General features: G+C 38.1%; 3 protein-coding genes across 7 annotated transcripts; 2 read left to right on the forward strand and 1 right to left on the reverse strand.

Moving 5' to 3' along the window:
• The first annotated feature begins 3,057 nt into the window (after positions 1 to 3,057).
• LOC142167066 (uncharacterized) lies at positions 3,058 to 3,852 on the forward strand. Its single transcript, XM_075227218.1, has 2 exons — positions 3,058 to 3,399; positions 3,502 to 3,852. Exons 1-2 carry the CDS (start codon positions 3,058 to 3,060, stop codon positions 3,850 to 3,852), a joined length of 693 nt encoding a protein of 230 aa, XP_075083319.1.
• Positions 3,853 to 9,432: 5,580 nt separating this feature from the next.
• On the forward strand, positions 9,433 to 15,463 carry LOC107787593 (putative beta-1,4-xylosyltransferase IRX9H). 2 transcript variants are annotated; one of them, XM_016609185.2, is made up of 4 exons: positions 9,433 to 10,719; positions 14,055 to 14,304; positions 14,414 to 14,631; positions 15,029 to 15,463. In XM_016609185.2, the coding sequence occupies exons 1-3, from the start codon at positions 9,977 to 9,979 to the stop codon at positions 14,582 to 14,584; spliced, it is 1,164 nt and encodes a 387-aa protein (XP_016464671.1). In that variant the 5' UTR covers positions 9,433 to 9,976; the 3' UTR covers positions 14,585 to 14,631; positions 15,029 to 15,463. The 2 variants fall into 2 exon arrangements, with proteins under 2 accessions (XP_016464671.1, XP_016464672.1); XM_016609186.2 differs by having other exon boundaries at positions 9,434 to 10,719; positions 15,077 to 15,463.
• A 473-nt stretch (positions 15,464 to 15,936) lies between these two features.
• Positions 15,937 to 46,027, reverse strand: LOC107782573 (uncharacterized). 4 transcript variants are annotated; one of them, XM_016603466.2, is made up of 27 exons: positions 45,559 to 46,027; positions 44,612 to 44,771; positions 43,328 to 43,420; positions 41,628 to 41,730; positions 41,266 to 41,431; positions 32,769 to 32,943; positions 30,974 to 31,102; positions 30,290 to 30,853; positions 29,552 to 30,193; positions 26,727 to 26,801; positions 25,887 to 26,000; positions 25,579 to 25,815; positions 24,049 to 24,096; positions 23,778 to 23,921; positions 22,382 to 22,546; positions 22,239 to 22,301; positions 21,825 to 21,935; positions 21,654 to 21,737; positions 21,507 to 21,554; positions 20,929 to 21,003; positions 20,451 to 20,546; positions 20,108 to 20,188; positions 19,951 to 20,022; positions 18,474 to 18,518; positions 18,293 to 18,376; positions 17,793 to 17,896; positions 15,937 to 16,881 (listed from the first exon to the last, which is right to left on the reverse strand). In XM_016603466.2, the coding sequence occupies exons 1-27, from the start codon at positions 45,762 to 45,764 to the stop codon at positions 16,764 to 16,766; spliced, it is 4,002 nt and encodes a 1,333-aa protein (XP_016458952.1). In that variant the 5' UTR covers positions 45,765 to 46,027; the 3' UTR covers positions 15,937 to 16,763. The 4 variants fall into 4 exon arrangements, with proteins under 4 accessions (XP_016458952.1, XP_016458944.1, XP_075082359.1 ...); XM_016603458.2 differs by having other exon boundaries at positions 43,307 to 43,420; positions 45,559 to 46,024; XM_075226258.1 differs by lacking the exon at positions 17,793 to 17,896.
• Between the last annotated feature and the right edge of the window lie 26,062 nt (positions 46,028 to 72,089).

Genomic DNA, 72,089 nt, shown 5'->3' on the forward strand with positions numbered 1-72,089 from the left:
CGTGTATTCCTGCGCTTTCGCGAAGAATGCTTGCAACATCAGAACTAGCAGAGAATCAGCTATGCCAAACATGAGAAAAAGGGTCTGAAACCAATCCGAAACTCACCTGAGCCCCTCGGGACCCCGTCTGAACATACCAATTTGTCCCAAAATATAACACTGACCTAATCGAGACCTCAAATCATGCATAACAATATCAAAACCATGAATCACACCTCGAATCGAACTTAATAAACTTTTAAACTTTCAATTTCCAAATCTTGTGTCGAACCATATCAAATCAACTCGGAATAATCTCAAATTTTGCACACAAGTTCAAAATGACATAACGAACCTACTCCAACTACTGGAATCAAAATCCGAATCCGATATAATCAAAGTCAACTTCCAGACATATTTATGAATATTCCAAAACTCCAAATTGCCAACTTTCGCCAGTTAACGCCAAAACCTTCAAGAAACATCCAATTGTAGATCTAGGTATACCCCCAAGACCAAAATCGCCATCCGGACCTAACGGGACCATCAAATCTCCGATCCAAAGTCAAATACATAGAAAGTCAAACTTAGTCATCTCTTCCAACTTAGAGCTTCCCGGTTAGGAATCATTCTTCCAAATCAACTCTGGATCACCTGAAAAATCAAAATCGACGATTCACACAAATTAAAATAAATCACATGAAGCTACTCAAGACTTCAAACAGCTGAACGGAGTGCCAATGCTGAAAACAACCGGTCAAGTCGTTGCAAAAACGACCCACCAACTTATCCATGATCCTTTCAACATGTTTTTCTCGCATCATCCTCTTATATACCATTGTCAACACCTCTCCATTCAATAAATAGCCAAGAAATGTCAAGAGAAACAACTCTGACATTTGATTAAGTAACAGCGAAATATAGAGATCTGACTAAAGGATAACTTAAAAAAATTCAAAAAATGGAAAATTATCATAAAATTCATATCTGACCAGCATTTGCATTTCAAGTAAGAACAACATTTAGGAAGACTGTGTATCACACATCAGAACCCATCCAAAGAAAATTAGTAAAAACAACCATGAAAAAAATATTTTGTAAGCTCTGGATCGACAAATTGACAGAGAAAGAAAAATAGAATGCAAAATCAACCAAATTTAGCTATTGTATGCAACATTGATAACAACAGTAATACATAAAAACCAACTCACAGCTCCCAAAGGTAATTAGATGCATCATGGTTTCCTCCAATGAATATAGTTGGAAAGGGTGCAACCTCCTCTTCAGAATAATACTTCCAGAAAGATTTCATGCTCCAGTAGGTGGCACATTTACACTTTCCAGATCCCTCTCAGTCCTATTAGTCTAATTAGACAAGAAAAATGCCTCAGTCGATACTAATATAGTAGAGGAGTTAGAAGTTTAGATGCGTAGTTGTTATTAGTGATGGAACCAAGAAAACTAAATAGATAAAAATTGCCAAAACATCAAAACAAATTAACCAGTTAAGTATAAGATAAATACTGAGCAGTATATGTGACCAAGATGCCAAAGAACAAATTTCCTAAAACTCATTAAGAAAAATTATTTACGGAGAATCAAATGTTGTACCTAGAATGTAAAAAGTTAACAAGGAAATAGAATAATTTCTACCTGAAAATCACCTCAGCATATAAGCAGATCATACTTGTTTTCAATCAGTAAAAGATATTATTGTTGATTGCCAGCATTAAGAAAATGATGAGCAATATGTACAGCTAGCAACAATTACATACTTTGTGATGTGCTCAAAAAATCAACCATACTTCCACATAAGCATATCAAACTTTAAATTCTCAACTTTTTGTAAATGCAGGTGGCTAGCATAGACATTATAATTCTCCATGCATACACCCCTCTTTTGCAATCCTCATCAACATTTAACACCGCAAAGAATCACTTAACACTAACTTAAACTCCATATTCAAAATATTCTGAAGGAGAAACAAAAGGTAGTGATTTCGTCCCCCCGTATTAGTTGTATTACTTTTTTTACTTCAGTAATTTTCTCATTTCTTATATTTTCCATCAAATAGGTGAACAAAACAAAAGCATTTGGCTAAAATTACATCCAGATTTTAACTTATTATAAATTGAAAAGCTCAATACATTAATTCAATTATTTGATCCTAAAGATATTTCGGTAACAGATGATAATTAGAAGAACTACTACATCTCTATCCCAAACTAGTTGGGGTCGGGTATGTTAATACATATCATTTCCACTTCATACATAATGTTTCATTCCATTATTCAATAATTTGTCAATTAACACAAATTAGGGGGTTTTCTAACAGTAAAGTACACCTCACGCGTTTCTTTACACTGACATACAAATCTCTAAAAAATTAAGAAGATTCCTAGCAAGCACTGTTGCCATTGGCTGTCAACAGCTACCAGAACTAGTTTATGTGTGTCAACACAACTAAACCTTTTATGCCACTTTGATGTTCCTAGTTTGAAATGTGCATGCCAAAGAAAACTATTTTACGGTTGTAGCTCTTCAGTTTAAGAACATAGAGTTGAGTTGTTCCTTTTACAATCGTAACCCATCACATAATGCTCGTTTTTCAGCAGCATATACACTTAAAAGCAAAAATTTTAGGAATTAATTTCCATTAAAAATTTGGGTGCAAAACTGAAACTATTATTATTAACACGAGCTCAAGTTAGTTAGTGGTAGTTATGGTAGTTAGTGCGCCAGCTAGTCAGTTAGTCGGTTAATATATACACTTAATGCCAGCTCACGTCCGGCTCATAAGTTAATGTTAGTTAGACTCATTACTTGTATAAATACCATGTATCTTCAGAGAATGACTACAGAGATCATTTTTGCAATGCCTGATTCTTCTTCATCTATGTACTCTAGAAGCTTCTGCCATTAGAGCAGTACAGAGCTACTGCAAATCTGCTCAGTGTGAGAGCAGATTTTAGCATGGTATCAGAGCGGGTATAAATCAATTAGATTCTCAGTCATCGATCAATCTTTTGACATCAATTTCTAATTTCTCTGAGATTGTTAAAGTGTGAGAATCAGTTATGACGGAATCAACAATTTCGTACACACATCTATTATATCTAGGTCCAGCAGATACTCCAGGTATTGTTCTGATCCCTGTGAAACTTACAGGATCTGAGAATTACATGCTATGGAGTATAACGATGAAGATCGCACTACTTGGGAAGAGAAAGCTAGGGTTTATGAATGGAACTTGTACGAAGGAATCGTGTACTGCTGAGCTACAAGAGCAATGGAAAACTTGTAATGTTATTGTCCTCTCATGGCTCATGAACACAATGTCCACGGAACTCTTATATGGAATTGCATACGCTTCAAATGCTCACCATGTGTGGGAAGACTTGAGGGATAGATTAGATAAGGTGAATCACATGAGAATTTTTCAACTGCATCGAGCCATTGCCACTCTCTCAGAAGGTACAAATTTTGTTTTATGCTATTTCACAAAATTAAAGGATTTATAGATTGAGTATGATGCTATGGTACCTAAGGCCAATTCAAGGGATTATGTTGATCATTTAGAGCAGCAGAGATTGCTACAATTCCTCAGTGGATTAAATGACTCTTATGACCAAGCTAGAAGACAGATCCTCATGAAGTTGAATGTGCCCTCTATCAATCAAGCTTATGCGATTATAATCGAAGATGAATCTAGACAGTGTCCTGGTATGGGTGCAGTAATTAATAAGAATGAACCAGTAGCTATGCAGATTGGTCGTAACCAAAGCTATAAGGGAAAGAAACCTTTTGTACAATGTGAACATTGTGGTTACAAAAGTCATAGCAAAGAAAATTTCTATAAGCTCATTGGATAACATGAAGATTTTAAATGGAAAGAAAAGGTTCAATCAGCCAAATACTGGACAGTTTGGTCGTGGAAGTGGTGGTGCAAATGGACAATTTGGTCGAGGAACTCCATACTTTAATGTTGTTAACAATGTTTCTAGCAATGCAGGTAGTGGAAGTAATGCAGGTGCTCAATGCTCTTCTAGCTGTGACTTGCATGATGTTTTTGCTGGAAAGGGACCATTCTTCACAGAGGAACAGTACAAGCAGATTTTAGCATTGTTGAATAATGAACCGGCTGACAATCAAAACAACATGAATAATCAAAGCAATATGGCAGGTATTACAGCTTGTTTTATGTCCAAAGATATTACTAGTGAGTGGATTGTGGACTCAGGTGCCACACATCACATAAGTGCATCTATGGATTTATTAACAAATGATAACACTAGGAAAGAATCTAAGGACACAGTACATTTGCCTACTGGAGATAAGATCCCTATTTCTCATACAGGTCATGCATATTTATTTGGTATTGAGGTTATAAAAGGTGTCCTATATGTACCAGATTTCAAATTTAACCTCCTGTCAGTATCCAAACTCACAAGAGAACTGAGGTGTTCAGTGAATTTTTTCCCTGACTTTGTCATCTTCTATGATATTTACAGTGGCAGGGTGAAGGGGATTGGTAAGGAGATATGTGGTTTGTACATTGTCAAAGGTAGCAGTAATAACAATAATAGAGATTGTAATGTAGCAACAACAATCACAGTGAATGAGAACTGCAGATTATGGCATCAAAGGCCTGGCCACCTTTTAGCTTCTGCTATGAAAAGTATGGATTGGTTAGGAGGTACTGTAAATAATGATCTTCTGAATAAGTGTCATGTGTGTCCCTTAGTTAAACAAACTAGATTGTTGTTTCCTACTAGTGCTTCTAGGGCAGTATCTATTTTTGATCTTGTTCACATGGATTTATGGGGCCCTTATAAAATACCTACCTATGACAAGAAGTATTATTTCATTACTGTTGTGGATGACTTTAGTAGGTTTACTTGGATTCATTTACTGCAACTTAAATCTGAAATAATTGTTGCAATTAAAAACTTCCTGTTGATGGTAAGAAACCAGTTTGGAGTGATGATAAAAATGTTAAGATCAGACAATGGCATAGAGTTCTTCAACTCACAGTGCAATGATCTGTTACAAGGTTTTGGAATATTGTACCAAAGCAGTTGTGTTCACACTCTACAACAAAATGGAGTTATGGAGAGAAAACACAGACACATCTTAGATGTAGCAAGGGCACTAAGATTTCAATCAAAAATGCCAATTAGATATTGGGAGTCTGTGTAATTACTGCAGTATACCTGATAAAAAGATTGCCCTCATCATCTATTGAAGGAAAAGTCCTTATGAGATGCTATAAGCAAGGCCTCCATCCTTAACTCACCTGACAGTGATAGGGTGCTTGTGTTTTGCTAGAAGAGGGTCTAGATTATCATAATACTTTCTCTCCTATGGTGAAGATGGTAACAGTAAGGTCAGTCAAGCCTTGGCTGTTTCTAGAGGTTGGAATTTATACCAGATGGATGTCTACAATGTCTTTTTGCAAGGTGATCTTTATGAAGAGGTTTACATGGATATGTCTGAAGGTTCTAGGAGGCAGGGAGAGCTGAAGGTCTGCAAATTGCTTAAGTCCTTGTATGGACTCAAGCAGGCATCAAGACAATGGAACGTTAAGTTGTTTGATACACTAACAACAACAGGTTTCATACAAAGTAATCATGACTACTCCTTATTCACATTAAAGAAACCAGAAGGCATGGTGATCATCTTGGTGTATGTGGATGATTTGCTCATCATAGGCAGCAATGATCAGCTGATTACTGAGGCAAAGGAGATACTCCATCAACAGTTCAAGCTAAAGGACTTAGGTGAGCTCGAGTACTTCTTGGGCATTGAAATCTTAAGGTCAGTAATTGGGGTAGTTTTGAATCAAAGGAAATATGTCCTAGAACTCATTTATGAAATGGGACTCAGTGGTGCCAAGCCAGCAATCACCCCTTTGGAGAACAATATCAAGTTAACTTCAATTGCATATGATCAGGCATCAGGTTCTACAGGCGACTCACCTTTAGAAGATGTTAGTGCATATCAGAGATTGATTGGTCGTTTGATGTATGTGACTACAACAAGACCTGATATTAGCTATGTTATTCACACCTTGAGCCAGTTCATGCAGCACCCTAAGAAGTCCCACTGGGAGGCTACTCTTAGGGTGGTCAAATATCTGAAAAATGCTCCATGCCAAGATATTTGGTTGAGGTCTGGTCCTGCATCAAAGTTACAATGTTGGTGTGATTCTAACTGGGCAGCTTGCCCCAATACTAAGAGATCAGTAACGGGTTATGTGGTAAAATTTGGTGAATCTCTCATTTCATGGAAGTCAAAGAAGCAACAAACAGTGTCCAGAAGTTCAGCATCGTAGCATGGCTTCAGCTGTAGCCGAAGTCACATGGTTGCTTGGCCTATTTCAAGAGCTGGGAATTCCCATCAAGCTTCATGTTCTAGTGCAATGTGACAGCAAATCTACTATACAATTGGCTGTTAATTCTATTTTTCACGAACGAACAAAGCATATTGAGATCGATTATCATTTCATTTGTGATAAGATCAAGGCGAGGGTGGTCCAGACTGTCTATGTCCATTCCAAGGACCAACAAGTTGATTTACTCACCACGAGCCTCTCTGAAGCTTCGCATGTTCATCTTCTCAGCAAGCTTGGTGTGTTGAATATATTGTACCCTTCAGCTTGAGGGGAGTCTTGTGAGCTCAAGTTACTTAGTGGTAGTTATAGTAGTTAGTGTGCCAGCTAGTCAGTTAGTCGGTTAATACATATACTTAATGTCAGCTCACGTTCAACTCATAAGTTAATGTTAGTTAGGCTCATTACTTGTATAAACACCATGTATCTTCAGAGAATGAATACAGAGAATCATTTTTGCAATGCCTGCTTCTTCTTCATCTATGTACTCTAGAAGCTTCTGCCATTAGAGCAGTACAGAGCTACTGCAAATATGCTCAGTGTGAGACCAGATTTTAGCATATACACTCAAAAGTAAAAACTTTAGGAATTAATTTCCATTACAAATTTGGGTACAAAACTGAAACTATTATTATACATTCTCGCAAAAGTTATTCTAAAGCTCAATGTAAATATCAAATCAATGTAGTATCATCGCAAGTAAAGATAAACCCTAACTTGTGAGAACCTAGGCTTTCATGTAAATATATATAAATAGAGATGAATTACACAGAGAGAGTTTGATGAGAGAAAAATTGCTCATTACGACGGCGCTAGTCGATTTCTCACTTCTGCTAGTAGTTCCGCTTTGTCACTGGGCAGAGGAAATTGCCGTGTGCGGCGGAATGGAGTCGTCGACGAGTGGTCCGGCGGTGAACGGGCACGTTTGGACCTGAGACTTCTCACACTGTTTCTGTAGGGATTAGGATTTTACGTTTTGTTTAAATTAGCTTAAAGTGGTTAAACCTCTTGTTTTAATCCTCTTGTAAAATACGACTACTCTTTGCTTTAGGTATGAATATGATGAATAATTATCATGGATTAGTGTTATAGTCGAGCATAATCATGAATTGTCACTTGATTAGAGTCCTAGCAAGTTCAACATATCCGTGACGTGAAGGTATTTGGTTTGTATATGTGAAATACTACTTCCAAGAGGACATTAGAAATGAAAAGTAGTGTACATATGGAGTTTGGACAACTTGTAAAAATAGCAAACTAGAGGATCCAAGCTTTTGATGTCATTTACATTGATAGATTTTTTGTTGTTGACATTTTTACTTTTTAACTGTATAGAATGTAAGGATAGGGAAAGCAGTTACACAAACTGACATCTTCTGTGTAAATTGCTATATGATGAGAGTATACTTGGCTAAAAATTGGCTCAAGCATATAGAGGCCTAAACTTTTAAAAGACTGTGAACACTTGAACTAATGAAATCTTGGAAAAAGAAAGTACGTAACGAAATCTTGAATTGGAGAAAGAAGGTGAATAAGAATATCAAAGAGAAAGACATAAAAAATGTAAGGGTTTAAAAAATATGAAGGGATTAGGGAAAAGAAAAATTAACTTACAAATGAAGGAAGAAAAATAATTTTTTTATATGTTATCTAATAAAAGAATAAAAAGTTAAATTGTCAAATCACTTAAATTGAAACGTTGAGAAAAATATTCTTCTACCCAATTTTTAGTAAGTCAAATGGTTATTTTATTTATATATCTAACAAGTATTATTTTCTTTATATGAAAAAATCTACTTTTTATATTAAACGCACTAAATATTATTATTTTTTAAATACTCATAAACTTATTATTTCTAAAAAAAATAAGGCCCCTAAATTTGAGAGCGTAAGGCACAAGCCTTACTTATGACAACAATAGAGCCGGCCATGATTCGTGTAAGGAAAAATTCTTTAGAATCATGTTGCGGGAACTTCAAATAATTGGCCCGAACCGAAAAGCTAAATACCTCGATAGCCCTTAAACTTGGCACATTTTATAAGATAATCATTCAAACTTAGATAGTGATCAGATAGACACTTGAACTTGGCAGAAGTATATCTTGTGAACATCTCAAATTGAAGTGTTTGTTTGCTCACTGACTAAATTTAAATGGTTAACAAAATGTATCGAGTTTACAGGGCTATCTAGGTATTTAGCCGTACCAAAATTATACAAACCTTTTAACTAATACATTTTTGTCGATTAATTTTACTAAAGTTTTCAGCCTCTTACACATATGTTTTGAAGAAAAAAAAGTATCTTGCATAGAGCAAGATGCTTGAGAAGTATGACTTGCAAATTATTTAGTGGGCGTTTGGACAATAGAATTGTAAAATACTAAAATAGGGGGAAAAAAATTTCAAGTGAAAATGGTATTTAAAATTTAGAGTTGTGTTTGGATATGAATATAATTTTGGGTTGTTTTTGAAGTTTTGTGAGTAATTTGAGTGAAAATTTTGAAAAAAAAGCTTTTTGGAGTTTTTCAAATTTTCAAAAATTTTCAACATGCATTTTCAAGTGAAAATTAAAAATTTTATGAACAAACGTTGATTTCGAAAAGAAAAAAAAAACGAATATGGGTTATTAATGGGTTTGTGCAAGTATATTTTGCACTTAAATATATTATTTGTCAATTAATTTTTGTGTAAGACTTACTAAACTTTTAAAGCTTAACTTGTGATGATATTAAGGGCAGTTCATCCGATATGTTTTTAGTTCACAAACGTCACAACAGTTGCTTTTATTAGGACGATTGAATTGCTAATTGTAGTGTTCATTGCATGGGTAGAGAGAGAAAGAGAGATCACGTTTTAAATAAAAAACATGATTAGCTTTTACCAAACGGTCCAAAACACTGTGAATTAAAGTCCTAATCACGATGGAAGGAGTGAATTAAAGTTTCTCTCCGACAATAATAAAAAAGCTGCCTCCCCAGGCAACAACAAACCACGCGTCAGTTTTTAATAGGCCCACCTACCTGGCGCGCGTTAGTCACAACCAACACCCAGCTCTGCTTATCTGGCGCGCACCGTACTTGATGCGCATTACACCCCCGCGCCTCTACGGCCGCCACTGGACTCCTTTTTCGGCCGACACTCAAAATCTCTAATTCCACCGGAAAATATTATCAATCGGAACTTCTTAGCTGCCTTTTCACCTGAATTTTAAATCATTTTTTACTGAATTCTCTTGAATCTGCTACGTGGAATTGCTTGCTTTTCTGCTGAAATAGTGCGGTTTTTCAGCATAGATTTCATTCAATATTGTTACCAAATCAGTCAGATTTGATTGTTCGCAAACACTGATTCAGAAAATTGGTTCTGTTCGTGATCCTAGGGTTTCGGTTTAAGCAATTGTGCTTCGCGAAGCTTGTGTTCAAACTGAATCTTCTGCACTGGTATGATCTTCTATATTTTTTGTTTATGATAAGCCCTGGTTGATTCTTCTTGCATTTCCGCTGCTATTTGTCGATTCAGTGTGAGAGAATCATGGAAATTACGTATCTGTTGATGTAATAGGAGTATTTTCTCTGTGCTCTTTGTTGATTCTCGCGACTTAATCAATGGCTTCCATCCGAAGAACTCTATCACCGAATCACGAACGGCATTATCAGAATGGAAACCAAACTTCAGTTCAATCGCCATCTCAGAAGCTCATTTTAAACGGCAAAAGCTCTTCGATACTATATTCTCGGAAAAATTATATATCCAGGAGGAAGTTATTCTATAGGTGTTTGATATTTTTTGTGCTAGGGTTTATATTAGGTATGGCACCATTTGGTGATTTTGATGATGCGAGGAGCCGTGATTTTTCATTTGAGATCAAGCCGTCTGTAGTGAATGTTAAGGAGGAGATGAAAGATGAGGTAATCCCTAGACCTGATAATGTTGTGGTAAACTCAGTTAAATTACCTGGTAGTTTGGTGGACGAAGTGAAAGGGAAGTTTGATTATGTACCGAGGAAACTGTTGATTGTGGTGACTCCGACTTATAATAGGGCACTTCAAGCTTACTATCTCAATAGATTGAGCGAGGTGTTGAAGACCGTGAAGTCACCTCTGTTGTGGATTGTGGTTGAAATGAATGCAGCATCTGCTGAGACTGCAGATATTTTGAGGAAGACTGGAGTTATGTACCGGCATCTAGTGTGTTCCAAGAATATGACGGATATAAAAGACCGCGGGGTGCATCAGAGGAATGTTGCTTTGGATCATATTGAACATCATAGGCTCGATGGAATTGTTTACTTTGCAGATGATGATAATATCTACTCCCTTGAATTGTTTGAGAGCATTAGATCGATCAAGTAAGTTGAGATTGATCATACTTGTTTACATGACTTGTCTTTGTTTTACCCTGCTGCGAACATGCCATGTTACTGTAGTTCAAGATGATGTCATGTGCTTTATGTAGATATTTAAGTTTGTCAATGTAGTGCATAGTCCGAAGCTATTTCCCATTTAATTACGACTTCACTAACAAAAAAAAATTCCTGATATCCTTCTGGGTTTAGATTGTGTGATTTTTGGATCTCAATTGGCTTAATTATCATTTCAATTCTTCTTCAAAATATCACTCAGATTAAAAGCTGAGAAAATAACTGTCTTGTTAGTGTATGATGAAATTCCTTTCTTCTGGTAAAATATAGTTTGTGTGAATTTGATAAGTGGACAGAACAGTGGTGTCAAAGGCTCATTTAATGCGTGCTTAAGCCCTGAAGCTCAGTAAAGCTCAAGGAGGGCGCTTCGCCTCGGTTAAGTTGCGCTTCAGTGTAAGGCAAGGCACTAAGGCTTGCGTCTCATTGTCCACGAGTTCTCTGATGAATCAAGCGGCACTAAACAACAAATATAATTGAAAATAAGTGTATCGGCTGCTAAGGGAAGCACTATGAATGAATTTGTTACTTTGTTCTTGAATTACAAATATATTTTTATTTTTTTCCTTCATTGCGCCTTTTTTTTTTTACTGAAGCCCACACTTTAAGTGCGCTTTGCGCTTAAAGCCTCAATAGACCTAGAGCGCTTTTTAGAGCTTTTGGCCTTTGACAACAGTGGGACAGAAAAAGATATGTGCTTTGGATGATTAACTTTTAGAAGGGCTTCAACTCTGGCATGCCCACCAACCGCAGCATCTTCGTTATTAATGGAATTATGCTCTTGTTTTTTTGATAAGTTGCTCTTGTTCTTTCTTAATTGATGCCAAAGAAAAAGCTTGGCTTGACAGAGATGTACTTCAACCACTTAGTTTGACAGATGTGCTTCAACCTTTTTTAGTAGAGAATGTTAAGAGCTCTGATTTATCATTGCAAAAACACCATTGCAACTTAACATTGCTTGCTCGATCCTTAACATAGATTAACTGATGTCGCTTGTAATCCACTTTCTTCAGAGAAAATACTTGTGATGCTTTCATCCACTTTCTCTTCTTTTCAGGGCGTCAAACATCTATTCTTCCCATCTTTATTCTGAGAGTCAAATTACATTCTTTACTAATGATTTCCCACCTTTTTCTTGTTATTTTGAAATGTAACGTTCATACATTTTATTACCATAATTAGTATAGCTTGCTTGCTATCGTAGTCAACATTCAGAGCTCTTATTTGAAATATACTGTATTTATTACAGTAAGAGTTCTCATTTATAGGTGAATTTAACTTATTTTTCTCTCTACCCAACAAAAACAAAAAAGCTTATTTGTCTCTTTGCTTAGTCAAGCTGTCTGATATAAGGAAAAGTAATTTGAACATAGTTTCTAGAACAATTTTCCATAAAATGGATGTAGGTGAGAACCATGAGGTCTCAGGTTCAAATCTCATCGGAGGCAAAAAAACACTAGGTGATTTCTTCTCATCTATCCAAGCCTTGGTGGATAGAGTTACATGGTACCTGTCGTTGGTGAGAGGTGGCAGGTATCCCGTGGAATTAGTCGAGGTCGCGCAAGCTGGCCCGGACACCACGGTTATAAAAAAAAAATCCATAAAATGGACGTAACTGGTTTTGGAGTTAACTTGTCTCCGCTTGCAACCTTCCCTTCACCCAGCTTTAAATTTTATTAAAGTTAGGTATAGTCCCGCCTTGCCTCACCCGAACCTTACTAATTGTCGCCTTTTGCTAGGTCTTTCTGCTCCTTTGCCATCTCTAATTGTGGTTTATGCTCGTAAACATCCTTGAAAGGAATTTTTTTAAATTGCCTAGCTAAATGAGTTACTCTGAGCAAAAACTCAGCCTTGAGCAAAATTAAACTCCGTTCTTTGTGTACCTACCATGCAATAAAGTAGGTTACGAATACTTCGAGTAACAGCTTCCTCTTGGACATCAGGAACTGTGTTAGAAATACATCAGTTCAGTTTCCAACTTTTCCTGCAAAGTACTCCAAAGTTGATTCGTAAATGATAAACAGGTCTCTTGTTGAATATATCTCACTGGAAGCAGTAGTTCTTCCCGACAAGCTCACGAAATTCTTCCAGGAATAATCAAATTTCTGGAGGATAAGATGGTTGGTTCTTTGCCACCATTGACAACTCTAACGAGTAGCAAATTGAGGTTTCCAGTTTTTATTGCTTCTTCCTCAAATCCTTGTTCAATGAAAATGCAATTAGTCTTCTTACTCTTGGGAATATTTGCGGACTCCTCTTTCATAGGAGGCAAAGCTAATGATGATTACCAGTTCCCCCGAAATGCCACCTCCAATCCTTGGCTCTTTCTCACTTAAGTGATGCCATTATCTGAAAAGAAACTAAGCTTTCTGCTTGCTCTGGCAGCAATCCATGATCTTTTCTTCTGATAAGATTTCTTAAAAACTTATGAATTAAAGAAAATAAATAAAATTTGATTGAGTAGTGACATGTTATTTGCCCCTGTTCTTTCATTAATTGTGCTGAAATTTGTTTGATAAACATTGGAGAATTTCCTCAGCAATGGCCTACAGATTCTTTTTGTCCATGCTTTAGTCTTATTCATTTGATTCCTTCCTTGTGAGGACCAGTGAGTGCTGCTGGAAAGGTACTATAAACTGATGATCAGAATGCCAATGCATGTAAGATATCTGTAATTGTATTTTGACTCTACAGTTTTAGCATATACTTGAATAGAAACATCTACCAGGCTTGCTGCAAAGGTTGAGCTTTCGTGATGATATATGCCTCAGTTTCATATGAATTTCTGAAATATGTAACCTGACTTAAGATTCTCCCCGAGTGTTGAAGTAACTGATCCAATTGTTTATTCCCAGATCCTGTGGCTACTTTCCTTAAAAAAAGTAGACTCTTCTATGCTTTCTGAATATGTTGTGGAAAGATGCTACAGGGCTTTTTCTATATGCTAAAGTAAGCACAACTATTCAAGAAATAAATTTATATCCACTTGTGGACACACTTCTGGTGAAGTACAAATGAAATTCGCTCTTATCTAAGTATGGTGAAAATAAAATGGTTGAACTAGGACATGAGCCACTATTTGTTATTGTTGGTATGAGAGGTAATATGTATGTAGCTTACTGTGATTATGACTGTTTTGGATGCTATAAGTTGAAGGAGAAGACAATCTTTTTTGCAGATTTGACTTCATTGTTGGAATGTTCTCTTTTTCGTCCTTTTTTTTTTTTTCTAATTTGCTTATGTTTCACTGTGATCTCCTCTTATAGTCGTTTTGGCACTTGGCCTGTTGCTATGCTGGCGCAAAGTAAAAGCAAAGCAATACTAGAGGGCCCTGTGTGTAATGGAAGTCAAGTTATTGGGTGGCACACTAATGAGAAGAGTAAGCAACTTAGAAGATTCCACGTCGATATGTCTGGCTTTGCCTTCAATAGCACTATATTATGGGATCCAAAGAAATGGCATCGACCAACTTCAGATCCCATTCGACAGTTGGACAATGTGAAGGAGGGTTTCCAAGTATGTGTCATATTCCTTCTTTTTTTAAATCCTTGATTTCATACTTTGGGGATAGAGGCTTGTGTGATCAGGTTGAAGGTGGAAATTTACTCACAGTTATTACTTGCAGGAAACCACTTTCATAGAACAAATTGTTGAAGACGAAAGCCAAATGGAAGGTATCCCCCCTGGTTGCTCAAGGGTATTGAATTGGCACCTTCATCTGGAAACTCATGGACTTGTCTATCCGAGAGGCTGGCTCCTTCAAAAGAACCTTGATGCAGTTTTCTCTACCACATGAGAAACACAAGCAAGGTGCAAAGACCCTAAATGGTTTCCATGAAGAAGGTCAGTGCCTCTTATGATCTCTTATAAACCAACAACTTTCCTTCTCTTGCAAAGAAAAGGTCAAACGCGAATTGAGAGAACTAAGGGTGGCGGTGGGTTGAGGAATTAGCTTCTTTTAATTAACATCACCAAGTTTTATTCCCAGGATTGATTCATTTCCTCCACGGTCTTTGGAACGGATTTGTTCATCTTTAATTAGTTGTGTATTTCCTAGTACACCGAACAGTATCCTCTGTAGCATTTCATATGATGGGGGTTAGGGCACTCTTTAGAAGCATTTTTGTTGCTAATATTCACAGAGCCTTTTGGCATTATTGTTATTTCTGCGAGTGTGTCCATATCTAGTTTGACTAAGCAAAGACACAAGAAAGCACTCAGCTGCAATAGTTTTTGACAGGTCAGTGCTACTTCTAAGTTCTAATAGGAAGCTATCATTTTCGAGCAGATCAGGGAATTACTTGATTGCCGAAGTTGAAGCAGCAATGCATGCCTTCAATGACAGGATAACTATAGAGAAAAGAGTTGATTTTCCTTTTTGACTTTCTCGGAGATATTCTTTGACCACATCGAAACTCGTTTTGTTATGGAGTTTTGCTGCCTTTTCCGAGGTGAGGTGTGTGGTTCCTTCAATTTCCATTGCAAAATTGGATGCTACTGCCATCTGAAAAGCGGAATGCGTGCGTGCCGTAGAATGTTGTGAGTTATATCATACTTGGAAGCAGGAAGCAGATGCCACTTTGTCCAAATTGTAATGTATTACGATTCTGTTTCTCACGGAACATTTATCATACAGAGTTTGCAAGCAAAATCAATCAAAACTGATAAACTGTAACTGCAACTTATTTTTCTTTTTTATGTGCAAAAGTTCTTTGTTTCACGCAAATTTTTTCAAAATTGAAATTCAAACCTTTGTGAAATAACCCTCTGAGAATAACTGCTTGGTGTGGCAAAGTATGGAAGGTGACAGAAATGTACGAAGACTTTTGAGGTCACATCCTAGGTGAACTTGTAATATAGAGGAGTCCTAGTCAATGCGTATTAGGGAATGTTCAATGGAACTGACTTGCTTGGTATTCCACTGAACACAAGCTGTTGTGACATTCTCTTCCTATTTTATAAATTCCCTAACCTATCATTCACTACATTTGAAAGAATTACGTCTCATTTTTAAGAGACTACAAAAAGCCATGTTTAATCACTTGGTACCTCATCGGCAATCTACATTTTGCCGTATCTGACTGCCATCCCAATAATCTCGAAAATGCTTAATAACAAATAAGATATTCTGCCTCACACGCCAAGGAATTTTAGAGGAAGTTTTACCTCATAATTAAAGATCTTACAAAGAGAGAGGACGGAGTAAAAACTCCAATGAATTAGTCTTACACAAGCCTAAGGCCGATAGAGGAAAGTTGTCAATCTAACTTATATTACAACCTCCAGGAGCTCAACAGTTTACAGTCCCAATCTCTCACGGGCGAAAATCGGGTCATACCATGTTAAGGCTCAAATAACCAAACCATAGGTTGATCGAATGGACGGCCAAAGAACCTCCAAATTTGCTTCCCATTCGCCAATCAACTTTGTTTTTTCTTCTTAATTTTCCTTTAGGTAACTCAGAAGAAAGTGTCAATTTTTCCTTTTAAATTTTTTCTTTTAGCAGAGCCCCTTTGCTGTTGTGGGTTGGGGGGGGGGTGTCGGGGAAGTGGGTTGGGGCTCTAATAAATGAAGGAATACAATTACACACTTCCTGCTCACCTCCCTCTCACACAAAAGATTAAAAAGAACCTGACCTACCAGCTATGCTAATACCATAAAACACAAATTGATGCCCGGCAAATAATGACTGCAGGCCAACATAATAGAGGAAACCGCAAGGGAAATTGACTACATTTATGATACAATCACCGAAGAAAGATTTCTCCCCCAAAAATTTTGGGAACTTCATCTCCATGTGCCATCTTGTCATCAGCAGATTGTGCAACTACTGAGGAGCAGAGATACGAGCCGTAATTTACACAACCCTGGCGAACTGTGGCACTATGTTGCAATAAGGGCTGTTGCACTAGTCGCGCTGCCTCATCCATGCACTACTTTGCTGCTTCTTTCCTCAGCTGGCAGAAGTTGCACTATCACGTTAGTGTAGTTCCATGGACAGAAGAGCCTGTCTCTGAGGCATGCATAGAAGATGAGAGATGTGGTTGCCGCAAATTTGATTCATTTAAAAGACCAAGTTGTACCAAGGTTGATCTGCACCAATGCCAAACCAGATGATATTTTAACTGTAACAATGGCTAGTGTCTTCTCCTATCTTAAAGAATAACTGATATCAACACCTCCAATTTGCTAACAAGGAAAACAGATCAATATAGAGATTTTTTCACCTTAGGCAGTTTCTGGTCAAAATTAATAATATGCATTATATCTTGGAGAAAAATAGATTTGCAATAATGCGCCGACTCCTACTACCATCTTCATCCTCAGTCACTTCCGGCTCTTCCGCTGCCCCACCACATTTACACCCTCTGCTATCTTTTAGGAATAGGGTTGTCACAGCACGAAAGTGAAATAGAGGGAATATTGCTGCTGGAACAAGCAGTTTTCCAGCTTTCTCAAAAATCTCACAAGATAAAGCATGATTTTGTGACTACATTTTTGGACTAGTAAAAAAATGTCATCTATGGTAAAGGATAGTGTAACACAGCATTAAGGTCAAACTAGTTTTCTGCGGAATTTAAAGATGATTTTCATAGTGCTGTATATTTCAACAATTGTTTGGTGATTTGCCTAAATTGTTCTTCAACAGACTTCCAAGTGTGTATGTGCCTGCTCTAGCCAGAACTTTTGACTCCAGTAACAAAAAAGACTAGTTGATTTATAAATATCATGAGAAAAATTTTGAGCATAATAAATTAGTGTGTGTAACATAGATCAGGGACAATTTATGCAATTATCTCGCTCTTCTCTTAAGTTCACATAAAGTCGCAACCGAACAACTACTATTTAATAACTAAAACACACAAAATTCTCAAAAATACATGACGTGGATAAATTCCATGAAGAACTTTAGTCAAACCAATTGAGACAGTTGATATAATGCAGAAAAAAGATGTTGACAAGGTGGAATATAAACAAAATGGTTGATCATATACAGAATATACCTAGGAAGTGAATTTTTAACATTTGGCTGATTTGCGAAGGCAGCCAATGGACTTCGGAGATTAGCATATCTGTTTAGGGCACTATCAAGCTGTGGTGGTGGCAACTGCAAGCAAGATCCAGGCATTTTAACACAAAAGACAGCAATAAAGTTAATGTGCTTCCATGCACAATAAACAACTACGCCTCAATCCCAAACAAGTTGGGGCCAGCTATATAAATCACCACTAACCAGTTTCTCCATTTAAGCTCAACTCATGTCATCATTTTATCAAATAAATAAAAGTGGAAGTCATATATATATATATCAAAAGTTCTCTATATTTTTGCTGGCATATAAATCTATGATAAGGTCAAAATACTCTTAGAAAAGTAATAGGTTCAAAATCAGCGCACCAACAAGACTAAAACCTATTTCCAGTTATTACTAGTAGGTATCACTTATATGGATATTGTGCTTCCATGCACAATATATAATAAAATATAAATTACCAAATAATACCTGTAGTAGTACAGGAAAGGAATGTGGCTGTGTTTGCGAGACACATTTTAAGAAACCCACCCAAAGCTTTGGCATCCTCCATACCTGCATCCAACATGTGATAGGTTGACCAATTGTTCGTAGCGCAATAATGACAATTCGCGATTAGTGGGAAACCTAAACGTATTTTGAATTAAAATACCTGTCTAATCACGAGTTTGGAGAGCATCTCCATCACAAAATCAACCTAGACATCACATCAGAAAAAAATAATGTCACACGCATTGACTGCATTCCTTCCACATCAGACAAAATATATGTTCAGTAAAAAGCTACATTAAAGAAATATCCATGCTAAGCACAAAAATCATACTGTTGACTTTAAAGTTCTAATTCTAACTCAGCTGCATTAACATCTAGACGAAATGCCTTTGCAGTACTATGCGAACATGTAAGACCTAGTTCTTAAATATCCAGGAATCCAACCCCCCACCCCCCAAGAAAAGAAGGAAAGAGAAAAGACGGATTACATATCTTGGATTATACGGTCTTCTGTATTAAATCAAAACCCAAGACCAATAAATCACATGCATAAGGTTTTGAAATGTGTGACCATCTCATCTAAAAGCTTGAGTTGTTAGAGAGAGCACACTTTAATTTACATTGTGTCTTTAACACACCCATTCACGTGCAGGTCTGATTACATGATTGCCTTTTTGTGAGTGAATATGGTCGGCTGAAGGAATGCAAACTAAGAGACACGGACGAACAACTTTATCCAAAAACAAATTAAGATGCCAAAACGTGTTAACTTATGTGTATGTATATGGATAAGCATATTGAACTGGAGAAAAGAGAGAAGTAGCGAATTTAGGACATGCACTTAAAAAGGAAACAAAACATTATTCCAAAAAGCAAAAATGAATACAAAAACGCACCAAAGAGAAGTTACTTATACTATTTTAAACTTCTTTCAAGGCAACATAATCTTTGCTCTAAAAGAGTAGTATCAGCAGCACAATGTTTATTAACATAATCTTCACTGCTTGTCATCTGAAATAGTGAATGTGCAAGGAAAGCCGATCAAGTGCCATAAATGTTGATATTTCTGCTGCCAGATGAGAAGCTCCTCTCATCCTTTCTGCTTACTATTCTTCTAGGCAGCATTCTCATGATTACTGGTATTTCTTTCCTATACTGTGCCTTTGGGAATATGCCAAAGAAGTGTATTCATCATAAAGCGTATATATAAAAGGATAGAAGCATGAGATGTTAAAGTCATGCCCATAAACTCGTTCTGCCATATTCTACTTCTCAAAAGTAGTAACCATACTTGTGGCAATGGGAGTTCAAATTTTAAGCTATAAAATTCTTGTCTGGTCAACAGTATCACGCTCCCCTTAACAATTGACAATCTTACTCTCAAGTAATGGACACCATAAATACTCACATAAATTCTGTACTTCTTTTGGCAGAATTTATGAATGTTCCAAGTTAAGGGCCTCATAACATTAGTGCAGATTGTGCAAATGATAACCAAAAAAAAAAAAAACTTTTAAGGAATTCATATTCCAGATAACCAAAAACAATGTCCTATAGCGAATCAATTGCGTAAAAAGGCCGGAACATGATTACGTGCACCCAACTGATTAATATACAATACAACATCAGGAGTTTACCAGAGTAGGAAAGGCGTCGATGGCCTGAATCACTGTCCTCATGAAGAGCAGTGGGAGAGGAGTCTGATCAACCTGATTAAAAGAATGCCGCAGAGATTAAAAAATTATCCATAAAATCCCAATCTATGTATAATTGTATTTGCAATATTTTTCATACCATCTGTCTCAAGGCTTTTGCCAGGACCTGTTGCGTGAAAACAGTACGCTGCTCAAAACAAGCTGAGCAAGCATCTGTTATCTGAAAGATAATAACATCAAAATATCACAAAATTGGCACGTAGTTCTGCTTAAGGCATTTTCACTATACCTTGAACCTGTTGTAGGAAACAGGGAGAAGCAACAGAATTCAACACGAAACAAGGGAATTACACAATTTAGGAAATACAAGGCAAAACATCTGAGGCAAGATATCAATGGATTTCCTAGTACTACAAGTTGCAATAAGTTTAAGTACAACAACCATCAAGCAAAAGACACTTTTAAAAGTGGAAATTGCATACCTTTTTAAGTGGAAGGCCATCTCTCTCGGGATTTATGTCATGTATTGCAACCAGCACTTCTGCTGGGGTCAGTGCTGGACCTGTATGGGCAGAACCCTACCATGAACCAAGTAAAGGAACTTTTATCATTTGTCCATCTCCAGAACAAATGATCAATGCACTTCAGATTAAAATAAGTAACATATAATTCTGAACTAGAAGTAACATCGGATCATGAATTTTTGTCATCGGACTATTAAACAATAAAGGTACATGTGGACTTTGAAAAAGTAATCACGAAATCACTTACCTAAGAAAAATAAACAAAGACTAAAACGTGACATAATTTGAATGAGCATGATATTCAGAAGAAGAAAGAGACAGCAACGAAGATGAGAAGATTATCATGTTTAGATTGAATGAGCATAAAAGTCGTTCTCAGAGAAATCAGAAGGTAACTAAAAACTACAGCAAAGCAAAAAGTAAAATTCAATTAGACCTGTAATATCCGAGCCAGGGCTATCTGAAACTTATCCAGTGGGAGAGCAACAAGCCTTGGGAAAATAGGTAGAACCTAATATGAAAAGTGAAAACAAAAGGATTCATCAAAAACAATTCTTTCTGAATTAAGTGCAGTAGTCAACAGGAAAGGATGAGAAGAACTTCAATATCAGGTCAGGAGGAAACCAAAGGGTAAATTAAAAATATTTTTAAGAAAGCAAAGAATATTGCTTTGCTCACAAAACTAAGAATATTTATTTAAGAAAGGATAATTCATAACCTAGACATGAACAAAGCCCTAAAGCTTTCCAAGTTAACCAGACAACGGTCTTCGTCAGGAAAACCCTAAACATAGACAGGAGTACTCCCTCTGAGCCAGAAAAATTAAAATGGATATAGTCTGATATATTATCATAAGTTAAAGGATAACAAACAGAGAACCAAAGGAAGCGAGATGCCATGCACCCACAAATACAGGGATAGTGAGATGGAGATATATCACATATCATTATTTAATGACAGAGAAAAAGAGCTGAAAATGCCTGTCGAAATAAAAATTCACAAATATAAGAATACCTCACTCTTAGAAAATGAGGAGAGCACTGGAATAAGAACAGTTGCATCCTGCAGAAGAATTTAGGGTATCACTGTTGGAACTGCGGAGTTTCTGATTGAGAGCTACCAAGGAAGAAAAGACAAAAAACAGAAAGAAAGAAGCTAAACCTTCAGTTTAGTTTCATATAACCGCTTGACAACTGCAACTAGGTCGGGCGGAGGAGTTGTCCCTTCAGAGAGAATATGAAGCACCTTGCCACAGACAAAGAATGTCATCATGATAAAGAAGAGATTTCAAGATGAAAAGCAATATTTAAAAGTGAAGTTTAGGGAACCTACCTGTGTCAAAAGATTTTCACAGCCTTGAGGTGGATCAGATATTATATGAAGCAGTGCAGAACACGAAGAGCCTATAGCCCTAATAAGAACAGGCATATGACGGTGAACAGCCTGCATCAGATCAAGAATTTATAAAAGGAATGTGAATTTCACCAAGAGCATGGAAGAGGGGAAGGGTACAGGATGAAAGGACAAAGAAACATGGGGAAACACAATGATACCACCAGGCACCAGCCACTAAGGCTGTTCACTAAATACACAAAAACTAGAAAAAAAGAGGGAGCACAGTGGACACTCAAATTATTGCTGGCCTATTTATAGTTCTGACTGGTTTGAATGATTAATTCACCTCAAACAAACCGCTATCAAGTCAGCTACTAGGATGATAAAAGATGAGCACAATAAGAAATAAACCTGCTTAACTGCCTTAGGAGCATGTGCATAGTTATCAAATACAAGGTGGAGAAGACTGAATTTCTGCAAGAAAAGTTACCGAGTAAGCATCATCATAAGTGCACCTTCAGCAGATACTCTTACACTTATCAAATTATCCATACCTTGGTGCATAGAGCAAAATATAATGAGATAAGACGCTGCGCTTGAGCAAATGACAATTCTGAATCAAATTGAGAATCAGATACTGCACTCTTAACAGAATCATTTTCAGACAATCCAGGCTCTGAAATCTGAGAACCACTAACTGAGGCTTCTTGATTTCCTGTCTGATAATCATATTTCTTAGGTTATTATTCAAATGGAAAAAATAATATATTTCTTAGTTAAGAAAACTTTATCAACATAGAGAGGAGAAACAATGCAGAACGAGCAGATTAAACCCAAAAAAAAACAGAAGGTAAGTGCTCCTCATCTTATTGAAGCCCAGAAGTAAAGATTTTTTTCTTCAATCCATATATTGGACTTCACCAACTGCATTACTAGGTCTTGCAGCAATAGAAAAGCTAATTTATCATTTCAGAAATTTAAGACACATCCAAGATTTAGAATTTTATCTCTGGATCTCAAGGTGAACAAGTTTCACTCTAAAAGATAATTCTTAACAAAAACCATTTAAGCACGTCACATTTTTTGTCCTATCAAGGAATTCAATTATTAGCTTAGATGTGTACGTGGATATATTTGGGGTTCTTATACCAAACAAAACAGGCAAGGATTGCTTTCACAGCACCATTTTGAGCAATTGTTAATGTTTAACTACAAAACAACACTAAGTTTAAAGAAAAAAGATTTAGAATATGTATGCCTCCTCATAGTGATACACTGACTATGTATTCCTCCTCTTTTAGGTCCCTAAAAGCAACTGCTACTTCTGGATGAAATAGCTAATCTAAACACTGAATATATAATTCTTTGAAATAGAATCACAGAATTTAGTAGACTTCCAAATTAAACCTCAAAAGTCAGGGATACTCAGATAAACACATACTTTGTATTTGAACTATAGAGAAAATATCTTAGTTGTACAAGGATAAAGGAGAAACATGTAAAATCTTTTTAAAATTGCATGTCTTATTTCACATTTCGACAGTCAAACGTCAGAATCTTCGAACACAACCTAGCCGACAAGCTTCAAATATTCCTACAACGTGGAAAGTCTCCTCTTCTAGTACATTTATTCAGTTTATGAAATATTCAAATTTATTTAGAAATTGGTCGAGCTGAGGTGAAACTAAACAAACAAGAGATTCAAACATGAACATGAGCTCCAACCACAAAATTTCCAAAAAGGATCAAGCAGAACCCTCTAAAACTAATGAGTCCAACTTCAAGACCAAATACTAAAGGAACAAGTGCAGCCAGAAAAGGAAAAAAAAAAAAGGAAAAAGAGGAATCAAGATCAGAAAAAATATTTAGTTAAAAATATACTCGCCTCGACATTAATCAAAGCAAAAATCAGCGAGAATTTAAGGGCGAAACACAAAAAAAAGAACACACCTCTCCTGTTCTCTGAACCGAGGTTCCAGACCGGGAATATTCTGTATCTGTAATATGCTGGTCTACAGCTGACAAGAACATATTCTTAGCAAACTGCTCGATGCTATCTGAAATGTCACCAAGCACATAAAGTTTGTTTGCCACCTATCAAAAGTGCCAACATTTTAGAGATTCAAATACAACCATCCATAGATGAGAAACAAAAAGAATGGTCACCAGCAGGTGAAAACCCCACAGCAGGCAACACAAAAGAAGTCACCAACTTGCATACCAGGCGAATAGCTTTTGCTCTGACATCGTCCTGAGGGTGAATTGCACACTGCGTGAAAGAGCATGAACTCTAGTGAGAACATTATAATATCGTTCTGCCAAAGGCAAGCATTACTTTTCTTTTCTACAATGCAAAATTGTAGGACAGTCCATCAAGAATTGTGTATATTTGGTATCAGGGAACTCAGCAGATAACAATCCTGAACATGTGATTTTCCACACAAAAAGATGTCACTCTATTACTAAACAAAGAAATAGGCATCAAAGTAGATACTAAAAGCGAGATTAGAGTTGCGACTTTCTGATTGCAACTCCACCCTGCACCATTTAGGTAAAGCGTCAAATCTCGCAAGGGCCTTAGCTCTTTATCATCCATGTTCCCCCAATACACAGGGGCCACCTCTCCCCCCAAAAAAGTTAAAAGATAGATGCTAAAAAGCAAAATGATACGGGGTTTATTATTTGCTCTGAAGAGGATTATCCCATGACATGAAAAATAGCCACACCATCAAACTACTTAATGCAAGAAAAAAATTGAAGAATAACTTTTAAAAGTACAAAACAAACACATTTTACAAGATGATATATGACACGCGCGCACACATTACTATTAACATTAATAAAACCAAACATGATGTATCATGTATGGCACAACATTATAACAAAATGTAATTTGCAGCCATCTCATAATACAACAACAACAACCCAGTATAATCCCAAGACCTTACCCCTACCCTGGGGTAGAGAGGCTGTTTCCGATAGACCCTCGGCTACCTCCCTCCAAGAACTCTCCACCTTGCTCTTGGGGTGACTCGAACTCACAACCTCTTGGTTGGAAGTGGAGGGCGCAGCCATCTCATAATCCAACTAATAAATCTTCCATTGCAACCCAACGCACTAACTAGCTATGGTATCAAAGCCACCCTTCCTCCATCTATGTCTATATTTGTGCCCCAATCATCTCCTCAAAACACTTTTAGAAGTCAAACCCTTAATATCGCTTTCATGAGTTCATCTCTCTATAGCTAGTGATTACTTATTTTTGTGTTGCTCCACCTTCATGCTCAAACACATCTGTTGTTAAAAATCAATATTACTGGGACCCTACTGATAAAAAACTTAATATTACTGGAATCCTATGTTTTGCCTTGGCAAGTTTGTCTGGTTACACATGAAAACGAAATTCTGTTTGAATCCTCCATATACGCAGAGACCTTGCCAGAGATTGAATATAGTCCTATAGATAAATACTTGAACCCACTACTCATATTGGTGTCCGTGTAACATAATTGAGAATGAAACCAGCACTTCCCCAATTGCAAAACTTTACTTAAGGTCACAAACGTTAAACAAGTAACGTTAAAGCAGCTCTTTTGCTTCAATTATAACGCCCGCTTATTAAATCTTTCTTCCAAAACTCTTTCAACTCCTAAAAAAGTTGCTCTATGATGCCCCTTATGATATTTCCTTAGGCGAATAGGGAAAGTGAAAGTAGAAAATCATCAGGACAGAACATTTGATGGTCATATACCTTCAAAGCTATATCCAGGCATGCTTGACGATTAGGCGGACGCCCCAAAATTAAACTCCAAACTGCACCAAGGCCCTGAGTTACACGGTCACCATCACGGCCATATTGCCCAAGATAATTTTCAGAGCATAAATCAACTAGCAGTTTCATCATAGATTCAGGTAAATATGGAACTTCACCAAGGAGCCTACTAAATGACTTGTCGTTTGCTGGTAAAGAATCTAGCAATGATTTTGCCTACAAGCAAAGAACATACATAAGGAACTTTGGGAATAATGTAGGTAAGGATAGCAAATGAATGTACTTACCACAGTGAGGAGGAACTTCTCATATAGCGCAGCAGCAGGTGAAGAGTTTTCAGCTGAATCCGACAACATGAGATAGTGCAAATGATAAAGTACATGCATTGCAAGCTCATGTACCTGAGGGTCAAAATAACATATAATTAGCTTGCAACTGCATTTTCCACCAAAAACTCATTCGCATAAAGATATACAGCAGAACAAAAGCCATAAAAGGACCTTATGGTTAATAACCCATATCAGTGTACGCCCCTTTGCTGGACATGGAGTCAAATCCAAGCACAAAACATTAAGAAGATTGCCCAAATTGAAAAACAGAACAATAAAGGGGGATCATGACAAGATAAGAAGGGGAAGATCAAAGCTTCTGAAGAAAAATGGCCCGCAAAAAGCTCACTAGAAACTGTTTATAAATTTTGTACACCACATGAAAGCTATCTGTTTTTGTGATTTGTGTCAGTGTGTAGATGCTGCAAAAATTGTGGTTGTTGGAAGTAGTTGAGGGATCAGAGGTTTTTAGCTACCACAGATGTTATGATGACTAATTTCATCCGAACAACGAGAAAAGTGATGAGCTCTTTATCTTTGCTTAAATTCTATTGCAGCAACTACATGCCGGTTTGGAGAGACTCCACTCAGAGAAGATTTTTAGTGGCAGCAAAGACAAACAAGCTGTAAAAACTGGCAGATTTCACTTAACTGAAATATGAGTCTAAAACACTTTACACCTAATAAAAACCAAGCTAACAGACACAAAAAGAGAAAGTAATCATACTTGATTGTCCGCTCAACTTGAGCAATAAAGATAGCATAAGATACTTTGAAAGTAAGCGAGAAAGTAGATACCTTCTGGTGCTGGTTGTCTGAGAAAATAAGCCTTTGCATCATCACAACTACATCAGCATCAGCGTCAGCATCAATCTGCAGGGTTAGACAATGCAAAAGGTAAATAAATATTGAACTATCCCAAGCAGCAAACGCTTATTCACATGCTTCGACTAGTGTTTGCCAAACTACGAAAACAATTAAAGCAAATCAAATTCACAAAAATGGCACTTAAGTATTTGACCTATTCATTGTAAATCAGTTAATAGACAGAATTAAGCACACTAAAATAAAATATTTAACAAAAGGAGCACCATTATTTATACTTCTAGTCACACAAATATGGTTAACCAACTCTTGCTAAAAGGAAGAAAGCAAGTGGACTAGGTATGACGGCAAACTGGCCATGATAGCACATACCAAATGCTTTATCAACATGATGGGTTCACCTTACATCTTTCTGGTTTATGTCCTAGGCTAGCTCATTATTTCATTAGTACCTCGATCAGCATTGTTATATCTTTTCGTCTTGCTGCAAACTAATACTAGCATGTTAGGCTGAGCTTTCAAAAATCAGCTTATCTTAAAAAGAATGGAATATCAGAAAATACTTTCAGACAGTAGTTGCTTGTATTTGGTCAAATCATCTGAGAAATGCTTGCTTTTCTTAGTATTATGGAAGTAGTTTGCTTTTGACTAATCTTTCCAAAAGTGCTTTTGAGCGTCCAATTACTAAAAAGGACTAGTAAAGATTCACTTTAAAATTAGCATTATTTAATTAAAAATGATTTGAAATATTTATCAAGAGAGACTCTAATTAAGCTTTTTAATTTTATTAATTAAAATATATAAAGATCACAAAAATAGAGAGAGGAAGCATGTTTATGAGAGGTCAGGTATAGATGTCGTGTCAACAATGCCTGAGGTTAAATTTTCTTTATACTCTTGAGATAGTTTGATAAGTATACATTTTTTGGCAAGATATTTTTCTCCCCAAAAGAATAGAAACAGGCAAACAGCTTCTGCTTCTAAGAAGATGCTCTTGTTTCAGCATCTTCCGCTCAGCATAAAAGCAGCTTTTTCCTAACATCGAGTTCGTCGAGGGAAAGCGGGCACGGTTCGAATTTGATGGATAATGAGCTCACCCCTCTACCCTTCTCCACTTAAATACCATGCTTGTCTGTGGTCGTGACCAACACCTAAACCACACATCATGTGCTGCACTCATTGGTTTTACTAATACTCGAAAGACTTATTTTTCCCATAAGCTTGGCCAAACACCTCAACTCTCCAATATAAGCATTTTTTAGTATCCTAAAAGCTTGGCCAAACAGGCTATGAAGCCAATACTGTGGACCCAAACCCAGGATTCATTCCCAAAAATGGACCTGACAAGCCTAGAACCATCACTGTCAAGGTGTTATTCCAGAAAATGAGTGATTACAGATTATCCCATCAGTGTAAAGTTTTAACAATTTATTCTCATAACTTGTCTAGAATACTCAGCACCAATCTGCCTTTCCAACACTTTAGAAGAAACATGTCATGACTGCAGAGCCTATTAGCAGCTGTATGAAGCAACCCGCAATTATTGTCGATTCAAACTTGAATTTAGGGAGGTCCGCCAGAGAATTATGTAAGAGACATATTCAAGAGGCACACAAAGTATTTCTCAAAATATCTCCATTGTTCAAGTTAATATCCCAACAGCACTCAAACCATGCATCAGCTTAGCCAAAGTTCTACATTAACTTTGACTTCATAAATCCATCTAACTGAGACCTACCTAAATTACTTTTCACATGTCAGATATTTTGGGTGGGTTTTAGTCTGACCGTGTTTGTTATCTATGTCAACATAATAATCATAATTCTACAAGCACAATACTCGAATAGTATATTGTAACTTATTAATGAAGCATCAACTTATTTACTGATTCACTTTGAAAATACAGTTATGTAGCTTTAGTTAGCACCCTGTCGAATTCAGAACAATACTGGACTACACAACAGAAGTACACAAACTGCTCTAGAAACAAAAGGATCCTGAATTGGATACCGATTTTAACCACTTTCATTGTACTATCGACCATAATCCCGACCAGCCCCAGTTCCAAAATGGATTAAGGAATTTTACAAAAGCAATCATTTGCCCAGTAAATGCTCTTCCTAGATCTTATTAAGTTCCTCCTGCTAAATTAGTTTATCATATCTAACTTAGCATGCAAGAGAAGACACTAGGAGTTGTGCTGAAACTCTTATCATATCTGAAAGATGAGTTGGTCCAACAGGTAGGTGGTCTCTTTCGCAAGTGACTTTCAACCTATGTTGCTCAGACTCTCCAAAAATGTCGCCGGGCGCGTGCCGGATCCTCCAAAGGTAGTGCATTTTTGGAGGATCCGACACGGGTGTGACAGCATTTTGGAGAGTCCGCGCAACATAGCTTTCAACACCAAACGAGAAAGGGAAAGACGAAACTACCCCGAGTTATATAGACATTTCTTAAAAACAACTCAAGTGTCTCCCAGCGCATGATTATTATATGACGCTGGAGGAACCTAATAGTATTTCAAGGAGATGAAGTGGTATACCAACAGAGGTATAAAACAAATGAGTCTCAGAGAAGAAGTGTACAACAATGATTAAGTGGTAAACTGCACTTTATTCAATTGAATAGCTTGCTTTCCCTCCAAAAAACATTATATTACAGCAGCCGAGACAGAATGGTTAAATTATCGCTCAAATCTAAATTGTTCATGAACCAGTATCTCGTAACTTAATGAAACAAAAGTAGCCCCATGATAAAACCAAAAACAAATAACTAAAATCCAAAAATCTGACCCCCACCTGGGCAACCAACCGAGAAAGCAATGCCATTCCTGTATGCTTGTTGTCTGTCTCTTTTAATTTTTTGAACGAGTCAATAATCTGTTCAACAGCTAGTTTTCCCATATTTCTTTGCTGCTCACGGGTCAGCTCAATGAAAGGCGGAAGCGCAGGCAACTCCGCACATGCATCTTCAGGGGTTGCAGCAGTTGAAATAGGGGGAGAAAATTGATCTGTTTCTAGCAATGGAGAGTAAATTTCATCTGTCACTCCAACTTCAGATGGAACTTCTGGCACCAATTCCTGTTCTACTTTGCCAGGAGATGATAGTGGAACATGTATCGCAGTATCTATCTTGTCATCAGGAATAGCTTCATTTAGGTCATTATCATGAACTTCCTCCTTGGGAGCTGACAGACTGGCTCCTGGTGTCGGTGAACTTTCAGCAGTGATAGAGTTAGTTTCCATCTTGGGATACACAGTCGGCATACATTCAGAATTTGACACCAGGGGTACTGCAATGTCAATATTAGATGAACTGGAAGGATCCATTTCAGATTGCAGCATTGCAGATTGCATAGCACTTGTATTATCTTCTGCAACGAGAGTTGATGATACTTCAACAGCCACAGCTGCACGCCTTGGGTCAAGGCGCCGTGGATCCTGTGAAGCATCATGACATATTACTAGACTGTCCTAGTAAGAGAAATAGAGTACAAACAGCAGAGAAAATACTTAAAATAATTTAGTTTTACTCACCCTCCTAGGATCACGTTTCGAATCTGAAGGGAGACTTGTGGAAGCAGACATTTCTAATAATGAAGTGCTTGTGGCAGTTGATAAAGAGGTGGGTGTCTGGGATCCAGGAACCCAAGCCTGTGGGGCTAATGAGGAATCTATTGGTGCCATAACCTGGGATAGATTACTAGAATCACTTGTTCGAGATAATGACAAGCTTCCAAGTCGTGCTAAAGGAGGGGGATTTTTAGGCAAGTGCTTCATATTAGTTATGACTATATCAGCCAACAAATCAGGAGGAAGCTCAGATATTAGAACTTCAAGAGATGTGGCACCCCTTTCTCCTTCTGCAAGTAAAGCACCAATCATACCAATTATTTGTTCAACCATTGGGTTCACCCCGTTGACATATTCCTTTCCAGAATCATTTCTCTCAACTGGTGGAGCTATGTGATTGTTAGGGCCATAGTGAACCCTTTTTGAAGTTAAATCATAGTTATTAGATGGATCTTCATTATCTAATGGGGTTGACCTCTTCTTTGTTGGATCACCTAAAAAGGGCAAGTGGTTTGATGACTGCTCATCCTGAAAGAGAAAGTTAAAAGTTCTGAGAACGGCTTCTGAAAAAAATATTTCACAACTTGAAGTACTGATACTTTGTTCTTCAGTAACAAATAAAACTGACTCCGTTACTGAGGGAATTACCTTGTTCAATCTAGAATCACGTGAGGCTCGCTCATTATTTCTCATCATTTTATCGAGTTGCCGAAGAACTTGATCAGCAGCATCACCAGCATTCATTGCTCGCAATGATTTTAACAATCTTTCTCTCGACTAAATTCAAAAAAACACTCACTTAGATAGTCATTTCAATTAAGATTTATAGAATATCAGTAATAATTCTCTCTAGTGCTAGAGTTAAAAGATACCGATAGCACTTTTCATGCATCTTACAGTATAGAACACAAAAATCTTTTTGAAGCTATGCAACTTTGTCTTGCATTACTCATCACAGCAAATCAAACCGTGTTTAATGTTAGTACTCTTATTGCTTCTTTAAACTTCAAGTATGTATGGCTCTGTCCAAGTGTAAGTGAAATAACCACCCTCAGCTGAAGTTTAAGGAAAAGAAAATACCTTTTGATTTATAGTTTGCTATTACAAGAATTAAGAATGAGTACATGTAAGAGGGCTCATCATTATCAAAAAACATACTGGGTAAGAGTACTCAATAACATCAGTACATAATCACACACTCTAGTTTCAAATTGAACATTCTGATCGAAGTTGACACATTGTTAGGATCATACATCAAATCTTACAGAAGGTAGAATCTAGAAATATGGTCACAGCTTAAAATGGATTTTCTAAACATCAGGAGTATAAAATCCAGTTTAAAGTGTAACATACTAAAAACAATTATGTTTACACATACAGATACAATAAAGAGAGAGAGAGAGAGAGAGAAGTCTCGTTCAGCATACACATGCTTTGCAGATGGAAAATAGAAATGACATTTAATCTAATCAGAGAGCAAGTGGCAACAGAAATAAAGGTCACAGATAGCAGATTGTGGAACATAATGAGGTCCACAACTTAAATTGCAATATGGAACAGGGTGAGGTCCATAAGTTGAATAGGTTTCAGAGCACTGGTAAAATTGAGAATCATGCTGTTCAGAGGTTGAACATAAAGGATGGTTTAGAATTTCAAACTCTTTGTGACGAGAACCAAAAGAAAAACAGCACCCTAAAGAAGGAATTTCCTAAATTGTTTCAAACTGTAAGATCCTCAGGCCAAAGTCATACAATATTGAGAAGGCAACTCATGAAACATTATATTTATGAGAAATTGATTTTCTTTGTTCCTTGAAGTTTATTAGAGGAGCTAATTTCCTTTTTGCATTTCATGCATCCTCCTGATGCCAATGAATGAAATATTTGACTTTATCCCCTACAAACAAAAAGAGCCAGAAGAAAAAGATTCTTGTTACAGAAATGGACAACCTTGACCCTAATTCAACCCAAAAGCTAGTTGATGAGGTAAGTATTGCACAAGAACATATTAGGAGACTACAACATATACCCTCAATCAATGTGGAATATTCTAACACTCTCCGCGTGTCTAGGTTCGGACAACTGGAGAGTGGATAACATAACATGAGGGCCCAAGTCCCAACATTGGATAACCAAAGAGTAGGGACAGATCTGGCTCTGATACAATGTTAAGACAATGGACCTTGAGCCTAACCCAACTACAAAAGCTAGTTCATAAAGTGAGCATCGTTCAACAACCTATAAATGAACTACAGCTCATTCTCCCTATCAATGTTTAATTCAGAGTCACAGCATAAATAGATACACTTTGTTTAATAACCAAAAAAAAAACAGTTGCAAAGAAGGCTGCAGCAATGGACACACTGAAAAAAGACAGAAATTGGAAGACAGAGAGACGCATAGATAACGAACTAGGAGGCTCTGATATGACATGTCAAGTATACCTCCAAAATGGCAGGATGTGTACACCTCAGAAATCCTAGAAAGGCAGTTCTCAGAGAATACCGAATGCTGGCAGCATGTCCACCCTTTGTCATCTCAAAGTTTGGATCGAAATCAAGCAATGGTGAAAAAATGCGGTTATAATGGATAGGTCGCCTCCTTGCTATAACTGCCAAACTGGAAACAATTTTCAGGTTATCAGATCAAGCATAAAGCAAGACAAACAAATTGTACAAGTTCAAGATGAAATAAAAGAAATGATTAATTACAAACACGAATTCAAGGGGAGAAGGAAATAGAAAAGGAAACAAAAAAACAAAGTGACAGTATGAAACATAAGGTAACTGCTTCACCTCAATAATCTACCACAGTTAAACTACCATTCTGACATATAGAGCTACCACCTTTTATCACAAAACTAACTAATGCACCACAGTGGTCTCTCATAAGCAGAAGGCAAAGTAGCCCATAAATTACACAACTTAAATGTACCAGGCTACCAGCCAAAAGACACTTTAAGTGCTACCTCAACCCATAAACAAGCACGGATAAGCCCTTCTACTAGTCCTGTCGCAGCAAAGTATCAATTCTGAGATAAAGTATCCTCAGGCCAGCATACATGTTCATATTCAACTCTTTATCATCTCCAGTGTCACGTTGATAATGTTCGATCTTAAAAAACAGCTTACTGCTCTACCTGATGCCATCTGTTGCTGTATACTAGATTTGGATGGAGAAAAATTGCAGAAGATTCCAATCCAAAGTTAACAGTAATAACTCTAGTTACAGAAGCCCTTGAATCTGTTAAAGAGGAATTATGGGAGGATGGAAGTATAGGCAAAAGAGAAACTGAGACATATCTATAGCTTGGGAGATTAGTCAACATATTTTTCAATGAATAGAAAGAATAGTTTCTTAGCTTGGGATACACCTGTGTAAGCGGTATTCTCTTCTTTTTTATCCTTCTAATAGCACGCACATTTTTTCCAACCAAAATCTACCTGAGCATTCCATGTCCATATCTTCTTGAGACAAGCAAATTCCATCAAAGAGATTTTTTTTACACAAGTTGAAGCATGAATTACTGCTATCTGACCATTTTGAAAGGCTAACCACATCATGGTTTTGCTATTTATGTAATTTACAGCTTTTGACACATTTCAGCACATAAGCATCAAAAGAAACACCAAGTAGAAGCATGAATACGTGTTTGATATTATGAGGAAATGTTTACTGGAAATGTTTTTTTACCTTATTCCCAAATGCCTTAGAAACCAACTACACAGCAAGAGTGTTGAGTTGAGGGAGAAGATGTTAAGGACAATAATAAGATCTTTACATTGCACAAATCGTACTAAGATAAAAATGTGTCCACCATACTCTATTACAAAATCAAGACTAGGACACATCGCACACTAACCATTACACACTAAGGAACATTAATATGCATACCTCTACAGCGAGGTTACATTATTTACTAAGAACATAAACCCCATCCTCGTTTTAACAGATCTATACTCAATGATAACCACTATATTTATCTATTTTTTAACAAGCACAATCACTATATTTATCTACATCACAACCTTTGGGGCACGGCCCTTCCCCGGACTCTGCGGGATGCTGTGTGCACCGGGCTGTCCTTTTCAATCACTATATTTATCTATGCATATTACTCAATGGAATCACTAGACTTTAAGAACAAACCCAGCTGCTAAAAAAGATGATACCAGAACTTCCACATCTTCAGATGTTATACAGCAAGCTGGCCCCTCTACAATATCTGCCACCACAATGGGTCAAGTAACATCCAATGACCACGAACAACAACTACGTATCAGTCCCAAACAAATTGGGGTCGGCTATATGAATCCCAAGTAAAGCTTGGTTTCAACCAGGCATACCAAAACCACACTTTGGCTCACTAGTCACTACTGCCAACGGCATCAGAATATACACTGACCATTGTTGGCAACTAGACTAAATCATGTCACTATTTTCACTTCAACCAGGCATACCAAAACCAAACTTTGGCTAACTAGTCACTACTGCCAACGGCATCAGAATATACACTGACCATTGTTGGCAACTAGACTAAATCGTGTCACTATTTTCACTACCCTAATTGCAGGTGGGAATCATTCAGTTATTGCTTTGCTACGCAAGATCCATACACTACAATCAGGTGTAAGGAAACCAAACTACTATTGCAATAAAAATTAAAGTGTCCAACGATACTTGAATATGGAGAAACATGAAGCTAAACTATATAAGAATTTCATCTAACTCTTCTGTTAACAATTAGGAGCTAATGGCACGATCAATATTTTACTCACCGAGGCACATTGTACTGAGAATGTTCATCAATCTTTAGCTCAAAGAAATTTCGCATGTTTTTGCTTTTGCGTTTACAAGCATTGTTTCTTGATGCAAGATATTTTCACAAGATTAGCACTTGTTGCCCTCTCTTAAAAAGATATAAAGCACGCAATTAACAAACTCATATCTCCACCCAAGACAATCTTATGCAATAATGAAAGCAGTCCATGAAGTGAAAGTTGTTGGAATTCTCGGTTGATACTTGACAATGTTATTTATTCAATTTTCTTCCGACATTAATTTCATAGTAAATTAGCTCAAAAGGTAAAACAGGGAACTGGAGGTCCAACGTGTATACATATACATGCATACATCATATAAACATACCACATACAAACACACACATACATATACACACACACACATATCTGTTTATTATGTGTGAGCACACACACACATAATACATATATGTTTATTATGTGTGCACACACACACACACACCCCTAATCAGTTGTTACGATCCATGGTAATACAATGTCCTCAGCAAAATAAGATTATCAGGTCCTAACCCAACTACAACACTCAGTGAAAGACCATCTGCTCCAATCTAGGCGGGCAGGATTATGTAGCATCTAAACTTGCGAGCTGTAGCAAACAGCTCGGAGGATCTATTTCAACCCCACTAGATCCAGATTCGGCTGACCCTACCTTATCCTATCTAGATTACCACAAGTGGGCTCAAGTTGGTTTAGACACCACCATCATAATTAAGAATATATGTATTCAAGTAAACACAGTAGTCAAGTGTTAAAACAATGTTTATGCAACTTCTATAATACATGACACTTCCAAATGGCAAGTAGCCAGCAACACCATAATAAAAGATGAAAAACACAGAAATTAATCCATGTACAACCATGCAACATTTTTGAAATGTTTTCCACATAATGCTAAGCGTCTAGAAGCACAATTATCTGGAACATTTTCCTGGAACAACTTAACAAGATCTCGTTCCATACTTCAGACATCAAGTTTCAAATGCTCGGTCAACTAGCTCAAACTTCAATATATTAAGGGCATGATTCAGAGTATCTCTTTTCATTTGAAAGTATAATGAGGACAACTTCTTAGAATTAGTAAGTTGTTGCCTTATCAAATAACCACAATAAGCTCGAGTTAATCATCTTCAATTACATCATGTATACGGGCGCGTTTTTGCCCTGTTTTAATGAAATTTATTACTTTATCAAAAGAAAATGTCATCCTCAATTTCTTTTCTAATCTAAAGTTTTGCCACAATGAGGGCCATTAATTTCATCATTTAAATTTGTTACATGAAGCTACTCGTTACTTGGTGTCAAGGAGATGCTAAGGCAATACTGTGCTGCCCTGCTATCCAACTAAAATGGAAGTCCAGTGATTTCATCTTCTAAAGCAGCTAAAACATTCTGCTTGATAAGAGAGAGCTTTAAACTTGTTTAACATCATAATATGTCAGAAATTGTCATTCCCGGGAAAAAGGAGAACAGAACATAATATCCTGCAGTTGACAACATATGTGTTCCTCCTAAAGGAAAGACATGCCCTGCAAAACTTGGATCACATTCCTTTTCAGTCATATCGAAACAAGACACTCTAAAAAAGATAAAGAAGCGCTCATAAAAGCAGGGAAATTTCCAACACAACATAACAATCTACATGCAGTCTTTCCCAGAGTCCATAGATTTGTCATTCAAAAACCAGTTTAGCATTTTATCTGTTTTTGCTTTCAAAATGCCATTAAGTAGCAAACTTTTAATGTATTCTTTGCTTATTACAATTGATAACGATGTATTATTGCTTGATATAATGCAAAGAGTCAATTCACATTTACAGGATTCGCTCATGCTACAGCAGCTCCGCTATATACATACCAATTGGTATGTCACTGTCCACACTTGGGAGGAATTTAAAATTTTGACAAGATGAAGAAAAAAGCGGCATACCACAGAAATTTTAGTGGCACCATACAGGAATGAAAAGCTATTCCTCAAGGAATTTTTTGTTTAGGAAAACTTTACAGACTCACAATTACCTATAGAAAAGGTCTAAGTACAGTATCGCCAATTTATAAGTTCAAAAGTAACGTGAAATACGGCATGTCATACAGTAAACTTGACAATGTAACAGCAGCACAAAAGAAAAAAACAGAAAGTGACAACAGAAGGTTTATCCAGGGAGTAAACCCTGTCGAAAAATTTGATTATCTGGGTAATAAGAAGTGTGTCAATGTTACAAAATATAGCAATACATTATCAAACAACACTTGTCTCAGACACTACAAGGTAACGATGTAGTATGTACAATTAAAGAGATCAAAATTTGCTAAACTTTAATGTTGTCTCCGAAAATGTACAATGCTTGGTTAATAGCTTGTCCAAAGAGTTCTTATTGCAAATGATGTGACCAATTTATCCACCGCTTAATCTGCCCTACCATCTGTCAATCTTGTGGAAATCAGCTAACTTTTAGATCAGTTATCTGAACCATCAGTTCAGCATTCCAAGCAAAATGCCATTTTAACTCCATGTTAAAAAGCTGGGCTCATGCTGCAATAACAGCAAAAATAAGCAGTTGAACCTGAACTACAGCCATTACCAAGTATTTGTCATCTCTCCATAAATTCAAAATAATAAATAAAACAGAAATCACAACAAAAATTTTGGAGTTCAGATTTCAGAAGCAAAGGCAGCAAGTAGTTTTATCTAGCTGGGGCAACATGGAATCTACTATGACAAGGGATCTTCAGATTAGATTTTTCTGACAAATGTAACAAAAACTTTCAGCAAAGATAAGTGACATGTTGCCATTTACGCCGGAAAAAGAAATAAAACTTTATCAACTACCATAATAATACCAAAAACAAGTATAAACTAATTGTCACATTATAGTTGCTTCCATACATAGTAAATGTCATCTCAAGTCATTTCAAAATAGACATAAGAAACAACTTGTCTTGTTGATGAAAGCAGCCAGTAACCCCAGAACATGCTCCCGCTTTACCAAACTTAGTCTTAGTTTGACTTGACACGGGTAATAAGAGTAGAGTTGAAATTAATTAATACGTTAAGAAAAAGGTGACCTTAAAATAGAGCTAAAAGTTAGCCTCTTGAAGGTTATTGAGATCTTTAGAGAAGACATGTGACATTTATAATAATATACTATAATAAAGTAACAGAAATATAAAGTGAATAGTGAGGAATAAAATTCCTAGGGAAGACTGAAGTGACAATTTTAAGACAGACAAAACAGGAAGTCGTATGATTTCTTTAAGAGAGAGGGAGCAACATGGTATTTAATGTACATTTTACGTAGGTTCCCATCTAAAGCCTTGGTGGACAGAATTACCATGTACTTGTACTGGTGGGAGGTAACAGGTACCTGTAAATTAGTGAAGGTGTGCTAGCTGACACAGACACCACGTTATCGGAAAATTGTACACTTTAGTATCACGAAATCAGAAAAACAAACAAATTTCTTGTTTATTTCCACTCCTGTAGTTTAGATCTGTCATGTATCCTTTTTATCTTTACTCGAAAAGGATTTTTACATTAAAATGACACATCTTGTCTAGAAAGAAATCAAGAAAGATAGAGACAAAAGTACAGGAACCAAAGTAAGTTCGTCTAGCCCTATCACATAGAGATAAATAAGAATCCTGATGCCTCACACCAATGTGAAACCATCCGTCAAAACATACACAGGTCCTGTTGCCAAATGTGTTTGACTTGAAAAGATACTCTAACTTAACATACACAATATTTTTTTTATTTTTTTTTTTAATTCCCTCCCTCCAAGAGCTCCCCACCTTGCTCTTGGGGTAACTCGAACTCACAACCTATTGGTTGGAAGTGGAAGGTGCTCACCACTTGAGCAACCCACTCTTGTCATCATACACAATATAAAAGAACAAAAAAAATATTTGAATGGTTTTACCATCTGAATGGTTTTACCATCTCATCTGAAACCCGGAAAAAAAAACATGTTTAGTACGGGGGCACACGTACCTTTAGGATAAAAAAAATTCAAAAGGAAAAATAACAGCCCATATGTTTGCACTTCTTAGGAGAAAACTCTACACAAGCATAATCATTTTTTTTATAAAGTAATAAGATTTAATTAACTCTACACAACACCATTCTAGGCAATTACTAAAACACCGACCCTACACGTCAATTTCAACTCGATTGCATGCTTGCACACCCAGTTAGAGAAGTTTGTTGTTTCCATCTCTTCTTTTAATGTTTTGTGCAGAGGTCCTAAAACATTAAATAGGTGCAAAACAGCGACACATTGATCACACTGTTGGATGTACCAGGACGCATTCTTACTTTGCTGGTAGAGAACTTTTTCTCTCCCTCAGCTCATTTCTTTCAGAATACAACATCATTATATTTACAGAGGTGGGTTAAGACGTATTATCTGATTTGAATGTTAAATCTGCCTCCTTATGATAATAAGCACTTGTGTCCATAAAAGTTTGTTGTCTTTTGATTTGGTTCCATACTTGAAGTTTTTTACCGTAACAATTTTACATGCAGAATTACAGATAGAGCACTTAAGTGTTAGTACCTAGCTCGAAACATGACTTTTGCATATCACCTTTAAGTACCACATATTTCACACATTTCAACACCAAAAAAATAAAGAGGATAGAGAAGCTGAGCAAATACCAGAAAGATTGCCTTTCCCTAAGCAGAAAGATAATAACTCAATTATCTTCATTACATAATACATACCTTGCTCTTAAGCAGTTTATTCTTTCAAAGCATGTTTTTTCATGATAACTCAAATATCATTTCATTGATGTCACACCAATTTGTTGTCAAAAACTATCTACTCCATTTCTGAAAAACATAGAAGATTTTCATTCTTGGCGTAACTAGTAAAGTTGCAGTCATGTGACCAGGAGGTCATGTGTTCGAGCCATGGAAACAGCCTTTTGCAGAAATGCATGGTAAGGTTGCGTACAATAGATCCTGGTGGTCTGGCCTTTCCCCGGACCCCGCGCATAGCGGAAGCTTAGTGCACCGGGCTGCCCTTTTTTTATAGAAGAATTTCATTCCAAAAAGAAAAAGAAACAGACAGGGAGAGATCTTCCTAGCAGTTAATAGTAGCGGGATTGTATTTTTTTTATTGAATTCAGTCATAATCTGCAAAACAATTTATTAATATATCCTAGAAGAGCATATCAAATTGCAGAAAAATCATAACTTAGCAGAATGTAGTATTCTAAGTAGTTGTGGCCCTACGTCCTTGTTTTTTATAAGGTGAGATTTTATTAAAAGGTACCAAGATGGTACAAGTTACATCAGTCCAACATCTGCCGAAGCCACTTACATGGCAACTACAAATCTCCTATCTCTTCTAAAAAGTCCAAGTATTGCTCCATAGTTTCAATAGTACTTCTATTACACCAAAAATACAAGTTCAAAAGACAGCTATTTTTAATTCTGAAAACATGTTGTCTTCTCCCTTCAAAACAAACACTATTTCTTTCCAGCCATATTGTCCATAAAACACAAAAGAATTGTCCTCCATACTGTTTGTTCCTTTTTGCCATTTTCTGATGATGCCATTGTTCCAACAAGCTCTTAACACTGTTGGGCATTACCCACTTAACACCGTGGCCCCAAGTCCTTACAGGCATTGAAGCAGAAAATCCACATAGAGTCTAAAAAACCTCCACATATATAACTTCAACATGAGAAGCACGCTCACAACACAGATCTTGTTCATATGTGCTCCTTATAATTCTACAGAAGAGAAATGTGGCTTATGTATGACGTAAAGGAATTCAAAGCTCCTAGTGAATGTACCCTAGGTGATCAGCATCACCAATAAGGGCACCAACAAACCCCCCAACTAGAAACTTATCAGCCGATCTCTGTATTGACAGCCCTCAATCTGAAACTGCAACTCATGCAATTTCCTAACCTTGTACTAACACTAACTTCTTCAAGTCTATTTTCTCAACCTCTATCCATTCACAAATAGGACTCCTCTCATACAGGAAAGAACGAACAATGCACAGAAATCTTTCAACTAGAATAGATGAATTTCGAATCTTCCCTGGAGATCAAGCATAGCACTTACCAAATAAATAATACAAGTTTTTGAGTAAAACAGATAAAAGCTCACCTATTAATTACAGAAATGGTTAGTAAACCAGGGAGAGAACTAGCTGAGCGCAATAAATCCAATAGAGTGCCAACAGTATTTTTGGCATCTGATGTAAGTGCAGCCGGATCAAGAACAGGGTGATGACCACCTACCCATGAAATATTAAAACTCCGTCCATGTTTATCTGCAGGCATAAATAAATGACGCGTTAAAAGCACAAACAAATATCAGAATCAGCAAACAGAAAACATGGAAAACGGATAAAGGAATAAAATTATCCTAGTGATTCTTTTCTGATAAGCTACATTATATAATAGTGAATCATGATAAAACGCCTATACTCAGAATCTTCCCATCCTTGATTTTCTGTAAAAATTTACCTTGTGCTGCATATTTTTCAGAATCATTTGTATCCGGTGTGAAAAGTAAAATATACGTTTCGAGAAACTTCAATGCCAGCAGTTTTGTAACAATTGGGCCTGCCTGTAAAAACATATCCAAAAAGCATGTCATTTGAATGTGCCAAACAATTAGCGGTAGGACATCCCTAAAGCAAATCAGGGAGACCCGAAAATGGATTTACTTTTTCTTCTATTTCCCTTTTGCTAAGCCCTCCTGCGCCCCAGAGATTAACAGAGCAAAAGACAAGGAACGGTAAGTCTAAATTAGGTAAACATTTGGTAGCAGATCTCACAAAGACATCATCATGAAACACTACACTTCAAGGTTCGAGACTGCACAATATATATAAGTAAACCTCATGCTCGCGGATATCCATTCATCTCCTTATTTCCAAAATGCAGTAACTTCCGAAACTGGCTACTAAAATGAGGCTAAAATAGGTACACAAATGCAAAGAGTAAATCATCATTTGACATCTTGGCACAAAGTGAAACTTAGATTCCCTTTTTTGCAGAACTTGACAGAAGCCTGTTTTAAATCTTGCATCTACTTCATCCTCTTCACGTTAGATAACCAGACTCTCCCTCACAACTTAAACATTCTCTGATCATTTCCTTCTCTCCTATCCTGCACAGTAGGACAGGCAGGACATACACTAACACAGACACAAAGAAGGAGAAAGTGACTAGTCATTTCATACATACTAACTTGATCTAAGCCAAAAGGTCGAGAATATGTATTTTTCATACTCTCATTTGAGGCGCACTTAAGCCCTAAAGCTCAGAAAAGATCAGGGTATGCGCTTCGCCTCACTTAGGTTGCGCTTCAATGTAGGCAAGACACTAAGGCCTGCGCCTCATTGCCTATAAGTTCTATCTTGAATAAAGCAGTACAAAACAATAAATATGATCGGCAAAAAGATATATTAATTGTTGAGGAAATCATTATGAATGAAATTGTCACTTTTCTTTGCATTACATATACATTTTTTTTCTTCGTTGTGCCTTTTTTAACTAAAGCCCACACTTTAATTGCGCTTTGCGCTTAAAGCCCGATAGACTTGGACCGCTTTTTAAATAGACCCCGAGCTTCATAACAATGAAAGAAGCGAGATAGTTAATCTAAGGAATTAAAAGGGCATTCTCTTGCTTACATTTCCTTCTTTGAATAGACCGCTCCTCCTGTGGTAACCTAGTAGCTAGTCACATATGGTAAAGAGATAATTTTACCTCCCACCCCACCCCGAACCAGAAGTCTAGAATGAATGAATAAATAAACAAATAAATAAATAAGTATCTATGGAAGGATGAATCCTCTCACCAGATTAGAGATATCCAACAGCCAAAAAGTTCTAGTTTATTATTTGTAAAACATTCACAAAATATTATGATCCTTTTTTATTAGCTCACCAAAATATTATGATTCTGTCTTAAAAGTTCACAAAATATCATGATCCTGATGATGTCCAATATGAAGTTTGTTGGAACCTCTACAAGGTAAAACTGAAAACCGTTTATCAACGGAGAGGAAAAGGATAAGCTTTAGAACAAACATTTTGGCAAGTTGTTGTGAGGACGAATTCAAAAAGATGCTGCGGTTCCTAGATCCAAGTGACAACAAAATTGATAATTAAGTCCACTAGCCAACAAGCACCTACCACACGAGCAAAACAAGATACCTCAAAAAGAAAGCCAAAGACAGCATCCTTGAACTTGACCATCCATGTCCAGAGCTCATCAAGCCACCTCTCAACTATACCATGCCGGTGAAACTATAATTTATAAAAGAAGGATTTAGAACCTCAAATGCATTAGAGAAGAAGATAAGCTTTGTGAACAGAATGACAAATTAAACATGTACTCCCTCTGTCCCAATTTATGTGGCACTCTTTCCTTTTTCGTTTGTCTCAAAAAGAATGTCGCCTTTCTTTATTTAGAAACAATTTAACTTCAAAATTTCCATTTTACCCTTAGAGAGATGATTTATGGCCACAAATTTCTAAGGCTAATTTTAGACCACAAATTTTAAAAAGTCTTTCTTTCTTAATTTACGGGCAAAGTCAAACGATGCCACATAAATTGGGACGGAAGGAGTAACAGATTGTGTAACAGAAAGTGCACAAGGACAGGGAGGATAAACTTAAAGATAATATATATACACACAACCACACACCCAACCAAAGCTAGTGACTCCAATGCATATCAGACACAAAAGATAAGTTCTGTTAAAACAAAATCTAGCATAGTTTCAAGAACCTGACAAGATAGGCATGAAGCATTAAGGTATTAAAAGCACATCGTATAGCATCAACCTCCCTGCCAACACGTTCTTTATACCACACAACCCTCTATATTATAGCAATTACTAATGGCACTAGTCAGGCACAAAAATCCTTCATCAGCCGTCAACCGACCAAACTTCACTTTCCTTTATAGAGTGAATGAATAATTACTAAATGAACAAAGAGAATACCACTGTACGATTACATAGAAATGTCAAGCTATGTTAACCAGCATCTGTTTACTACATTTTTGGTTTTAAAATCTTTCAGAAAGAACTAGCACAAAAAGAAGATTTCAGAACCAAACATTGTGTCTCCAAACTTGAAAGAGAGCCTTCAAGATTAGCCTTCGGCCTCCTTTAAATCTTATCATCCCCAACCAACGCGTTATCATCCAAGCTTCTGATTGAGCACAGATGAAATTTATGCAGTTGTGGTCTTAAAATACTAACAAGTTTAAAACATCAGAAAACAAATGAGGTGGCCCAAGGCACAAGACTCACACTGCAGAGACCAAACCTTTTTTTGGGGGGGGATAAGGGATGAAGAGACCAAAGATCTCCTCAGAAGATTTACAACCATGATTAAAGATCAGAGTGAAACAAGTCTATGCTGCATGAAGGCTCAGTCAACAAGATAGAGCAAAAGAAGCAAATGCAGAACTATGAACAAGTATGTGACCTGATATGATAATTCCTCCAACACGCCACAATAGATTTTCATGCCAGATATAATTGATTGCTTTGTCACCATAGAACTCGTATCTTTTAAACATGCGAATAACACGGGCATTAACACCAATGAATGTTCCTTTGCTTTCATCCCAACCGCCTCAATTACCCTGACATAGATGTACAATAAGGTTAAAATGACGAAAACAATATCGAGAAAAAACCAATATCCATAAAATCAAAATACCAATCACATGCAAGCACATTTGTTACAACCCTATTCTAGCATCAGCTGATAGCAACTTACCAACTACCAATTGCAACAGCAAGTAATCAATTTTATTATGTTTTTCATTTGGTACCGCACCCCCAAATAAATACCCATACTCAAGGACGAAGAGTGGAATTCCCAGTTCCACCCCCACTCCCTTGCTGACTCGACCGCCCAACCTCTTGGTTAGAAGCAGATGGCTCTGACCGCTAGAGCAACCTCTCCTGTCCAGGAGTAATTAAATTTTAGCAAGACCTACCTTTTATATGTGGAAAAGAAGGTGTCAAGCTGTAATTATCAATCCTTGTCAATCACAGAAAGGGAAATACATAAATGCAACACCCTCCACCACCTTGAAGCATATATTTGTACCTAATATACTAATAACCTTCTAATACGAATCTAAAGAACCAATTCAATCACACAAAAAGGTGCAATTATTTATTTCCTTAGCAGAAACTAACCCAATTTTGATTCAAGTACCCACTATTTACCACTCCCTATCACCAAAAAAGACACTGGCATGTACTCCCAAAAGTTCAATTTTTTATCTCAATTCTGATACTTTTAAATTTAAAATAAAATTTATACATATTTACGAACTATATAAAAAATGGTTGAGTTCCTAATTGTAATAGTACCATAGAAAATGGAAAAGGATTAGAAAAAGGTTCAATTGAACTTACTCGATGAGGCATTTGCGAACGAGACTTTGGGGCGATGACTTAAGGTCTATTAAATAAGGGAAAAGCTCAGCAACCTGTGATGGCTCAGCTGATAACAGTATATCTTTCAGTTGCTTCAACGAAGATAACTTTACTGTCAAATCACCGTGGTTGTTAGCGGCTGCGAGTAGCGGTAGAGCTTGCTCACGAATTGGTCCCCCGGCCATGTTAACAATGAGAGTAGCTAGGGTTTTATTTATACTTAGGGCTTTGAATGAGGTCGGAGAAATTGCCTTGCCGTCCGCCGACACCTGTGTAGGGTTCCACCGAGCCGGATAGAAGACACGGATGAAATAGTGCGCTGGCCTGAAGGAGAGATATCATAAATTGAGATTTGAAAAGGATTTTTTGGATTCAACCATTTTGTGCTGTGCAGAGAGGGGGATATCAGTTGGGGATTTTGAATTTGTTGAGGAAATTTTGGGGCTTGGAGTTGGAGCGGCTATTGGGCCGAGTTCATATAACTCGCCACGCGACAAAACAGGGAGATTTTAAAACATAGCCAGATTTACAAGTGGTAATTGAAAAATAGCCACAGTTTCAAAAGTAATCAAAATTTAGCCAATTTTCATGTAAAGATAAATCTAAACGAAAATAATGTTCAAAATCTGAAAAATATTCTAGCATAATATACTTGAACTCTAGCATATTATACTGGAGTTCCAGTATAATATACCGGTCCAGCATAATATGCTGGAAGTTCATACACAACAGGTGCTCCAATCTCCAGTATATTATGCTGGAACTTTTCGCGTGTTGGAGTTCTAGCATAATATGCTAGAAGTTCATACACAGGTGCACCAATCTCCAGTATATTATGCTGGACCGGTCCGTGTTGCAACAAAATAGTGGCTATTTTTCAATTACTTTGCAAACGTGACTATTTTTGAATTACTGGTCCAAAAACTGGCTAGCCCGTGTTATTTTTACGACAAAACATCGTAAAATGGGGCAGACTATTTGCACAACGCTATTCAAGGTGTAACGACTTTTTAAAAAACTATATTATATTCATAGCCATTTATAGCATATTTGGCCAATCTTCTCTTTGGCCAGATTTTTTTTCTTTTTTTGGCCAAAAAGTATTTTTTTTCAAAGTTAAGGTGTTTGAACAAGTTTTTAGAAGAAGAAAAAAATGACTTTGAGTATAAACATAGCAGCTTTTTAGAAGCAAAAAGAATTAGCTTATCCCCAAAAGTACTTTTTGGACAAGCACTTTTGAGAAAATACACATAGGAGTACTTTTTAAAAGTTTGATCAAACACTAATTGCTGCTCAAAAGTACTTTTTAATTTAACACAAATTGTTTGAGAAAAATACTTTTCAAAATAAGATGATCTTAGAAGTTTGGCCAAACATGATATTAGATAACTAGTGTTATGGTACGCGCTTTGTGCGTGTATCTTTTCTCAATGAGTATAAACTTTTTAAATTTTTAAATAAATATTGTATTAAAAATTATGTTTAAATTTTAAAATAAAGGTATAAATTCATGAAGATGATGAGTATTGATCCTTCTTTTACGCGTCTAGATAGTAATTTTATATGTAACTTGAAATTAAATACATTTATATGTTGAATTTGGAAAAAGAACTGGATTGAATTCTTTTGCTAATTAGTTTAAGAAATTAACTTAAATTTTCAAGAAAATAACCGACAAATAATATAATATAATATAGTTATTATACAATATATTTTTTATTGGCTAGCGACTGTAAATATTTCTAGCCGTGGAGTCAAATGTGTAATTTCCCCTTGTTAGTTTTCAAAGACTTATTATTTATTCTAACAATAATGAAAACAAAATCTTTTATTGATTCAAATTATTAATAATAGTTTATCCCGACTTAATTATTTATTCTCAACATTAAAGGAAATAGATATCTTTTGTTGATTCAAATTATTAATATTGTTCTATCCCAAACTTTAAATATTTAACTGAAACTATAGCTTTATCCATTAAAAATCTATTTTGACATAATGCTAAAGAGTCGATTTAATATTTTACTTTTGGATTTTTTAAATATAATATAATCGACTTCGAAAATAGGGCATCTACATATTCAAATAAAAACTTTCTAATTAAAAATCTATTTAAAGTCCTTCATTACTAAGTATTCAAATAACACTTTCTAACTGAAAATCTTCGTAGATTAAATTAATTTTTAAATCCTTCCTAAAATTCTTATTTTAAGGAATTAAGGTGTTTGGTAAAATCTTTAGGGAGAAAAATACATTTTTTGGTAGTTATTAGAAGCTAAAAATATAATTAGAAGCTTGCCCAAGTACAAATTTCTGCTCTAATATTGGAAAAATTATATTTTAAATTGATTTGCCAAACATAAACTATTACTGTTGGAGATTGCTTTTTAGGAAAAATACACTGACAATAAAACTTTTCAAAATAAGTAGGCAACTCTTTTATATCCTTCAAAAATACGTTTTACATGTTAGATAAAATCATAACTAGAGATAATTTATTAGATTTTAGATATTTTGTCTAAAAAAGGGAAAGGGCCAAATATACCCCTCTACTTTGATATATTATTCACATTTACCCTCCGTTATACTATCGAGTTAAATCTACCATCACCGTTAGCAAAGTTTCCAAAGTTACCCTCTAATCTAACGGAAAACCCCAAAATTCCAAATTCCTTCTATTTACTATATTTTTTTCTCACAAATTACTTATCCCTACGTGTGCTCTATCAGAGAAAAAATATCCTCGACAAGTTAATTTCTTATTCCACTTGATTATTTAGAGCAGGAAGACTTAACAAACTCGCCACCTCTAGGCATGAGAATACTAGTAAATATTCCTTTAAAAGGATGTTTTGAAGCTGGACATAAATTTAAACATATTATTTTATTTAGGATTTCTCAGACAATACTAAACAATCATATGTCACAAATTTCATGCATAAGTACTGTTACGCGGCGCCTTCTTGAAATTCCTTGGAAGGGCGACGTAAGGCTAAGCAACCGATATCAGTGCGGTTGCTATGCGCCAACTGAGGTCCTCGCCGTACGCTAGACTAGATTGTCAATGCCGTACGGAAAAACCAATGTCGTGAGCAATTAAGCAGCAGAAAAATAAGCAATTGATGATGAAGGCTAATAATTGTATTGATGATGATGAAAGCTATTATAAGATGCAATGCGTTGTCGGGGGGGAGAGACACCAGTACAGAGAATTGTTTGAATGCTTGAATGTTTGAATGCTTTGGCCCCCTTAATAATGCTTAAAAAAAAAACCAAAGTTACATGAGTTGACCTAAGAAAGCTGTAGAAGCACACTGAAAATGAATGAAGTAAAACTACTTTATAATTACAATGAAAAGGACTTAGTCTTCTATGGAAGCAAGTCCGATGGCAGCTACTTTGTCTTGAGCATCAGGGTCTGCGCGCGCATTGCTGTTGGTGCGTGCGACACTATTTGATCTTCCAACGGCTGGGCGTTAGTGCTTGGCATTGGGTCTGCGCGCGGGGCACTGTCTGTGCGTGCAACGCTATTGGCAACATGATGATTTGTACGCGCGGCATTGTCGGTGCGCGCGGCACTGATGGCATTCTCCAGCCGTTGGGCGTTGGCACTGATTATCGATGGGGCGTCAGAGGCGCATGCGCGCTTGTCACTTGGCGCTGCCGAGACCACGGGGCCGACCGTGGTGCTAGGCGTTGGGAGGCTTGTCGGGACGCCACGGGACGCGTCCAAGGGGTCATGGGTCGATGATGGAAAGCAGCCCATGACATTCTCCCCCACATGAGTTGGCGACATCCTCGGAGCATTACCTGCAGGATGATGATGATTGGTTAGGCTCTTGATGGTTGGGAGGTATGTTCCCCTCGGTATTATGAGGTGGCTTTCTGAATAATCTTCCATGTATTTCTAAAATGGCCTGAGGCGGCTGACATGGAAGACTGATGGATTTTCCACCAGGTTGGTGTGTTCAGCTGGTATGTGGATTTCCCGATGAGCCTTTCAATGGAAAAAGGCCCGATGTAGCTTTGTAATAGGCGAGGATCTTGGGTCCTCTTTGCAAATAAGTTCTGCCTCGGGGTTCATACCATCACTTTGTCCCCTGTTTGATGTTGGGCAAAGCGAAGGTTTTGTTCGGCATACCTCGTTGCCCTGTCTTGGGCTTTGACAAGATAGCTCCGCACTATCTTCAACGTTTGCTCCCATTCTGTCGAGAAACTGGCAGCTCGATGAGATGTTGGCATGTTTGGTGCATTCACATTCTGTGGGAGTAGCGGTTGTTGTCCGGTAACAATTTCAAAAGCACTTTTGTTTGTATGGGCGCACTTTTGTGAATTGAAACACAGCTGAGCAGCATCCAGAAGCTTCACCCAATGTGTTTGTGACCCGGTTGCAAATTGGCAGAGATATTCCTCCAGCATGTCATTGAACCGGTCTGTTTGATCATATGTTTGCTGATGATGATGGCTTGAGTTGTAACTCAATTTGGATCCGAGGCAACTGAAGAGTTGGGTCCAAAATTTGCTAGTGAAACGTGGGTCGCAGTCACTAATGATATTACTGGGCATACCCCAATGTTTGACAACATGAGAGAAGAAGAGTCAAGTTGTATCTTATGCCGATATGTTCTGTGGGGCTGCGATGAAGGTAGCATACTTGGAAAATTGGTCTACTACCACCATGATGGTTGCATGATTTCCGACCTTGGTTAATCCTGTGATGAAAATCAGGGAAATGCTTTCCCAAGGTCTCTGTGGAACAGGCAGCGGCTCCAAGAGTCCCGCTTGTGCTGAGTGATCCAACTTGTCCTTTTGGAATACTTGACAAGTCTTCACATAATGAGGGGCGCAATGAGCTGTTGGACGCCGATGATCTGATGTTTGATTGATGATGTTGAGGGCAGCCGGAACCGTAGGTTCAGGTCTGTTGGTTCCCTTCTTTGACTGAATGGTCGAGATGTTTCCAGCGGCCATCTTTATGGGTATGCACGGTATGGTGTGGGGTTTGGCCCCGTTGTCTCCCATCATTAGGAGCATGTTGGCATATGGTACAGGGATATTGTTTATTTGCCTGAGAAATTCCAATCCCACTATCAGTTCGAAGTCATCGATGATAGCTATGCGTAGGTCGAATATTCCCTTGAATGGTCCAAGCTTCATTGGCACTTCTTTGGCTATTCCACTCACTGGCTGAGATGGAGAGTTGATAGCCTTGACACGACCCATGCATTTTTGCACTTCTAGACCGAGGCGTTGCACCTGAGTTGAGGCCAGGTAGTTGTGGCTAGCACCCGTGTCTATCAATGCCCGAATAGGTTTGCCGTTTACTTTCATGTCAACGAACATTAAGGTCCTCTTTTGTGATGTGGGAGGCCTCTCGTCCGCCCTTCCTTTCCCTTTCTTGTCGATTGGGAATGCATTCTTCTTGGGGTTGCCAGCACTAGTTCCCGCCAAGGTATCATGAATGGAGCCAACAAATGCATTGAAGGCCCCTACTTGTTCTGCACAGACTGAGCCGTCCTGATCTGACTCATCATCGTCAACAGTTTGTTGAGCATTGATTTGGGTATTAGGGCATTGATTGTTCCAATGTTCCCCGCCGCAATGACGGTATTCTGATGGGGGCTTTCTCCCATGATTGTTGTTGACTGATACAACATTGTTGCTGCTTGAGGAAGGAGTCTTAGATTTGTATGCACCTCGATCTCCTCCGTTTCTGTTGGGGCCACCGTTGCTAGGTTAACTCCCGTTGTATCCCCCTCGGACAGGCGGCTCGGGCCTATCCTTCTGAGTTTCCAACTGATAATACCCAAGGCACTCTACAACTTGAATGGCATTGGGCAGGGTATCTACCCGTTGTCTTTGCAGCTCCATACGACCATGAGGTTTCAAACCTTCTATGAATGCGAACAGTTTGTCTTTGTCCCCCATATCCCGTATGTTTAGCATGAGTGCGGAGAATTCACGCACGTAGTCCCGCACCGACCTGGTGTGGCGGAGTTCACGCAACTTTCTCCATGCATTGTATTCCATGTTCTCGGGGAAGAACTGCAGGCATATGGCGGCCTTCAGTTCTGCCCATGTCTGGAGAGAATCTTCATCAGCCCTGATGGCTTCGTATTTGACTCGCCACCAGAGTTTTGCATCACCCTAAAGATACATGGCAGTAGTTGCTACCTTTTTGGATTCTTCCAATTGACCCACAGCATCGAAGCATTGTTCGATGTCAAAGATGAAGTTTTCCACTTCTTTAGCATCCCAGGCTCCGTTGTATGGCTTGGGCTCCGGAATTTTTAGCTTTTGTGGCATGGAGGAGATGTTCATGGCACCCCTGATTTGGTTTTCGCCTCCTTTGAGCAGACTTTGAAGGGCAGCATTGACAACATTGAGCTGGCATGTCAAGTTGTCTATGGTTTGCTGCATGACGGTCAGTCTGTCTGCCTCTAGTTCCCGATGGGCTAAATTATCGGCACGCTCCTGTTGGAGGTCCTCGAATTTGCCATGAATTTCGGTTGCCTCGACGGCAGCCGGTTGCCGGTCTTCCTCAGAGTCGCGATTGATGTTTGCTATGTCAATTTCTGCCTGACGCATTATGCGGTCCAGGTCATCCAACCTTTGCACTAGGCTGGCTTTTAGATCAGGCAACGTATCCACGATGGGCCATAATGCGTCAACCGTCTCTTCTAGGGTCGTGATGGGATCCCCGTAATTCACCATGGTCAGAAATGGTGATGATGATGGCAATGGGTTCCCTCCTCCAATGTCGAGCATAGACTCTGATACCTACTGTTACGCGACGCCTTCCTGAAGTTCCATGGAAGGGCGACGTAAGGCTAAGCAACCGATGTCAGTGCGGTTGCTATGCGCCAACTGAGGTTCTCGCCGTACGCTAGACTAGATTGTCAGTGCTGCACGGGAAAACCAATGTCATGAGCAATTGAGCAGCGGAAAATGAGCAATTGATGATGAAAGCTGATGATTGTATTGATGATGATGAAAGCTATTACAAGATGCAATGCGGTGTCGGGGGGGAGAGACACCAGTACAGAGAATTGTTTGAATGCTTGAATGTTTGAATGCTTTGGTCCCCCTTAATAATGCTTAAACAAAAAAAAAAGTTACATGAGTTGACCTAAGAAAGCTGTAGAAGCACACTGAAAATGAATAAAGTAAAACTACTCTATAATTACAATGAAAAGGACTTAGTCTTCTATGGAAGCAAGTCCGATGGCAGCAACTTTGTCTTGAGCATGAGGGTCTGCGCGCGCATTGCTGTTGGCGCGCGCGGCACTATTTGGATCGGCTAGCAGCTAGGCGCTAGTGCTTGGCATTGGGTTTACGCGCGGGGCACTATCTGTGCGTGCGGCGCTATTGGCAACATGATGGTTTGTGCGCGCGGCATTGTCGGTGCGCGCGGCACTGATGGCATTCGCCAGCCGCTGGGCATTGGCACTGATTATCGGTGGGGAGACAGAGGCGCATGCGCGCTTGTCACTTGGCGCTGCCGAGACCACGGGGCCGACAGTGGCGCTAGGCGTTGGGAGGCTTGCCGGGATGCCACGGGGCGCGTCCAAGGGGTCATGGGTCGATGATGGAAAGCAGCCCATGCCAGTACATGTGCAAGCAAAATTTGCATCAAATGACATGCTAAATCCAAATCCAAAAGGGAATGCATTTACATGGACACTTACGACCTTGTTATACCCGTGGTCCATAAAAAATAGTAAATATTAGTAACAACTTCATAAGCGAATGTATTCCGACCACCTGAAGAATTAAATAAATTTCTTCCAAATTATCTACTGTATTTCACGCATCCTCATTCCGTTGGAGATATACCCATAAATTATGAATTCTGCCTTTCATTTATGGTTTGAGCATAACCAAAGACAAGGGGAATAATTATGTTGTAACTCCATACTCCCATTTCTATAATATGGACCTTTTTTCTTCTTTGGTGGATCACACGAAGGAGATGGCTGATTTGTAAGGAATAATTGCAGTAAATATAAGGGATTTGGGGCTTTCCGTTAGGTTCGAGGGCAAATTTAAAAACTTTGCTAATGGTGTGGGTAGATTTGACCTGATAGTATAACAGAGGGTAAATGTGAACAGTATATCAAAGTAGAAGGGTATATTTGGCCCTTTTCCTGTCTAAAAATAAGCATAGGTGTGTAAGATACAACGTTTGGGAGAGAGAAAGTAGGAGTGACAACTTAAAGTTGTAATTAATACCTAAAACCCCGATGATTGTAATTTATTAAAAAAATTCTCCATGTCACATAGTCACAAGGTAGTTATGGTCTTACACTCTTATGGATTTTATTTTCAACGGAAGGAAAATAGGCGACAGAATCTCTTCGAGTTCTAATTGATGCCTAACTTCAATACCTTCGTATAGAAATTTTGTACTAATGTTATAAATAATTGATTTTTTTAATGATTTATATTAGGTAAAAATTTAATTAATTTTACAGTCCTAAATATTAAGATTTTCTATATAATTTAAATAAGGAATAATTTAAGATGTAAATATGTTAGTGGATTTTAATCGCTTAAATATTAGGAAAAATTATTATATAAAAGACGATTTTGTCTAATATGAAATGTATTTTAAAAGGGTAAAAAGACGAACGACATTTCGCTAAGGAGATTCGTGCTTTTAATAAAGTATAGATTAGGCCGTAATTTTTATATTTACTTTGAGCTAACATGCTTAAATGGCATAAAATAAAATTGAGGTACCAATAGTGAAATGAAGGAAAATGACATAAATGGGATTTGAGGGATTATTGGTGAATAAAAAAATGACATAAATGAAAATTCAAATATCGGATGTGAAATGACTTATCATTGGTAAAACTAGTGTAACACACCAAGAAATTTTGAAGTGCTTAAAGGTTATTAAGGAGTTTAACGTATATTAATAACGTGGATTTGTTGAGAATGAGTTAATAGTATGAAGAACATTATTTGCACACTAAAATATATGTGCAACATGTTTTGGGACGTATTAAGGATGTTTAGAAGTGAGGAGAAATAGTTTGGAAGAAGATGCAAATGTAAGTGAAAAAGATGTGCAAAGTCGCACATTATCCGACTTTGAATGAGTATAACTTATATGTTATAAAATGTTTTCCTATAGTTCTTAGTCCTAAATTGTAGTTCTTTGAGTCTAGTTTTCAACAAAGTAAACCGTTCATCATTTGGATATTTATATAAAGAGTTACGAGCATTTTAGTGAAGGGTGTCCAGCAGGAAAAAAATTTAAATCACGAGATACAACCTGTGATGCGTGAGGTATAGCTCGCGACAGCAGCCAACCTGCATAAAACCAGTGACGGGCAGCCTCATTTTTTGGGGGATATTTTGAGTTGGGGTTTTGGGATAAGTTGAAGATTGAGCTTGGGACTTTGTCTACTAATCAAGATAAGTTTTTGGAGTACTTTTGAGTTAATTACTACTCCTAAATACTAGTATTAACATAATTCAATCTTAAAAGTTCTTAGTGTGACAATAATTTAAAGCCCTTTGTTGACAAATGTCTTAAATAAAAGCATGTGGCAGCCCTTCTAGAAGCTATGAGATAAATGGCAAGAAGCTTTTGAAAAGTGGCAATTGCATTTGCCACGTTCTTTCCATCCATGCACATGTGCCTATAAATAGGCTCCCAACTAGACAAGAAAATCAATCATTAGCAAGACAGAGAAATCCTTCTACTTCTTTCCTTCTAATTTCGGTCTTCATCGGCCTTCCTTTATTTTTTCTTCTCAAAGTTTAGTAGTTTAATTTCTTTTATTTCTCTCTTTTAACTAGCCGAGTTTGTAATTTAATTTTCCTGATTCCTGTATCCTCTTAAATAGAGGTAGACTTGTTTAATCCTGGGGAGACATTTCATACTGCTGAAATAGTTTTTTAGGACAGTGTCTAGCACGACTCAAGTCAACCCTTGTATCTGCTTACAAAGAATATTATAGCAGTGTTATTATTTAAATTTTTTGCTCTCATTTCCTACAATCTAAGAAACTATGGCAAAAAATACTGATGCTGGAAATACTACTGATACTACCAATATTGGCGCTACCTTAGCTGTTTCAGCTCCAGTTGCACTGCCATATGGCCGGCCATTTTCAGATGTGTCAAATATTGAAATTTTCGCCAATAAAAATTTCAAGCATTAGCAAGAACGTATTTTCTTACTGCTTGATGTCCATGGTGTTGCACATGCACTGCTGCATCCACAACCTAGTGCAGATGATGATAATAAATTAGTGAAATCATGGCAACATGCCAACAAGGTATGCCGTCATACCATATTGCAAACTATTTCTAATGAACTGTTTGACGTGTGTTGCAGTTATAAGGAAGCAAAAGCCATATAGGAAGCCTTAATTAAAAAATTCACTGCTGAATAAACTACAACATAAAAATTTATAGTAAGAAAATTTTATCAGTGGCAGATGAGAGATGACAAAGAGATGAACGTGCAAATCAACAAATATAAAAAATTACTAGAAGACTTGAAGGCCGAGGGGATGTCTTTACCAGAAAAGTTTGGTGTTGGAGTGTTAATTAAGAAGCTGCCCGAATCATTGAGTGACTATAAAAATAACTTAAAGCACAAATAAAAAAAATTCACCATTGAGAAAATTATGACCCACATCCTAATTGGAGATTCCAATAGAAAAGAGTCTGTCAAAACTAGGATGACAACTCTTAAAGCATATTTAGTGCAAAGCAGCAACAACAACCGCAAAAGGTACGAGAATAAGTTTCAAGGTTACAAGCCTAAAAATCTTAACCTTAAAAGAAAAAAATGCTCTTGTTTTGTTTGTGAAAAACCATGCCATCATGCCTCAAATAGTGTAGGTACAAAGTAGGAAATGACAAAGGAAAAACTAATACTCCTAAGGCTAACTTAGCTGAAGGAGGTGTTATTATTGCAAGTGTCATTTCTCAAGTAAACATTGTAGCATATGCAAAAGAATGTGTGGTAGACTCCGGGACTACTCGTCACATTTGTGCAAATCGAGAAGCATTTTAGTCTTATACTCATGTAGAGGATGATAGAGAAGAGGTCTACATTGGAGACTCAAGTACTCCAAAGCCTTCGGTAAGGGTAAAGTTCTCCTGAAACTCACTTCGGAAAAAACTTTAGCACTTGTTGATGTACTGCATGTTCCAACTATGAGGGCAAACTTGATCTCTGTATCCTTGTTGGGGAGAGTCGGAGTGAAAGTGTCATTTGAATATGATAAGATCATAATGACCAAAAACAATGTGTTTGCGGGGAAAGGGCTATTGTAACCAAGAACTCTTTGTACTTAATGTTTCTGATGTTATCAATGAAAATGTATCTACTTATGCTTATATGGTTGAGTCTGTTTCTTTATGGCATGCTAGACTATGACACATTAATATCGCATATATAAGAATAATGTAGTCACTAGGCTTAATATCTAGCTTAGACTCAAACAATATAGACAAGTATGAAATATGTGCTGAAGCTAAAAGTACCAGAAAGACTTGTTTTCTGTAAATAGAGAAACTGATTTATTATCATTGATTCACACTGATTTAGGCGATCTAAAGTAGACTATGACTAGAGGTGGTAAAAGATATTATGTGACCTTTATTGATGATTTTTCTAGATTTAATAAATTGTATTTGCTTAGAAATAAAGACGATGCCTTCAATGCTTTTATTTCTTATAAAACTAAGGTTGAAAATGTCACGACCCAACACTCTAACCGATCGTGATGGCGCATATCGATGGTACTAGGTAAGCCGACCTTTCAAAATACTTCAATATTTCATAAAAAGGATAATTCAAAGCTTTTTCATACTAGAAATTTTTACATAAAAACAGAGTTGAATTCAAAATAAAAATGTGGAAATAGCCCCAAACATCGGGATGTCACCAAGCCATGAGCATCTAGATATCCAGTCTAATAAAAACAGTGTCTAAGTATCAATACAGAAAAGAAAGAAAACATAGAATGAGAGACAAGGTCTGCGGACGCCGGCAACTACCTCATAGTCTCTGGTACTCGATCGCAAACGAATTCAACGACCTCCGTGATTAAACACACCTGGATCTGCACATGAAGTGCAAGGTGTAGCATGAGTACAACCAACTCAGCAAGTAACAATAATAAATAAGGACTGAGAAGGTAGTGACGAGCTATACAAATACAATTCATTTTCAATAATTCCAGCAAAGAATAGATATGCTTTCAAATCCGGCAGTTCAAATCAAATCAGTTTTATACAGTTAAAATACAGGTAAATCCGGATATAGAATCTTTCAGAAATTTCACGATAATGACAGATAGCAACTAAGTGCATCAACAGATGAAAAAGCAAGTACAACCTCTTAGGGCAACAATTACTCAACTCGTCACAACAGCTCAACCACTCGGCTCTCAGCCCTCAGTACTAACAATCAATAGGTACCTGCGCTCACTGGGGGTGTGCAGACTCCGGAGGGACTCCTTTCAGCCCAAACGCTATATCCGCACGGACAATTCACGTACTGCATGGACAACTCACGTGCTATAGTATCAATATGTGGAACCCCACGGACAACTCACGTGTTGTACGGACAACTCACGTGCTGCATGGACAACTCACGTGCCCTAGTATTAATACCTCATAGACATGCCCTCGGCCTCACTCAGTCATCAACCTCTCTGATCTTTCGGGCTCTCGAAAGTCACAAAGATCGGCCCAAACAAAGATAACACCGTGTATCAACAAAAATCAAGAAGAGGCTGAGATATGATATGTAAGTAAAACCATGACTGAGTACAAGACATCAATCAGCAAGTAATTCAACAAGTACGCGACCTCTGCGGGTCCCAACAGTAATATCACATAGCCTAAGCATGATTTCTAACATGATTTGCAGTCAAATTTCTATAACACAGGGAGAACAGGTAATTAACAATAGTCTATTCGACTTTACAGTCTTACGGGGTGGACCAAGTCACAATCCCCCACAGTGCACGCCCACACGCCTGTCACCTAGCATGTGCGTCACCTCCAAAATAGTCACATCATACCAAAATTCGGGATTTCATACCCTCAGGACCAGATTTAAAATTGTTACTTACCTCAAACCGTGCAAAATCCTACTCTGCAATGCCTTTGCCCCTCGAATCAATCTCCACACGCCCTGAATCTAGCCACAAGCAGTACGATATAATTAATGTAGGCTATAGGAACCAATTCCACAAGCAAAACACGAAATTATAAGTCAAAATCCGAAATAGGCTGAAACCGCCCCCGGGCCCACATCTCGAAACCCGACAAAAGTCATAAAACTCAAAAGCACATTCACTCACGAGTCCAATATACTAAATTTATCAAAATCCGACATCATTTTTCCCTCCAAAAACCCAAAGATCACTCTCCAATTCCCAAGCCCTAATCTCCCGAATCTCACCTCAAAAACTCACCAACTAGGTGTACAATCAGTGGGTAAACACCATTATTGAAGATAAATAGGCACAAGGAACTTACCTCAGCAAACACTTCAAAATCCTCCAAAATCCGAGTTCCAAAATGTGAAAATGGTAAAAAAATCTTGAAGTCTTCTATTTATAGGTTCTGCCCAGCAAAACCGCACCTATGGACCTCCTGTCGCAACTGCGACACCGCACTTGCAGAAATTCCATCGCAGGTGCCGATCCCACTTAAGCTCCCAGATTCCGCATCTGCGGTCATATATTCACACCTGTGGGTGCGCACATGTGGGCCCTGTCCGCTTCTGCGATCATTCTCACTCAGGCCTATTTTCGCATTTGCGCCTCCCCTTTCGTATCTGCAGTTTCGCAGATGCGCTCCTAACCTCGCACTTGCACTTTCAGTCCAACCCAACCTTGTCCGCATTTGCATCCTCCTCTTCGCTTATGCGGGGCCGCACCTGCGGGTTCCCACCGTAGGTACGAAACACCAGAACACCAGAAGAAACCAGCAATGCCTAATTCCAAATTTCCTTCCGATGGGCATCCGAAACACCCGCGAGGCCCTCGGGACCCCAACCAAATATACCAACAAGTCATATAGCCCCATGCGAACTTAGTCGAACCTTCGAATCACTCAAAGCAACATCAAAACACCAATTAAACCTGGATTCAAGCCTAAAGAACTTTTAAACTTTCAAATTCCACAAACGACGTCGAAACCTACCAAACCATGTCCGTTTGACCTCAAATTCTGCACACAAGTCATATTCAACATTACGGACCTACTCCAACTTCTGGAATCGGAATCCGATCCCGATATCAAAAAGTCAACCCATTGGTCAAACATCCCAAAAATTCGACTTTCGCTATTTCAAGCCAAAATTAGCTACATACCTCAAATTCACAGTCCGGACACGCTCCTAAGTCCAAAATCACCCAATGGAGCTAACGGAATAGACGAAACTCCATTCCGGAGTCGTCTTCACATACTTCCGACTACTATCAAAATCAAGAGACTTAAACTTTAGTTTTAGGGACTAAATGTCCCATAACACTCTGAAACCAAAAACAATACCTCTCGAGAAGTCACATAAGCGGAAACAGGTACGGGAAAAATAGTAAATAGGAGATCGGGGCTAAGACACTCAAAACAATCGGCCAAGTCGCTACATCCTCCCCCCTTAAAACAATCATTCGCCCTCGAACAAGCATAGAGACATACCTGAAGTGGTGAAAAGATGAGGATAACGGCTGCGCATATCATGCCCGGTATCCCAAGTCGCCTCCTCGACCGGCTGACCCCTCCACTGAACCTTCATAGAAACAATGTTCTTTGACCTTAGTTTTCTGACCTGCCTGTCCAAAATAGTCACTGGATCTTCAACATAAGATAGATCTTTGTCCAACTGGGCTGAGCTGAAATCCAACATGTGAGACGGATCGCCATGATACTTCCGAAGCATAGAAATGTGGAATACTGGATGAACTCCTGCTAGACTGGGAGGCAAGGCAAGCTCATAAGCAACCTCCCCAACACGTCACAATACCTCAAATGGACCGATAAACCTCGGGCTCAACTTGCTCTTCTTTCCGAACCTCATAACACCATTCATGGGTGACACGGGAGCAAGACCCGCTCTTCAACCATGAATGTAATATCGCGAACCTTCCGATCCGCATAACTCTTCTGTCTGGACTGGGCTATGCGTAGTCTATCCTGAATCACCCTAACCTTCTCCAGAGCATCCTGAAACCAAGTTTGTACCCAATAATCTAGCCTCGCCCGGCTCGAACCAAACCACTGGAGACCTACACCTCCTACCATACAAAGCCTCATACGGTGCCATATGGATGCTCGACTGGTAACTATTGTTGTAAGCAAAATCTGCTAGAGGTAAGAACTGATCCTACAAACCCGCAAACTCTATCACATACGCACGAAGCATATCCTCTAATATCTGAATAGTGCGCTCGGAGTATCCGTCCGTCTGAGGGTGAAATGATGTGCTCAACTTCATTCGAGTACCCAACTTATGTTTTACTGCCCTGCAGAACCATGATATAAACTGCGTACCCCGGTCAGAAATGATAGATAATGGTATGCCATGAAGCCTGACGATCTCGCGGATGTACACTCGAGCCAACTGCTCGGAAGAATACGTAGTCATCACATGAATGAAATGAGTTGACTTGGTCAGCCGGTCCACAATCACCTAAACTACATCAAACTTCCACTGAGTCCGTGGAAGCCCAACAACGAAATCCATAGTGATCCGCTCCCATTTTCACTTCGGAATCTCTAACTTCTGAAATAACCCACCTGGTCACTAATGCTCATACTTCACCTGCTGGCAATTTAGGCACCAAGCTACATACTCCACTATGTTTTTGTTCATTCTCCTCCAGTAGTAATGATGTCTCAAGTACTGATACATCTTCGCGGCACCCGAATGAATAGAATACCATGAACTGTGAGCCTCCTGGAGAATCAGCTCACGCAAACCATCTACATTGGGGACACATAGCCCGCCATGCATCCTTAATGCACTATCATCCCCAATAGTGACATTCTTAGCATCACCCTGTTGGACTGTGTCCTTAAGGACAAACAGATGGGGTCATCATACTGACGCTCCCTGATACGATCATAAAGAGGAGACCGAGAGACCACACAAGCCAATACTTGACTCGACTCAAAAATATCCAATCTAACAAACTGGCTAGCTAAGGCCTGAATATCCAATGCCAATGACCTCTCTGCTGCTAGAAGATATGCTAAGCTTCCTAAACTCTCCGCCCGGCGACTCAAGGCATCGACACCACATTGGCCTTCCCGAGATGGTACAAAATGGTGATATCATCGTCCTTAAAAAGCTCCAACCACTTTCGATGATGCAAGTTAAGATCCTTTTGTTTGAACAGATGCTGCAAACTCCGATGATTAGTGTAAATCTCACAATTGGCCCCATACAAATAGTGCCGCCAAATCTTTAAGGCGTGAACAATAGCTGCTAAGTCAAGGTCGTGGACATGATAGTTCTTCTTATGGGGCTTCAACTGGCGCAAAGCATTAGCAATCACTCTACCTTCATGCATTAGAACACACCCAATACCGATCCGCGAGGCATCATAATACACTGTGTAAGAACCAGAAGATGATGGTAGAACTAGAACTGGAGTCATGGTCAAAGCAGTCTTGAGCTTCTGAAAGCTCTCTTCGCACTCATCCGACCACCTGAAAGGAGCACCCTTATGGGTCAATTTAGTCAAGAGCGATGCAATAGATGAGAAACCCTCCACAAAATGACGGTAATAGCCCGCCAACCTAAGAAATCTCCGAATCTCCGTGGCTAAGGACGGTCTGGGCCAACTCTGCACCGCTTCTATCTTCTTCGGATCCACTTGAATACCCTTACTGGATACAACATGCCCCAAGAACGCCACTGAACTGAGCCAAAATTCATTCTTGGAGAACTTTGCATCAAGCTTCTCCTCCCTCAATCGCTGTAACACAATCCTTATATGTTGAACATGCTCCTCCTGGCTACGATAGTACACTAGGATGTCATCAATGAATACAATAATGAACGAGTCAAGATAAGGCTGAAACACACTCTTCATCAGATGCATGTACGTTGCTGGGGCGTTGGTCAGCCTAAAAGACATCACAAGGAACTCATAATGGCCATATCGGGTCCTGAAAGTTGTCTTAAGAATATCTGAGTCCTGAATCTTCAGTTGGTGATACCCTGACCTCAAATCAATCTTGGAGAACACCATCGCTCCCTGAAGCTGGTCAAACAACTCATCAATACACGGCAAATGATACTTGTTCTTGATTGTGACCTTGTTAAACTGTCTGTAATCAATGCACATTCTCATAGTACCATCATTCTTCTTCACAAATAGAACTGGTGCACCCCAAGGTGACACACTAGGCCGAATAAACCCCTTATCAAGGAGTTCCTGAAATTGCTTCTTCAACTCACCCGGTGCCATACAGTACGGTGGAATAAAAATGGGCTGAGTGCCCGACACCAAATCAATACCGAAATCAATATCCCTGTCGGGCGGCATGCCCGATAGGTCTGCAAGAAGCACATCTGGGAAATCTCGCACCATCTGAACAAAATCAATAGCATGGGCCTATGCACTAACATCCCTCACAAAGGCTAGATAATATAGACAACCCTTCTCAACCATCCACTGAGCTTTCAAGTATAAAATCACTCTACTGGGAACATAGTCAATAGAGCTGCTCCACTCAACCCCCGGCAACCCCGGCATCGCTAACGTCACGGTCTTAGCGTGATAATCTAGAACAACATGAATGGAGACAACCTATCCATACCCAAAATCATGTCAAAATCGACCATACTAAGCAACAAGAGATCAACTCTAGTCTCTAGACTCCCAATAGTCACCACACATGACTGATATACACGGTCCACAATGATAGTATCGACCAATGGAGTGGATACAAGAAAAAATGCAACTAGAGACTCACATGGCATATCTAGAAAATGAGTAAAATACGATGATATATATGAATAAGTGGAACCAAGGTCAAATAATACAGAGGCATCTCTGTGGCAAACTAAGATAATACCTGTAACCACATCATCTGAAGCAATGGTATCTGGTCTGGCGGGGAGAGTATAGAAACGGGCCTGGCCACCCCTCGATCGGCCTCCCCCTCTCGGGCGACCCCTAGCTGACTGAGCCCCACCTCGAGCTGGCTGGACGGGTGGTGGAGATGCTGGTGCCATCGGCCGAGTACTCTATTGTGGAGCCCAACTCAACAACATAGGGCAATCTCTCTTAATGTGACCGAAATCTTCGCACTCGAAACAACCCCTCCTCTGAAGGAACTGCTGCTCCTGATGCCCAGAGGAACTACCCGTGGAAACCTGAGTTGACGATGTATGGTGAGAACTCTGCGCTGGTAGTGTACTGAACTACGACTGGCCCTGCTGATGACTGTGTGACCCGTGGCTAGATGATGCACCACGGTAGACTAGGCGAGTCGTCTGAGCTTGTCTGAAAGGACAACCCCTACCGTGGTGGAACTGTCCCCCAGAAGGAACACCGCTAAATCTACCCTGTCCACGAGGCCTCTTGGCCTCCCTTTCAACCTGCTCATAGCTGCAAACCATCTAGGGGTGGGTGTCAGTCGGTTATTATGAAAGTACGGTTCGGTTTATCGGTTTTCGGTTTTGTAATATTAATAACCATATCAAACCAAAGTATTTACGGTTCGGTGCGGTTTTTTCAAAGTTCGGTTCGGTTATTTCCGGTTTATTTTTTTAGTTTTTAACGGTTGTAGGAACAATTAGTATTTACGGTTTGTAGGAACATCAATAAACAAGGCTATAATTTATTTGCTTTTCGTCCAGCCCAACAGCAAATTGTCATTTTGACTTTTGAGAAAGACAGCCCAGCAAATTGTCATTTAGTTGTTGTTCGTCCAGCCCAGCAACAGAGAAAGATAGTGGCAGACGACAGTCTAACACAAGTTTTGCTGACAATAACACTCTAATTTGAAACTACATTATAAATGAAACTGAGAATAGACTATAGAGAACAAGCACACAGAGAGCAGGGAGGCCTTCAGTGGCATCAGTGCAAACAGAACACCTAGCAGTGGCAAATCTAGAAGCTACCAAAGTCCAAAATAAGTCTAGAAATACCATCACCAAACAATAAAACAGTGGCAAACTAGTCACGACCCACAAAGTAAGTCTAGAAAATGATACTTAAAGTCTTAATACGAATCACTGGATGAGGCACGAGACACTTTTAATATGCTTCACTAAGCCATAAGTGCCATAATACTTTGGATGACAATTATAAACTCGACCACAATGAAGACACTTTGCTTTGGAAGCTTCTTCATTTACTTTAACTAGCTCAAAATGTTCCCAAATAAGCGATCTAGCTTTAGGACCACGAGGCATAGTTGAACCTACAAAAAAAATTAGAAAAGTTCACAAGTTAATAAAATATTTTTAATTATAAATAACAAAAGAATATCATAAAACAAGCAAATCTTTAAACTTACCACTTGTTCAAACTATGCATCAACAATGCTAGTATCTCTTTCAACAATGCAAGTTTCTCTTCCGCTCGTTGCCATATCTAAATATAATTTGATAAAATGTGTCATTTAAACTTACAAAGTAAACTAATTTTTACTAAAACACTCATTTAACGCAAAATCTTACCAAGTTCAATTTGCTCAAGAAACTCCAAATCTTCTTCAACATTAATAGGAGTATCCTTACATCTGAACTAATCTTGAACACAAACAAGACTTTGCACCAACCGAGGAGTCAATGAACTCCTAAATAAATCAAGAATGCGGCCACCGGTGCTAAATGCACATTCTGATGCAACACTTGAAATTGGAATGGCTAATACACCACGAGCTAGCTCAGATAGAATAAGAAATCGAGGCGCATTAATTTTCCACCAATCTAAGATTTTAAAGTCATCAGAATCATCAGACAATGGCTCTTGTCCTTCACCAATATATCTTTCCAGCTCAGATTTAGCACCTACACTTCCGGAGTCTTCCTTTTGCCTTTTCAACAATTGCTTTGTTCTCACAGATTTTGTTCTCACATTCCCACTAGATGGCTCAAATGTGTCATCAGATGAAGTAGATTTAGATGGAGATGATTAAAGATAACATCCTTTGGAATATGTTTTTTGATACTCCCCAAACAAAGAATTCAAATAAGCATCCACTTCGGCAGTTAATTTCTTCCTTGGTCCCTCCCCGAACATTTCTTCAAGTGCAAAACCAACATACTCTAATTTGTTATGAGTATCTAATACAAAAGCAATGGATATCATTTTATTCATCTTTTCCGGTTCACCCCCAATATTTTTTAAACTTTTCTTTCATCTTCCCTGCCATCTTACTCAAATTAGTATCATCACTAGCTAAACAAGCTTTCAAATGACTATCAAGCTCACATATATCCTCAAAATGACAATTAGAAGTAACATAACTTGAACCTGAAACTTTTTCGGTGAGCTCGTGAAATCTTTCAAGAAACTTTATCACGTTTCTCACATTCACCCAATCCTCACATACAAATGGACCTGCAACATTCCCATCTTCACAAACATGCGTACAAAGATGAGTAGAAAATCCATCATAAAAAAGATGAAGCTTGTCAAAGGCCTTCTCAAAGTTTTGCGCCGTTTCCAACATCAAGTAGGTGGAATTCCACCTTGTAGGAATATCCAAACACAATGTTTTGCTACACTCTACCTCGTGATGTGCACAACATTCCCTAAACTTTAAGGTCCTTTACGGAGATGATCTCACATACCTCACAGCTTGTCTAACACGTTTTACAGAAACATCAATTTCCTTCAAACCATCTTGCACAATTAGATTATGTATGTGATCCATGCATCTCACATGAAGATGCTTACCACTCATCGAATTATTTTTCCACATATCTAGTTGTTTAGACAATTCTTTGACCGTGACATCATTCGAAGAAGCATTATCAACAGTAACAATGAATACCTTATCCAATTTCCATTCAAGCAAACAATTACCAATAACTTTTGCCATTTCGTCACCCTTATGACTAGAGATAGGGCAAAAATTTAGTATTCTTTTATGCAACACCCCAATCTCTATCAATAAAATGACCCGTCAAACACATATAGTTAATTCTTTGTAACGAAGTCCATGTGTCTGTGGTAAGGCAAATTTTTGGTTTTACTTCTCTGAAATTTTTCATTAGTGTAAGCCTTTCTTCATTGTAAACTTGAAAACAATCCCTTGTAATTGTCCTACGAGAAGGAACATTAAATAGAGGTTGGCCTATGCTCATAAACTTCTTAAAGCCTTTTTTTTCAACAAAACTAAAATATAATTCCTCTGTAATTACCATCTCAACTAAAGCCCTCCTAATTAGTTCTTATTCAAATTTCCAAAGTACCCCACCATTAATTTTCCCATCCTTTTGTAAACACAATTGCGTTTGAGTATTATCAACTTTCCGTGGTATTTTTGGACACTTCTTTAAATGAGTATTCAATGATGTTGTTCCATTCAATCATGAATCAACCTTATAATCATGACCACAATGTCTACTGTCACGCCCCAAAATTATGGAGCGCGACCTGCGCTCAACCGGGTAAACCCAGTCGAGCAAGCCTAATTTACATTAACCTCTCATCATTACTCATGCATGATTTACCATAACATAATAAAATCTTGACTTTTATATTAAATACACTTGACTCAATGGCCCATATTTTCTTTCTCGTGGTGGTTACACAACTCTATAAATAGTTGTAAATACTGTGAACATAAATACATGACAAAACTCAAATCTTTAATAACATGACCCATAGTGTGCATGGAGCTTCTATGACAATAGATACCTATATACATAAAACGAACTAAACCCAAACACCCACTAGAACTGTAGTGGGCTCACCATAAGTTGAGTAGTGAAGAAGATCCCTATCAAAGGTCCATATCATCCTGTAGAAGTATACCTGCATCCAGTAAAAGATGCAGCGCCCCCGGCAAAAGAGACGTTAATACATGTGGAATAGTACTCATATGTAAGGTAGTCAAAACAACATATAAAAATACGGTAACTCAAATAAGAGGCAATTAAAGTACATCAAGAAACTACGAAACATCCAATAAAATCACATTTCAAGTCTTATTATACTTGCATCATTCTAACCTTCTTTTAGGATCAACTGCGCCACATGAACTATACGTGGAATACATAATATAATGTAATTGTAACATGTACAAACAATGCCAACGCAAGTGGCACCTTGTCACGACCACAAATTCCCTCTGTAGGAGGTCGTGATGGCACCTAGTCTCTAAAACTATGTAAGTCTATCAATGCGGAATAATAATAAATATCTAAAATAAATAAACTACAATTCAAACAATTTCAACTCCCAAAACCCGGTAGAAATAAGTCACAAGCTTCTAAGAATTTATTCTCTATGTCTCTATACATCAGAGTCTAAAGCAAATAGGGAAGACAACATAGTAAGATAGAAGGGGACTCCGGAGTCTGCGGACGCTAGCAGATATACCTCGAAGTCTCCTCGTACAGCTAGTTTAATGATGCATGGTCCGATAAGATGTACCTGGATCTGCACAAAAAGATGTGCAGAAGCATAGTATGAGTACACCACAACGGTACCCAATAAGTGTAAAGCCTAACCTCGGTAGAGTAGTGACGAGGTCAAGTCAGGCCCTACTGGAGAATAAATAATGACATGGTAAAATGTTTAAACAATATAATAAGATAAAATGACAATGGAAATGATTCAAGTAGTATGTCACATTTAATTTCACCAAATAATTGTAATTAATATCTCGTGGAAACAAAACAAACTTTCCTTTCAACTTCAAGAAATCACAACAAATAATCAAAGACAACTATGGCCATAAATCAATATCAACAAGGGCACTCCCGAGGTACCGCCTCGTAGTCCCAAATCATAAATAAATTCACAATATCTCATTTCCTTATCTCACCGCGGGAGCCTTCACAATTTATTTGAAAGAAAATATTTTTCCCGAAATAGCATCCCGCATTTTAGCCATCCTTATCATACCGCATGACTTCTAGTAGTTCCCCATACTAGCCACGCGTATCAAGCCACCCTTATCTCACCGCATGCGTTTCAATACCCAGACATTATACCACCGCATGCGTATTAATATCACAATATATCATAATTTGCACCTCAAGTGCCCAAATATTTCAATTTACCAAAATAAATCAACGATATTTTCCACAATAAAGAGCTCCCGGCTCATGCCAACATAATCATCAATAATAAAGAGCTCACGGCTCCATCACAATGAGTACAAATATCTTACAAAAATATTTAGAAATAAATAATTTAGCAAAATAATATTTCAAATCTTTAATACGTTGCATCAATACCAAATTAAAAATGTCAAATACTTCATATTAATAATATTTAATTTTAAAAAAATCAATTTCAAATAATGCACAGAATAAAAGAAACCAAGTTTCAACCAAACAGGTAAAACAATTAGAAGGAAAAGGTCAAGCAAATTTAAAGTATACAAATCAAATCAATGATGAAGAAGATAACAAGATAAAATAATTTAATAAATGCACAACAATGATCTACACAATTTAAAAATATAATCTTTCACATTTAGCCCGTGTACACACTCGTCACCTCGTGTACACGACTTTAAACATATTTTAATAATCATATTAATATCAATTTTAGGGAAAATTTCCCCCACACAAAGTTAGACAAGTCACTTACCTCGACTTGCTCCAATTTAACCAATTAGTATGTTTTTTCCTCGATTTTTCGATTCCGATCGACTTGTATCTAGTCATAATTAATTCGATACAGTCAACAAAAATTATAGAATCAATTTCATAAGAAAATACTATTTTTCTTTCAACAAAATTAGAGATTAACTAAAAAATGGCCCGTGGGGCCCACGTCTCGAAATTCGGCGAAAGTTACGAAATATGAATGCGTATTCAACTACGAGTCCAACCATGCCATTTTTACAAAAATCCGACATCAACTTGACCTCCAAATCTCAAATTCTCATTTTGAAATCTCTAGGCCCAAATCCTCTAATTTCACCTCAAAAACATGTAATCTATTCGAAATATTCAATGATAATCCAATATAATTGACTAAAAATGATCACATGTGACTTACCTCAAGTTTTCCTTGAATTCTCTCTCTAAATCGCCCCAAAAACCGTGCTTGAAGGTTAAAAAATGGCAAAACTCAGAACTCCCTCTTTATTTAACATTCTGTCTAGGATTTTCGCATCCGCGGTGATTTCTTCGCACATGCGGTCTTCGCGTCAATGGTGATTTCTTCGCACCTGCGGGTTTCGCATCCGTGGTGATTTCTTCGCACCTGCGGTCTTCGCACCCGCAGACCGCACCCGCGATGACTGTTTTCGCACCCGCGGTCTTCGTACCAGCGATGACAGTTTTCGCACCCGCAGTTTTCGCATCCGCGGTGATTTTTTCGCACCCGCGATGCCTGGACATCCCATGCATTTTCGCTTCTGCGAATCATTCCTCGCATCCGCTAGCTCACTCGAGGCCCTTGGGACCCCGTCCGAACATACCAACAAGTTCCATAACATAACACGGACCTACTCGAGGCCTCAAATCATATCAAACAACATCAAAACGACGAGTCGTAGCTCAAATAAAAATCTATGAACTTTGAACTTTTAAATTCTATATCTTGTGCCGAAATACATCAAATCAATCCGGAATGACTTCAAATTTTGCATACAAGTCATAAATGACATAACGAAGCTATTACAATTTACAGAATCAGATTCCGACTTCGATATCAAAAAGTCAGCCCTCCGGTCAAATTTCCAAAAAATTCAACTTTCGGCATTTCAAGTCTAATTCTACTACGGACCTTCAAATAAAATTTCGATCACGCTCTTAAGTCCAAAATTACCATACGGAACTGGTGGAATCATTAAAATTCTATTCCGGGGTTGTTTGCACATAATTCGACATCCGGTCACTATTTGAGCTTAAACTTTTAATTTTTTATTAAAATTCTATATCTCGGGTTAGGGACCTCGGATTTTGATTCTGGGCATATGCCCAAGTCCCAATTCACGATACGGACCTACCGGAACTGTCAAAATATTGATCTGGGTCCGTTTGCTCAAAATATTGACCAAAGTCAACTCAATTAAGTTTTAAAGCTCTAATTCACATTTTAATCCATTTTTTTCACTTGAAAACTTTCTGGAAAATTTTACGGACTGCGCACGCAAGTCGAGGAATAATAAATAGTGCTTTTCGAGGTCTTAGAACACAAAATTAATTATTAAATTTAAAGATGACATTTTGGGTCATCACATTCTCCACCTCTAAAACCAACGTTCGCCCTCGAACGGAGTTAGAAAAAGTACTTGAGCTGGTGAATAAGTGTGGATAACGGCTGCCCATATCATACTCGGTCTCCCAAGTCGCCTCCTCGATCGGATGACCCCTCCACTGAACCTTCACGGAAGCAATGTTCTTTGACCTCAGCTTTCGAACCCGCCTATCTAAAATAACCACTGGTTCCTCAACATAAGATAAATCCTTGTCCAGCTGAACCGAACGGAAGTCTAATACATGAGACGGATCGCCGTGATATTTCCGAAGCATAAAAACATGGAATACCGGATGAACTGCAGAGAGACTAGGTGGTAGCGCAAGTCTGTAAGCCACCTCTCCAACTCTTTCAAGAATCTCAAAAGGCCCAATATACCTAGGGCTCAACTTGCCCTTCTTCCCGAACCTCATCACACCCTTCATAAGCGAAACCCGGAGCAATACCCGCTCACCAACCATGAATGCAACATCACGAACCTTCCGATCCGCATAACTCTTCTGTCTAGATTGGGCTGTACGAAGCCGATCCTGAATCAACTTAACCTTTTCTACGGCATCCTGAACCAAGTCTGTACCCAATAGCCTAGCCTCGCCCTGTTCGAACCAACCCATTGGGGACCGACACTGCCAACCATACAAGGCCTCATACGAAGCCATCTGAATGCTTGACTGGCAACTGTTGTTGTAAGCAAACTCCGCAAGTGGTAAGAACTGATCCCAAGCACCCCCAAAATCTATCACACACGCACGAAGCATATCCTCCAGTATCTGAATAGTGCGTTCAGACTGCCCGTCCGTCTGAGGGTAAAATGTTGTACTCAACTCCACACGAGTACCTAACTCTCGATGTACAACCCTCCAAAACCGTGAGGTAAACTGTGTACCCCGGTCAGAGATGATAAATACCGGTACACCGTGAAGTCTGACAATCTCGCGAATATATACCTGAGCCAGCTGATCTGAAGAGTAAGTAGTAATCACAGGAATGAAATGAGCTGACTTGGTCAATCTATCCACAATCACCCAAACTGCATCAAACTTCCTCCGAGTCCGTGGGAACCCAACAACGAAATCCATCGTGATCCGCTCCCATTTTCATTCT

This window comes from Nicotiana tabacum, chromosome 12, assembly GCF_000715075.1.
Source record: "Nicotiana tabacum cultivar K326 chromosome 12, ASM71507v2, whole genome shotgun sequence".
Lineage (NCBI taxonomy): Eukaryota > Viridiplantae > Streptophyta > Magnoliopsida > Solanales > Solanaceae > Nicotiana > Nicotiana tabacum.

Bases quoted from the DNA above. Each gene is read 5' to 3' on its own strand.
- LOC142167066 (XM_075227218.1), top strand. From the start codon at position 3,058: ATGACGGAATCAACAATTTCGTACACACATCTATTATATCTAGGTCCA. The intron at 3,400-3,501 runs GTGAATCACATG...AAGGATTTATAG, and splicing joins TGAGGGATAGATTAGATAAG to ATTGAGTATGATGCTATGGT.
- LOC107787593 (XM_016609185.2), top strand. From the start codon at position 9,977: ATGGCTTCCATCCGAAGAACTCTATCACCGAATCACGAACGGCATTAT. The intron at 10,720-14,054 runs GTAAGTTGAGAT...CTCCTCTTATAG, and splicing joins GAGAGCATTAGATCGATCAA to TCGTTTTGGCACTTGGCCTG. The intron at 14,305-14,413 runs GTATGTGTCATA...TATTACTTGCAG, and splicing joins ATGTGAAGGAGGGTTTCCAA to GAAACCACTTTCATAGAACA.
- LOC107782573 (XM_016603458.2), bottom strand. From the start codon at position 45,764: ATGGCCGGGGGACCAATTCGTGAGCAAGCTCTACCGCTACTCGCAGCC. The intron at 43,421-44,611 runs GTCACATACTTG...TATAAATTATAG, and splicing joins TGGAGGAATTATCATATCAG to TTTCACCGGCATGGTATAGT. The intron at 18,377-18,473 runs GTATTTTAATTC...TGTTGGATGCAG, and splicing joins CCAAACTCGTGATTAGACAG to GTATGGAGGATGCCAAAGCT.